The 68,479-nt window shown below is 56.9% G+C and overlaps 2 protein-coding genes across 3 annotated transcripts; both read left to right on the top strand.

The window, feature by feature from the left end:
- Positions 1 to 2,927: 2,927 nt before the first annotated feature.
- Positions 2,928 to 9,336, top strand: HMOX1 (heme oxygenase 1). The gene is made up of 5 exons (XM_059186810.1): positions 2,928 to 3,085; positions 4,527 to 4,647; positions 6,708 to 7,199; positions 7,817 to 7,916; positions 8,810 to 9,336. Exons 1-5 carry the CDS (start codon positions 3,063 to 3,065, stop codon positions 8,938 to 8,940), a joined length of 867 nt encoding a protein of 288 aa, XP_059042793.1. The 5' UTR covers positions 2,928 to 3,062; the 3' UTR covers positions 8,941 to 9,336.
- Positions 9,337 to 11,853: 2,517 nt separating this feature from the next.
- MCM5 (minichromosome maintenance complex component 5) lies at positions 11,854 to 31,969 on the top strand. Of its 2 annotated transcripts, none has more exons than XM_059186811.1 (17): positions 11,854 to 11,972; positions 12,175 to 12,349; positions 14,174 to 14,300; positions 14,381 to 14,509; positions 17,406 to 17,578; positions 19,456 to 19,611; positions 21,265 to 21,431; positions 21,773 to 21,944; positions 22,878 to 22,989; positions 24,325 to 24,468; positions 24,830 to 24,895; positions 25,121 to 25,297; positions 25,933 to 26,045; positions 27,200 to 27,328; positions 28,310 to 28,452; positions 30,282 to 30,409; positions 31,591 to 31,969. In XM_059186811.1, exons 2-17 carry the CDS (start codon positions 12,183 to 12,185, stop codon positions 31,690 to 31,692), a joined length of 2,205 nt encoding a protein of 734 aa, XP_059042794.1. In that variant the 5' UTR covers positions 11,854 to 11,972; positions 12,175 to 12,182; the 3' UTR covers positions 31,693 to 31,969. The 2 variants fall into 2 exon arrangements, with proteins under 2 accessions (XP_059042794.1, XP_059042795.1); XM_059186812.1 differs by having other exon boundaries at positions 11,854 to 11,961.
- The last annotated feature ends 36,510 nt before the right edge of the window (positions 31,970 to 68,479 follow it).

Below are 68,479 nucleotides of genomic sequence, written 5' to 3' on the forward strand. Positions count from 1 at the left end.
GCCAAAGGTAGATGCCTAACGACAGAGCCACACAGGTGTCTCTGCAGAACCCCTTTCACCATGTAATGCAACATATTCAAAGGTGCTAGGGATCTGGATGCAGACATCCTTGGCTGGGTCCTGCGAGGGAGGGGGGGTGGGGCGCATGCGTTATTCAGCTTACTGCCAGAGGACAAAGAATACCATTTGAACCATTCCCATTTCCTGAGGACAGGGAAGGGGAAGTCAGAAAGCTGAATCAGCTCGGAGAAGGACCACAAGCTCAACGCTGAGACAGAGGAAAGAGCCAGATCAGCTCTGCCCCGGCCTCCTCTGTCCCAGGGTTGTCAGTGTGTGGGGTCTATTTTGGGCAAGTCCGGGGCTCTTAGAGAAGCAGTTAGAATGAGAAGCAAGCCTGGGCTGGGAGCCAGGAACCTGTGGTCACTGAAGGTTCTGTGTTGTCCTATGGGTGCAGCCTGGGCAAATTGGTCCCCACTTGGGGCCTCTGCTCCCCCATGTTAAATAAGAAGGAATTCGATCACAGCAGCATTACTTTCTGGGATTCCTGAATTGACAGGCTCTGGATGTGCCTAAGGGAAGTTTTCAGACCTTGACACTCTTATCCCCCAAATTCCTGGGGCACAGATGGACCCCTCTGTGACACGGCGTGGGGTGGGGTGGGGTGGGGTGGGGGGTCAGGAGCATGCGTTCTGGCTCCAAAGTGCCGTTGTTGGAATCCCAGCTCTGCTGTCACTAGCTGTGTGACTTGGGAAAGTTATTAACCTCTCTGTGCCTTAGTGTCTATGTGGACACAATGGAGATGCAACTGACAATAACCCAGAAGGACGATGTCAGGATTAAATGAAATCCTGCACATAAAGGCTCTGCGCACTCTATAAAATTGGGTTAAGATTGCAGTTTGTAACTCAATTCCAGCTCTTTCGGGGCAGCCTAGCAATATGACCACGTTTACCAGAAAGATCTTGTGGTTTATCTCTTCATTCTTTCCAGTCAGTGAGTGCAGAAGGTACCGTCTGCTGCCTGCCAGGCATAGTTCCAGGCTCTGGGATTTACAGAACAAAGCAAAGTCCCTGCCCTCCAGGAAACTCACATTCTAAGGAGGCCATTGGTTTCTAATAGCCCTCATTTCTAGAAAATTGTTGGCAACACTTAAAAAAAAAAAAAAGATTTATTTGAGAGAGAGAGAGAGAGAGAGCATGAACTCGACTCACACAAGTAGGTGAGCTACAAAGGGAGAGGGAGAAGGAGAAATAGGCTCCCCACTGAGCAGGGAGCCAGACCTCCTCCGGCTGGATACCAGAATCCTGGGATCATGACCTGAGTCACAGGCAGGCATTTAACCCACTGAGCCACCCAGATGCCCACTGGCAACTGCCATCTCCGGGAGAGGACACCTCCTCTTGAAATTTTGAAATCCTGGTCTCAGACTGCCTGGGTTCAGACCTTGATTTTAACTCCTCTGCCTTGGTTTCCTCGTTTGTAAAATGGGGATAATAATACCAGCCTGATGGGGGGAATTGTGTGGATCAAACTAGCTAATGTATGTGAGTGTTTAAGTAGTAGCTGATGCGCAGTCAGTGCTCAGTGAACACGAGCTGTTAGTACGGTATCGACAGTTCACAGAAGCCGAGCTGGTTCTACGGTCTGCAGACTAAACTAGACATAGCCCCTCTATCTGGAAGGCCCAGAATCCTCCTGATCGCCACATTGACTTGGTGACCAAAACTCAGGTAAGTGCCCCTGCAAGAGGGTGGCTCACGGGCCAGAGCTCTGACCTCGGATTAGATGCACCCACTGCCCACTTCTTGAAGACTGTCTCCAAGCATCAGGACCTCCTAGACATGCACGGATGCAGGATGCAGCCACCACAGCCCCCGTGCTTGACAGAGCATGCTCAAACTTTACTAGCATTTTTTTCAGATGTGGGGCACTTACTACTTCCATTTCCAAGCAGCATCCCTGTCCCAAGCCAAAGTCACCCTTTTATAATTTCTTTTGTTTGTGTTTTTGTTTTTTAGTTTAGAATCCAGAATGGTGGCATTGGGGTGGGACTTTAGGAAACACCCAGTTTTCTCACCGAGGCTCATCCAGTGACCTGCTCTCCCTGAGTCCTAAATGACGGATCTCCTGCAGACCTAGCTCAGCAGTAGCTCAGACGCGGCCGGCTCTGTGAAGAGAGGAGTCAGCTGTGACAAGTTCTGGAAGAGCGCCCTAGGCATGCTAGCAGGGAAGTAGAATGTGTGACGGGCATGGCTCTCAGGTTGCGTGTGTACCAAGTGCAAAGACAGCTTGGCGGAGGAGGGCAGACTTCGACTCACTCCCAGGTCTGAGTCCTGGTTTCCTGCTTTATGTGTGGCCTGGGGAACACCACTCCCTTGCCTCCTGCCTCAGTTTCCCCGTCTGTAAAACGGTAGTGATCTACCCCACAGAATAAATGTAGAGAGGAACCATAAACACAGCACAGTCTCTAACACTTGGTGCTAAAAAATAAAAATAAATTTAAAAAAAAAGTCCTAAATGTACATATAGGGTGAGAATGAGGAGGCAGGCTGGCCGGGCAGGGTACCCTGGAGAGAGGTGACATCTGGGGAGAGTAGGCTCCCAGCACCGGGAGGAGAGCAGGCAGGGTCTGGGGCTGCTAAGTCCCGGCTGTCGCCCACTAGCCTCCTAGCTTTCTGGACCTTCCAGAATCCCAGGGTGCGCAGGTCCCATCCCGGCATGGGGGCCTCTGTAAGGGACGAAATCACAGGGCTGCTCAGATTTCCAGAAGTTTTTTCTTTTTTCTTTTCTTTTTTTTTTTTTTAAGCGTCCTGTTTTAAATTGCTTTGTTTTCCTTGGGTCATATGACCGCTCCCCCTCCACCCCCGCTGGCCTGGGGCGGGCGCGGCGCGGGTGTTGCAACGTCGGGCCCAATGTGGGGATCAGCTGCTGGCCGCCGCCACGTGACCCGCGGCTGGGATAAATGGACGGCGCGGCCCCGCTCGGCACAGTCACTCTCGCACGTCCTCTTGCGCGTCCGGGAGACGTCGGAGCCTGCCCCGGAGACACCGAACGCCGGCAGGATGGAGCGCCCGCAGCCCGACAGGCAAGCGCGGGGCGCGGGGCGCGGGGCGCGGGGCGCGGGGCGCGGGGCGCGGGGCGCGGGGCGCGGGGCGCGGGGCACCGGCTTCTCCCGGGTGCGCAGCCCCTGCGGCGCCGCCTAGCTCTCGGCTCCAGCCCCTCCCGGAGACAGTGCCGGGAGCCTCTTCCCTGAGTCCCCCAGGGCTTTGAACTAAGGAGCCGGGTTTCGGTCTCAACCGGTGGGGTCGTTAGAGGGAGAAAGGTTATTTACACGTCTGGCTGCCACAGGTTGGGTGATCAGATGGGAGTGTCCCTGTGGTTTTTATTTTATTTTATTCTATTATTTATTTATTTAGACTTTTTAATGTCTTTGGAGGTGCTTTCTGCTTAATCTAGAATCTGTGGGGCTGTGGTGCCTGGGTGACAGTGGCTGGTTCTCTTACCAGAGCCCCCTGGTGGCCACGTCCTCCTCTTACTAGGGATCCAGCCCCTGAAGGAGACACCACAGTGGCTGTCCTGTCCCCATTTTACAGATGAGGACTGCCCTGTTCAGGGAGGCGGGAAGCCCAAGGCCCTCTGGTTAGCAGGTGTCCAAGCTAGGATCTGAACCACAGTCTGTTCACCTCCAAGTGTGGCTCCTTCCCTTCTCCCGGGAGTCTGACCAGCATGTACAGAACAGGGTGATGTTTCTGGAAAGGGTGAGGGAGAAAAAGAGAGAAAGGAGAAATAACTGTTCTGTGGGAGGTGGATGCAGACATAGAGCAAAAATACTCCCAGAAAGGGACTTTTTCTTCGAGTAAAATAGAGTTTTGCAGATTTTTTTTTTTTTTTTTTTTTTAAAGATTTTATTTATTTATTTGACAGGGAGAGATTACAAGTAGGCAGAGAGGCAGGCAGAGAGAGAGAGGAGGAAGCAGGATCCCCGCTGAGCAGAGAGCCCGATGCGGGACTCGATCCCAGGACCCTGAGATCATGACCTGAGCCGAAGGCAGCGGCTTAACCCACTGAGCCACCCAGGCGCCCCTGCAGATTTTTTTTTTAACCCAAGCACTTTCATGATGAGCGTAACATTATAAGAGATGTGTGTCTGAAATATCAACAGAATAAATGAATTAAATCTTGGGTCTAAAGCCAATCGAAGCAATTATGACCTAAAATATGAATGTTCAAAATGCTGGGGCTGCTTCTCACTGGGCCTTGCAAATACCACCCCCCTCCCCCATAGTGACTGGTGCCAGGATTTCCCAGTTGGTTGTGTGACTTGGAGCACATTGTCGGGGCTGCATCCTAAGGCAGTCAGGAACGTTGCCCCTGTATTAGGTGGCAGGCTGGACTGACTTCTTCAGAGAAGCCTGATAGTGCTCGAAGACCTGCGGATACCCAGGTGGTGTCCCCAGGAGCTCCAGCATTCGGAGGAACCCTGCTCAGAGCCACCCTTGTTCACCCTCCCCGCCTCCCCTCTGCAGCATGCCCCAGGATTTGTCAGAGGCCCTGAAGGAAGCCACCAAGGAAGTGCACGTCCAGGCAGAGAATGCCGAGTTCATGAAGAACTTCCAGAAAGGCCTGGTGACCCGAAAAGGTTTTAAGGTATGTGGCCTGGTGGGACAAGCCCTGCTGGAGGACGTAATGGGTGTGTGTCCCAGGCACTCAGGCCAGTGGTTTGAGCAGGGATTGGGACCAGGGACGCTGAGGGACGAGAGGGGCATGTCCAGGGGAATCATTTTGCAGATGACATTGAGGCTTAAAGAGGGAAGGTGGTCTGCTCAAGGTCACACAGCAAATTCACAGCCTGCTACGTGCTGTTGTGGGGGGCAGGGTTTGCTGGGGCTCTAGAGCCATCCACTGAGCACCTGTTCTGTGCTGGGCATTTTACACACTCCGTTGCTGATCTGTGCCCCAGGTCTGGGGAAAGGAAAGCAAGGAAGAGCAGGCCCAGAGAGGTGAAGCAGCTAGCGGGAGGTCACACAGCCAGGAGGTAAATGGGAAAGGCTGAAATCAAACCGAGGTTGGTGTTCCTTCAGAGCCTGTGCTCCTGACCCGAGGCAGGGGGTGGCATGGGTTTGAGCCCGAGCACAGCCACCTCCTCACCAGGCAGACTGTGGGCCGCTTACGACAGCGGGGTCTTCTTAGGCACCCACTCTCTGCTAGGCACGGATTTTTGCTGTTTGCCCACGCAGCTCAGGAATTCATGCAAACAGCGGGCGAGCACTCGAACAATGAGGCCGGGGTCGGGTGCTCAGTCATCAGTGTGAGGACAGGCTTGTTCAGGTTGAATGGGGTTGCTGAGGTGGTAAGCCCTATCCCCCGACTGCTGATACCCCTTCCTTTTGTGGTGTGCATGCTCCCCGCACTTCCAACCAGAGAGACGCTTTGGTGGCAGGTGCTGTGCTGTTCTAGGGGGGTCAGGCCCTTGGCTGCCTCCTGCGACTGCTGCATCTGGTCTCAGCTCCCTCTCCCTGTGCTCCTCCTTCCTTTCTCAAAAAGATGGCATGCACCCAATGGTTGGACTGGGACTGGGGGGCAGCAGGAGCCAGGGAGGTGGCTCCCGGGGTATCCTACCCCCAGCCACTGGGACTTTGGATCTTACCTCTAAGCCTCTAAGTTCGAAGTGAGCATGGAGATCCGGGAGAGAGCCCAGTGCTCACCCAGATGATGCTGAAGGAGGTGGCGTTTATCACCACAGCCGGGGAAATGAGGGCCAAGTGCCATCCTGTGCCTTGTACTTGACCTGGGTCACCCTGCTTGACTCTCCCAGCAGCCCCCTGGAGGACATAGTTGTCCTCTTTGGCAGGGGAGGGGACCGAGGCTGGTCTGGACACAGTTGCTCAGACCTTCAATTACCCAGAGAGGGCGAGTGGCTTACCCCAGGGCCCGCAGCCTGGGCCCGGCTGAGCCCAGGTTCAAACCAGGTCAGCTCACTTCATGACCCGTGTGGTTTTGTATCAGGCTTCCTGGCTTTCTGCCCCCACTGAGAATGTCTGTGGCTCAGAAAGAACTTGGAAACCTCAACCAGAGCATCTTAAACTTTGTCCTCTTTCAAATTCCAGATTGAGGGTTAAAGTGTGATGGGAGGGTCCCCAAGTCAAGCTGTGCCGGGCTGGTCCCCCCCAGACCAGCCTCTGGAGGTGGTGGAGTTCAGAGTGGGTCTCTGGGAAGGAGACTCGGCCCCACAGACAGTCACCTGGAGGTCCAAGTGCAGAGGCGCTGGGAAGCTCCGGTGAATACGTTCTTTCAGGTCTTCCCTTGCTCCAGGGCCGCCTTGGCTCCTGGCAACGCCTGGGCCCGACTCCAGTTTCATTTCTTGCTAACCGTGAGGGCTCACCATCTCCTACCCTCTCCAAGCTTAGCTTCTTTTCTGTAAAGTGGGGATGATAAGTCCTCTGTGGAGTTTTATAAGGGCTGAGTTAGGCTGCGTGTTCATCCGTGGAATACCAGGGTTTCAGGTGTGTCAAGCGCATGGTCGAGTTTTCCCCTGACCTGCCCTCTGCGGTGCTGAGGGGGATGGGGCCGGGGGCAAGCAGAAGGTGGGGGGGCCCTTCCTGGGTGGGTGGGGGTGTCACGAGGGTCTCGCCAAGACCGCCGCGGAGGGGCTGGATGGGGTGTTTACTCGAGGCCAGCAGCCCGACCCGCTCGTGTGACCATTTCAGCTGGTGATGGCCTCTCTCTACCATGTCTACGTGGCCCTGGAGGAGGAGATCGAGCGCAACAAGGACAACCCGGTCTTCGCCCCGCTTTACTTCCCAGAAGAGCTGCACCGCAAGGCCGCCCTGGAGCGGGACATGGCCTTTTGGTACGGAACCCACTGGCAGGAGGCCATCCCCTACACGCAGGCCACCCGGCGCTATGTGCAGCGACTCCAGGAGGTGGGGCGCAAGGAGCCAGAGCTGCTGGTGGCCCACGCCTACACCCGCTACCTCGGTGACCTGTCAGGGGGCCAGGTCCTCAAGAAGATCGCTCAGAAGGCCCTGGACCTGCCCAGCTCCGGCGAGGGCGTGGACTTCTTCACTTTCCCCAACATCGCCAGCGCCACCAAGTTCAAGCAGCTCTACCGCTCCCGCATGAACTCCCTGGAGATGACCCCCAAGGTCAGGCAGAGAGTCCTTGAGGAGGCCAAGACGGCGTTCCTCCTCAACATCCAGGTGAGGGTCTGGCAGCCCGGGGCGGGGGTCGTGGTGAAGCTGGGCCTCCAGGTCTGCCACTGACCAGCTGGGTGGTCTTTATTACCTCAGTCGCCCCATCTATAAAATGGGGATAGAACAGTACCCGCCTCCTAGGGCTGTTGGGAGGGTCAAGTTCATACTGATCATGGCAGGAGCTGGCACAGGGCCAGCCCTGTTCTGTTAGTTTGTGTTCTCTGGGCATGTGATGGGGTACCATTGTAGCCCTCTGTGACCGCACTCGCTGACAATATTGATGTCGTGGGTGCGTGGTTATGTGGCCAGGTTGGCACTGCGGGGAGAGGGGGTCCCAGGTGGCGCAGGTGTGGCCAGGACACAGGGGAAGGGCATGACCAGGATGTCCCCATGGCAGGAAGCTGGTTATCTGCAAGCACATGGGGAGGAGCAGGCAGGCGACACAGATGCACCTGTGACATTTTTCCTCTAAAGCTGGGTGACAGGAATGGGACTGCTTAGTATTTTTCTTCACGATTTCGTGAAGTCATCAAGATTTCTGAGGACAGCTTAAAATACCACCATTGGCTGGGGCCTACCGCCATCTCTCACCGGGTCGGGCTTGTGTGTCTTCTGTCTCTCAGCTATTTGAGGAGCTGCAGGAGCTGCTGAGCCGGGACGCCGAGGACCAGAGCCCCTCACAGGCCCCAGGGCTGCGCCGGCGGGCAGGCAGCAGGGCACAAGGTGAGGCCCCCGGACCTACTGGGATGGGCTCTGTGGGAGGAGAGCCTGGGGCCCGGTGGTCTGTCTCCAGTACCTCTTGGCTGTTCTGTCTTCTGAGTGTTTTAAATGAGAAGCAGGGCATGGGCACAGGGGCCTGGGGCCGTCCTTCTGGTGTGGCTCAGGGCCAGCTGTGCAGCCTCTCCATGCCTCAGTCTTCCCCATCTCTAAAATCAAGGGCAGTCGACAAGTTCTAGTTCATTGGCTTATAAGTACAGACATGCACAGAAAGGACTGTCAGGAGTCCTGGGCAGAGCCTCTTTTTTGTGTGTGTGTGAAGCCCAATGTGGGGCTTGATCTCATGACCCTGAGGTTGTGAACTGAGCTGAGATCAAGAGTCGGGAGCTGTCCTAGCTGTTACTATGCCATGGGACACTGGGAGGACAAGGAACCCCTGGGTCTTTTGCCTTTGCTCCTGGAGCCACCGTCCCCAACCTGTCCTGGGGCTTCCCCACCTGAGCCGGGACCACGTGGAACCCTCTGTTGGCGGAACTGTGCCTGGGAACGTGGGAATGAGGCCAGGTCCAATGGGAGGGGCTGGGCTACCTGGTAGGAGGAGGGGTCTTTGCCCTCATGCAGCAGTTCTCAAAGTGCGGTCCCGTCAAGGCCCTGGAGGGTGTGTTCTCACAGTGTGGGCTGGCTGAAGATGGAAATGTGGACAGCTTCGAGGAGTAGTAAGCTCCCTGTCTTTGGAGGGATCCAAGCAGTGGCCAGAGGGCACCCTGTCTGCATTAGCAGAATCCTGGCATTGAGCAGGAACAGTACTAGGGACCGCTTTTGCTGTGTTTTTCTGGGACCCCCTCATATCTCCCACCTCTATCCACCTGTTGGTGACATTGCCTCCTTCTCTCTTGCAGACTCGACTCCCACAGAGCCTCCCAGAGGGAAGCTCCAGCTCAACGTTCTCTCCCAGGCACCGCTCCTCCGATGGGTCCTTACGCTCAGCTTTCTGGTGGCGACAGTGGCTATGGGGCTTTATGTCATGTGAATGCAAGGGCGCTGGCCCTGTACACTGTGAACTCTGTCCAATGGAGGACATTCTGTAGAGGAACTCTCTCTTGGCTGGCTTCCTTACCTTAGGCATGAGGGGTTGTCGGTGCCCTCTGCCCTGTCGTTGCATCCCTGTCTTTGGGAAGGGAGTCTGTGGCATCTTCCCCAGCCCAAAGCACATCCAGCTCACAGACATGAACTTCCAAAGTGGGATGAGGTATCCTTCCTGGGCCCTCAGCACCCCCAGTTCCTGCAGCAGAGCCCCGAAGACATGGCCAGAAGTGGCAGCTGTCTCGAACCGCCAAGGGTCCCAAGTTCACGGTCTCCTTGACATGCCATGACCTCTTTCTCTGCGGGCCGTGGCGAGTTTTTATATAAATGTGCAAAGATGTTGTGTCTTGTGTCTGTCTTGTTTTTGTTGGAGCCACTCTTTGTTCTTGGCTGCACCTGAGCTCTGGTGTTTTGTTATGTTCTGTTTTTATAGCAGAGTGGGGGTGGGTTTGTGGGTGGGGTGGGGGGGAGGGAGGTGTTTAACAACACTGTGGCCTTGGCCTCTAACTTTTGTGTGAAATAATAAACTCCAGTGCCTGATAGTAACCTGAAGTGTTTTTCTTGGGCTCTGTTACCCTTGGGGAGCTGAACTTTTCCCCGCTTGTCTCTTGAATATTTGTGGGGAGAAGGGGTGAGGGAGGGAGCAGAGGGGGGCCGGTTTCGGAGGTTGGTCTCTGTTCTGAAAATGGGAGGGGTGAGCATTAGGAAGTTGGTGTGCGAATCTTCATGTTGAACCTTGTGTGATGCAAGACTCAGCTTTACTGAGGATGGCATTGCCCTGCTGGGCTGAGATGAGCCGATTTGGGGATAAAATGGACGCAGTTGCTCCCGCGAATCTTTGGGACTCCTGTGAGATCCCTGGGTTCCAATCCCTGCCACTCTGCTTTGTAGCTCTGCCTTTGAGGTTAGTTATTAACCTTGCTGGGGCTCAGTTCTGTCACCTGTAACATGAATACAGTGAGACCTACCTCACCCGCCTGTCCTGAGAAGCAAATGAGATGCAGGTAAAATGCCAGCATCGTACCACATTAGGTCCTATCAGGAAATGAGGCTGATCAGGGGTTTGTGATTTTTGCGAAGTGATTTTTGTGCTGTGTGTGTGAGTCGCTTCACCTGTGCCCCCTCATTTAATCCTCGCCGCAAGCCTGTGAGGGGGTGCTACCACTCTGGGGGGCGGGATGGATTTAAACCAGGTCTGTGCACCTCCAAAACCCCACGTTCCCCCTTCCCTCAAGTCATGAAAGCCGCTGAAATCTTAATAGTGCAGCTTCCCAATTCTGGCAAGTCAAAACCCCTCCCTGAAGGTGTGGTTGGGAAAGCAGAAGACCGAGCATCTTAGCACCACTAATCTCCAAGGACTGGGAGTCAGGAGAGCGTTGTGCCCAGTCGTGGCTTTGTCACCAAGTCTGGAACCTCAGACAAGTGACTCGTCCCTTTTTGTTCACTAGCAAGACGAAAGTAATAGATCTACCTCCCACACCTGGTGGAGGGCCCGGGGGTGTCTAAATATCATTGTGTGGATGGTGGCATCAGAATCACCGGGGGATCTTGGGGCCCCACCCTGAGACCTTCTGAGTCTGGAGACCTGGGGCAGGACTCCGGAATCCTGTGGGTGGAAAGTTTCCGGAGAGATTCCAAAGCACAACCAGGCCCAGGAGCCACAGTTGATGAGGCGAGGTTTGCCAAGAGCAGGCATGCAGATGGCTGTAGCTCTTCCACCCTAGCCCTGCTTTCCGTGAAAGGGACGCCCTCGTTCATTCTCTGTAGTGATAACGAAAGGAAAGGAAGGAGGAGAGAGGCAGAGAAACAAACCACCTTGATTGTACTAGTAGGAAAACCCCAAAATCGTCTGTATTCTATTCCCACTAGGGAGAATCTGCAGCTGTTACATAGGACGAGTTCGGTGCCTGGATGGCTCCGTCCCAGACGCATGCAACTCTTAATTTCTGGATCCTGAGTTCGAATCCCAAGTTGGGTGTAGAAAGTATTTAAAAAAAATTAAAAATAAAAAAAAATAATAGAACGAGTTAAATCTGTTCTGTCCTCAGGGGAACCTCCATAAGGTATTACGGTGAAAATTAAGTGTCAGATTCATTTTTTTAAAAATACACTGTAAAAATACACAAGTACATACTCCGCATGAGTATGTTTCCGTGACTGTGGCAAAGAGAATAAAAAGTTATTCCCAGTTGTTCCTCCGGGAGGGTGGGAAGGAAAAAGGGAAGAGATTACGCAGCCCTCGTTGCTGCTGGAGAACGCCAAGTTTTGCCAAATCTTCCGTTTTTCCAGCCGGGTTGGGTATCTGGTCGTGAATTTTCGCAAATTTTAAGCACTCTCAAGTAATGAGAAGTCTTCAACAACGAAAAAAGGTATCACTTTTTGAGTCTAAGGAAACATCCTGGAGTCCCACGGATGGGCCTGTTTCGGGGACAGCGGGGACAAATAAGCCCCGTGGGGACTTATTTCTGACCCATCCCCAGCCGTCGGAGGGTGTGTGACCCGGAGGACTCGGCGCAGGGGGCAGCGGGCTTCCGCCGGGAGCAACGGGGCCCGGCTCTGCAGGCGGTCATTTTCTCGGAATACTTGTAAAAAGCCTCGAGGACAAGCCCTCGCAAGCGCTCGCCGCCCAGGAGGGAAGGCCGCCCCTCCGCCATCTTTGCATCCGCCCCGCGCGGAGCCCCGGCTCCCTCCCGGGTCGGAAGTTTCGCGCCAAATTGTCCGGCCTGCAAAATGGAGCCCGGAAGGAGGCCAGGGACGTGACGTCATGATCCCCGCAGCCAATCCGCTCCGGCGGCCGGCCTGGAAGGCGGTGCTCGCGGGCGCAGAGCGATCCAATCACTGGCTGCGGGACCCCCGGCGAGCCAATCGGGGCGCAGCGGCTGCGGCGCCCGAACGCGGCGTCTGGTTTTTCCCGCGAAACTTGGCGGCAGAGAGTGGAGCTGCTTCTCTACCGGGTCCCGGGAGTGCGGTAAGGGGGAGGTGAGACCGGCGGGTCTGCGAGGGGATGGTGGGCTGGGAGTGTGCTGGCGTCCGCACTTGAGGGCGCGGCAGGGTGGGCAGGGTCTGTTGTGGCGGGGCCGGGGACCCCGAGCCCCGCGTTCGGAGCCGAGCCTCCGGGCACCTGAGCCCGGGCCGCGCGCCGCCGTCCCCGGTCCACTTCAGCTGTTTGTGCCCGCGCCAGGCGCAGTCATGTCGGGCTTCGACGACCCCGGCATCTTCTACAGCGACAGCTTCGGGGGGGACACCGCGGCCGACGAGGGGCAGGCCCGCAAGTCGCAGCTGCAGAGGCGCTTCAAGGAGTTCCTGCGGCAGTACCGAGTGGGCACCGACCGCACCGGCTTCACCTTCAAATACAGGTGCGGGCTGGGGCGGGCGGAGGGTGGGCGTGCAGACCCGCCGGCGTGGAGCGCACCGACCCAGGGCGAACACGCGTCCGCACCCAGAGCCTTCTGCTGTCCTAGAGCAGGGATGGGGCCACGGGCCCAGAGAGGTGATGGGGCCTGTCTCAGGTGGGAGGATCCGGGTCCCAGCCGCACCCGTGTGACATTTGGGTTTTGTCCAGTTTATACCTGAAGTTAACTTTTGAGTGAGCATCTGTTGAGTGGGCCCCTTCCAACCACCTGGAACTTGTTGGGGGCCTTTGGTTCTTTATCTGGGACTGGCTGTTGACCTCCTTGTTGTTTTCCTGTGGTCTGCGTTTGTGGTGCCCCCTAGACTCAAGTTCTCTGTGTGTGCAAAAGGTGAAGGCGGTCGTCCGGAATTTTTTTTTTTTTTTTTTAAAGATTTTATTTATTTGACAGCCAGAGATCACAAGTAGGCAGAGAGGCAGGCAGAGAGAGAGGGAAGCAGGCTCCCTGCTGAGCAGAGAGCCCGATGGGGGCCGATCCCAGGACCCTGGGACCATGACCCGAATGGAAAGCAGAGGCTTTAACCCACTGAGCCACCCAGGTCCCCAGTCGTCCGGATTTATTTCACTTAGGCGTTCGTTCCAATCTTGCCGCTTCTGCTGATCAGCCCCTGTCGTCCGCCAGGCACTGTTCAGGTGCCGGCTACCCGCCGAACCTGCTTTTGGTCATTGTCTAACCCGTGGCATCACGCCAAATCCTGGTAGGCCCAGCCTCTATCCCTGGCACCTTAAAATGCAGAGAAGGTGAATTTGTGGGTCTCTGTGGCTTGGGCGTGGCCAGTGATGAGCTGATCGACTTCCAAGTAACGGACTCCCTGTGTCATCAGTAAATGGATGCCAGCGGTTCTGCCTCCCATTTATTCATGTGCCCGCTGACATTGACCATGTGTGTGCCAGGCATTGTGCTAGGCATTGAGATAGGAAGATGAAAAGACTCCCTGCTGCTTGTTGTTCAGAAGCTCAAAGGTCAATGGGGGCAAGGCATGAAGGTCAAGAGATAGATTATAAGGTGACAGTTGCCTCAAAGGAGGAATGTAAAAGGGGAGTGAAGGAGGCTTCCAGAGGAGCCAAGATGACCCCCGGCTGGTGGCATTGCCGACCGGAGCAGTTGAGTGTATGGGCGGAGAGGAATGGGTGGGCTTTTAGAGTAAGGTGCTTTCTGGTTCAGGGTGGCTGTTTCTTGTGGTTCTGGGCCATAAGGTCGGAAGGAATAAGATCTGAGATGAGGCTGCGGAGAGGGCTCTGCATAGCATAGGTCCAGGGTCCCTCAGTGTGTTTGGGGACAGTAGTCCCGTGGGATGCTCTGTAAACAAAGTCCCATCTGGGGGTTGATAAGACAGACACGGTCACTGCTATCTGTGGTCCCCCAAGTTTGAGCTTTGTTAGTGTCTGAGAGAAAGTAGAAGGCTCCGAAGGGTCCTGCAGGGAAAGAACCGAGTTTCCCAAACCAACCTGTGCACACAGCCCTGTCTTTAGTGTGGAGATCTCTCTCAGCATCTCGTGGGACTGTTGCCGTGGGGCTTTTGGGAGGACACCCCTCCAAAACGAGGGGTTTTTGGAGGACACCCTTCTGGGCAGTAGGGTGCCTCTGCAGGGTTACAGCATAGAGCTACGTGGACCTCCATGGGTGTTTGGGAAGAGGAAAGAGGAGCGCGGCGGGGGGGGGTGGCCGTTGGTGATGGTGTGGGCGGATGTGGGTTGCATGTGTACCTCAGCCAGTGTTGATTTCCTCTGCTCTGCACCCCACCCCCATCCTGTCACCTGCCCATGCCAGGGATGAGCTCAAACGCCATTACAATCTGGGGGAGTACTGGGTCGAAGTGGAGATGGAGGACCTGGCCAGCTTTGACGAGGACCTGGCCGACTACTTGTACAAGCAGCCGGCTGAGCACTTGCAGCTGGTGAGTGCGACCCCATCCCTGAGTCCCCCAGGGCTGGTCCCGCTCTGGTGACCAAGAGTTGTCACCTTCCTCTTCTCTAGCTAGAGGAAGCTGCCAAGGAGGTGGCTGATGAGGTGACCCGGCCCCGGCCCGCAGGCGAGGAGGTGCTCCAGGACATTCAGGTCATGCTCAAGTCGGATGCCAGCCCGTCCAGCATTCGTAGTCTCAAGGTGGGTCCACTTAGAGACTGGTCGGAGGGTGACAGTGGCTGCTGCATGGTGTTTAGGAGCTTCGGACACAGGCAGACCAGAGTGCGAGCTGTGTGACCCTGAGCAGCTCGCTCGACCTCTCTGAGCCCGTTTCTTCCTTGGTATAATTAACCCATTGAACAAGTGAGCTCCTTCCGTGGGCAAGGCATTGAGTTGGGCCATGGAAAAACAATGTTGAACTAAACACCAAGCTCCTGTTCTTGTGAACTTTATATCCCTCCAGGAGGTGTGTGGGTTTGGGGGGGACCTTGAGTAAACCAGTGAATATCACCCATGATGGTTGTAGTTGATCGGAAGTGCAGTGGAAGATATCAGGTGGGTAGCCCTCTGGGAAAGACGGAGAAGGCTTTCTTGGTGGAGAGCCACCTGAGGGGGCAGACGGCGCGAAGAGCATTCCCGGGAGGCTGAGTGTAGCCCATGCAAAGCCTGAGTGGTGAGTTGGGCATGGTACATTCAAGGCCATGTTGAAGGCCAGCCAATGTGGCTGAAGAGTGATAGGAAGCAGGAGGGGTTGGCAAAGTCAGTCGGTCATACAGGTGTTTATTTTCCTAAAGATTTTATTTATTCATTCAAGAGCGAGTACAAGGGAGCATGAGTGTGGGAGGAGCAAGGGAGGGAGACCAGCACACTAGACTCCTCACTCGGCATGGAGCTCCGAGTGGGGCTTGATCATGACCTGAGCCTGAGCTGGAACCAAGTTATTCGTCCAACCGGCTGAGCCACCCAGGGGTACCCAGGGTGTTTATTTGTTTTAATTGACAAATACTGAAGGCTGCTTCGCTCCAGGAGCAGGGCTAGACCCTCACTATAACAAATGGGACTTGCTTTTCGTGGAGATTATGGTGGGAGAACCGGGTAAGGGAGGTTGAGAAGGCTTCAGGAGCCATGTATAGTCATGAAGAAAAGAGAACGAGGTACACATGACAGTGGCCGAGGAGGTGTGTGGTGGTGGGAATAGGCCTCCGGTGAAGTGATGTTGGAGTGAGTGTGAGAGATGCATCATCAGCTGCATGACAGCCCAAGGGAAGAGCATCCCAGGCTCAAGGAGAAAGCAGGTGCAAAGGCACTGAGGTGGGGATAATGGCATGCTTCATGGAATAAGATGAAGCCAGTGTGGCTGGACTCCAGTGAGCGTGAGGGTTGGGGGAAGGAAGGGGGAAGGAGGGAAGAGGCCAGAGGGTCAGGGCCTTTCCAGCCATGGGAAGGAACTTGGGTTCTGTAGGAGTCACAGTAGGAAAGCAGATGTTTAAGCAGAAGGGGCCAATTCCATTTGCAAACAGTCCCTCTGGCCCTCATGTAAAGAACTGATAAAATAGCACGAGAGTGGTGAGTGGGAAGTGCCGATGGTCAGGACGCTAGTGGTGGTCAAAGGGCTGTTGTCAGAATCTAGGGAAGTGACGCGCGTGCCGGTGCTCGGCGCGCTCTGCAGTGGGGCCCGGGTGTCACCCATTTAGCTAATGGCGCTTCCTCGTCACGCACTGCACCCAGAGGACCATACTCTGGTCTTTGCTTATGTCCCCACATCCTGCAGCTCCTTTGGAGCCCCTGTCAAGCTACCTTTGGCTCGCACGATAGCAGGTCTGTTCCAGAAGCAGGCTGGTGGGCTCTGGAGCTTGTTAGCTTTTTCTCTTCCCAGCACCGGGGAGGGGCTCTGTGACGATGTTTGGAATCCAGCTCAGTGTCACGTGCTTGCCTCTCTGGGGACGTGGTATTGGGTCGGTTTTGTGGGTGCAGCTGTTTGATTAGGGAGCCAAGCTTCAGCTCCCCCAGGGACACACTTCCTACCCTCAGACTCGTTGGAGGACACAGTGAATGGCCTGTTTCAGCTGATGGGTTCCCCATGACTGGGGAAGAGTTCTTTCTAGAAGGACCATTTGTCAGGATGGCTTGGAGGGGCTGAGGCAACCACTGCCCTTTCCAGCTTGGGATTCTGGTGCCAGGACACCTGCAGCTTTGTAGCTTGTGCTCTAAAAAAACAAAACACATGTTCTGTGGTGGCTCCAGCTCCGGGTCATGGCGGCGGGCCTGCCTGCCCTCACGTACCACAGAGGGGCCCGGCCTCCTTCCTTCTCTGCCCACCATGTCCCAGGCTTTGGAGGGGGCGCCGGCATGAACCCATAGCCTGCCTGTCCTAGAGGAGCCACTGGGAACAGGAAGAAAGTGAGGAAAGGAACTTATTTATTTTTTTGTCTTATGGAAAATTATACTTGGAAATAGAACAGTGTAGTGACTCTTACGTATCTTTAGCTGGGTTTAGTCGTTAACCTTTTGCCTTATTTGCTGTTTCTCTTTTCTTCCTTCCTTCCCTTCCTCTTTCCCTCCCTTTCTTTCTCTCTTTCTCTCTCTCTCTCTCTCTTTTTTTTTTTTTTTGGTAAAGCACTGTGTTTTAATTTTTTAAAACGATTTTATTTATTCTTGAGAGAGCGAGCGAGCACACGCCCAGGAAAGGGGGAAGGGGCAGAGGGAGGGGGAAGCAGACTCTCCCTATTGATTGCCGGAGCCTGACATGGGGCTTGATCCCAGGACTCCAAGATCATGACCTGAGCTGAAGTCAGATGCTTACCTGACTGAACTTTCCTGGGACCCTTGCTAAATTTTACATAAATTACAGAAGGGCCACTTTACCCCTAAATACTTTAGCATGCATTAGAAGAGGAGATTTTCTGGAAATGTGTTTCTTTTTTCTTTATTTAAGTAGGCTCCATGCCCACTGTGGGGCTTGAACTCGAGACCCTGAGATCGAGAGTCACATGTTCTACTGAGCTGACTGGGTGCCCCAGAAAAAGAGATTTTTACCATAATCCCCACTGTCCCTGTCTCCCTTGAACAAACCACGCTGTCGGTGGCTCTGTTGCAGTCGGACATGATGTCGCACCTGGTGAAGATCCCTGGTATTGTCATCTCGGCGACCGGGGTCCGCGCCAAGGCCACCCGCATCTCCATCCAGTGCCGGAGCTGCCGCAACACGCTCAGCAACATTGCCTTGCGCCCCGGCCTGGAGGGCTATGCCTTGCCTAGGAAGTGCAACACGTGAGTGGGCCTTGCCAGGCCCCACACCTGGTCAGGGGGGATGGGGTGGCTGGTGGGGGCGAGATGGGCAGGGGGAGTGCTGGCCTGCAGCTCAGGGCCTGCCTCGCGGGAGTGGCACAGCCCCGCACACAGGTGTCCTCTGCGTGCCCACCAGGCTGCTCAGACACCCTTTGTTGGGGAATCCAACAAAGGGGAGGAAAAAGCAGTGCAGGGGAATGAGTCTGCTGGAGTCTTCTAAGGCACACTGGCTTGCTGGGGCAGCTGGCCCAGGAAGAGGGCGCGCTCACGCATGGACAATTGCCACTGACTGTGTGTGCACTGTAGAGGCAGAGAGCAGATGGCCTCCGCCTCTACAGCCCAGCGTTTGCTCTCTGGCCCCTTGCAGGAAGCGATCTTCACCTTGACCTGAAGGGCCCGCCCCTTCTCTAAGGCTGCTCCTTGGCCTCTGCTGGTTCCCCTCAGCTTTCTGACCTAAATGTGGCAGTGCCCTAGGGCTTAGTTGTACTGCTTTTTTTCTCTACTCGTTCCCTGTGTGGTCTTGAACTTTAAATACAGTCCACGTGCAGAGGACACTCACATGTGTGTCTCCCCTGAACTCTCCAGGGTCAGATCCGGCTGCTGGCCAGGTGCCCCTATGTAGGTGGCAGGCCCCCCACACAGACCTGACCTCCATCCCACGCCCAGATCTGCCCTTCCGCCACCCCTCTCCTGTACCCCAGATGGAAGCACTGATTTTTCAGGTGCTCAGGCTCAAGTCCTTGGTCTCTAGAGTGTTTCCTCCTATTTCCGTCTAGAGAGCAGAGAAGTCATTTTGGCTCTGCTCCTGAGCTTGCACGTAGAGAATCACATTCTTTCTCACCACCTGGCATGGCTGCCTTGCTTCATGCTCTCCTGTCTCACCTGGAGCTGTGATCTCCCAAGCCCACCCTTGTCCCCCAGTCTGTTCTCCACATCACAGCTGGTGACACTTTGCCCTGCAGGTGACCTAATCATTTTCATGTCACCCAAAGTCAGACAGTGTCCGGGCCTGCACGGCCCTCCACGGTCCTCCTCCCTCTCTTTAGGCCCAGCCTCCCTCTGTTCCTGGGATCGTTGAGCACAGTGCTGGCACAGGGCCTTTGAATGTGCTATTTCCTCTGCCCTGAGCATTCTCCTCCTGACCTCTGCAGTCCTTGTTCTCAGTTCCATCAGCTTTCTCTTACGTCACTTTCCAGAAGTTCATCCCAGGTCCTCCATCTTACATTCGGTACACACATACCCGGTCACTCTTCCCCACCTGCCCGACAGACAGCATGGGGCACCACTCTCGTCCTGTCATGCAGCCATTTACCAGCTGGCTTTTTCAGTCTCCCTTGACAAGAACATGAGCTCTGTAAGAGCAGGGACTTTGGTTCCCTGCTGTGTCCCCGGCCCGTAGAACAGTGTCTGGCACATAGTGGGTGCTTTGCGGGAACTCAGCTATGGTCATTGAACCATGACTTGCTAACATGGAGGTAAAAAGAGGCTTGGACCCTGAGAATGGTCTCTAGGTGCCCAGAGCCTCACCAAGAGATCCTGGGATTTGAGTGGGGGTTTTGTAAGGTCGTTGGTGATTCAGTCTCTCTACCTGTGGGGACACTGAGACCCTCGTGGGGGTTGAGAGTGTGACTTGTCTGCGTCCCATAAGTTAAGGGAAGAGCCCGGGCTGCAGCAGACCTCCCCTTCCTGATCTGGTTCGTGGTCTCCCACAGAGCTGCGCTCCTTTTAAGGTCTTTGTCCAGCTTATTGCGGAGAGCCTCAACTTGCTCCTGGCCAGATCTTGTCCCCAGCTCCTGGGATGGACTCTCTGGGCTTTGGGTTCTCCAGAGAGCTCTGGACCCTTTCTTCTCTCTGTACAGGGAGCAGGCTGGGCGCCCCAAGTGTCCACTGGACCCGTATTTTATCATGCCTGACAAGTGCAAGTGTGTGGATTTCCAGACCCTCAAGCTGCAGGAGCTGCCCGATGCCGTGCCTCACGGCGAGATGCCCAGACACATGCAGCTCTACTGCGACAGGTGAAGCAGGGGGTGCAGGGCGGGGCAGAGTTGGAGGTAGGGGTGGGGCTGGGTGTCTGTGGGAGCCAGTGGCCCTGGCTGAGGCACGGTGGGAGGAAAGGATGGCTTGTTGTGGAACACTTGTTCACTGGAACACACCAGTGCTTCCCATACGTTTCTCCTTCCTCGATGGCCCTGGAATCTGCAAGGGCACGTAGCCCCCCGCTCTGCAGTTCCAGAACCCCCTGGCGCCCCTGCCCCACCCACGCCTTCTGATGACATCCTTCCTTGGATTTTGCGGAGTGCTTGGAAGGAGGAGAGGTGCCCAGTTAGAGTCCGGTCCCCTTGCAGCCTGGATGTGCATCCAGATCCTCAAGCTGCAGGAGCTGCCAGATGCCGTGCATCTAGATGTTCTGGATGTGCAGAACATTTGCTGATGTTCTGTGCTGCATGTTTTTCCGAGGAGTGAATCCCTAGGTTTTGTTAACTTTGTCAGTGATAGTGGAAACTTGTAGGGATCCCGACTGGAGCAAGTTAACGTGCGCAGGGGAAGGTTTGCTTTCGTTAGCAGTAAAATGGGCTTCATGACCGTCTTTAATCTCTAGATAGATTGCTGGAAATGGTAATTGGAAAATGCACATGTTTCATACAGGTCCTTAATAGGAATTAAGTGTTTTTTGTTTGTTAGGTTATTCTGCAAGTAGTTTAACCCAGCCTTAAGAGGGGGACGTATGGGAAGGGGCACCTGGGAGGCAGACTCCTGATTTCAGCTCAGGTCATGATCTCAGGGTTGTGAGATCAAGCCCCCTGTCGGGCTCCACACTGGGCGTGGAGCCTGCTTAAGGTACTCTCTTCTCTTTCTCTAAAAAACAGAAGAGGAAAAAAAAAGTGCATGGGCAGGGGTGCCATAGAATCCTTTTGGGGCAGTGAGTGTGACAGTGATGCTCCTTTGTGGGGTGTGACTCTGGCACGTAAATCACATTTGGGTCTGTTTCCTCCCATGATCCCATGACACTTGAGCAGGTCCGATCATGTTATCACTGCCCTGCTACTTCTCCAATCTCAGAGAGGTGCAGTGACTTCTTTGAGGTCACACAGCTTCTAAGTGGCAGCGTGCAGACACGTGCATGCCCCAGTGTCCCCTCTGTGCCTCACTGGTTTTCACTGGAGCGACTTGGAGACTCCTTGTTTCATTGTCTTAGTTTTGCAAAGAGAATGTAGATGTCCAGAGGCAGGATGTGCCCAAGCTCGTGGAGCCCTGAAGATGCAGAAATGGGGGGAGGACCTTGCAGAGAGGCCGGAGGGCCTAAGGAGGACAAGGACACCCTTGGACACCCCTTCCCCTGAGCTGGCCGAGAGGACCCCCGTGGCGAGTCTGGCAGCAGATGGGGATGGGGCTTCTGAAGGCTGGGGTGAGCTAGCACCGAGCCTCCCCGGGGCCCTAGCCGGCAAAACAAAAGAGTTCTTGCGGGCAGGGAAGGGTCAGGCCAACTCCACGACCGGGGTACTCAGCACCATCCCGCAGGCAGCCGAGCCATGCGCACTTGGAGCGGGGCCCCAAGGGACGGAGAGATCTGGAGTATCAGTGCTAAGGTGGATCGTGAGGGCCACGGTGGGTGAGAAGGTCCCCACCAGGCTCTCATCTTTGTTTCTCTCTCCTCCCTGTCTCCCCAGGTACCTGTGTGACAAGGTCGTCCCTGGAAACAGGGTCACCATCATGGGCATCTACTCCATCAAGAAGTTTGGCCTGACCTCCAACAAGGGCCGGGACAGGGTGGGCGTGGGCATCCGGAGCGCCTATGTCCGTGTTTTGGGCATCCAGGTGGACACAGATGGATCCGGTGAGTTTGGGCTTTGGGGCTCAGGCTGTGCTGTGTCCTGGGCCGAGCCCCTGCTGTCTCTCTCCAAGGTTTTGGTCAGGCCTCCTGGCCTCCCCGTCCCCCCTCTCTTGCCAGTGGTCCCCGAGCGTCTCTACGATCTGGCCCTCTAGTTCCTCACAGCCCCCTTTCCCTCTCCCACTGGACCACGAGCACAGGCCCACTCCTGGCAGGGAGATCTGGGCTCTGTCTCCCCAGGCTTATGCCATCTGGGCTCTGAGGCCCTGCCCTGTGGGGGCCCCTGACCAGCTGGCCAGGGTCTGCCTCACACAGCACTCATGCACGCTCCTTCCCTCCCCACCCAGGCCGCAGCTTTGCCGGGGCTGTGACCCCCCAGGAAGAGGAGGAGTTCCGGCGTCTGGCCGCCCTCCCCAATGTCTATGAAGTCATCTCCAAGAGCATCGCTCCATCCATCTTCGGGGGCACAGACATGAAGAAGGCCATCGCCTGCCTGCTGTTTGGGGGTTCCCGAAAGAGGTAGGGGCTCAGTCCCGCCAGATCTGGGGAGGGGAGAGTGACTTGGCCATAGGGGGATAGCCGCTGACGGTCAGGACTTGAATGTTCTCATTTTCCCGGGATCCTCAGCCTTGCGTGGTACTCCCAGGCCCCTTCCCCAGCTCCCAGGCTTGCTGTCACCTAATGGCTGATCCATGCTCTCCTACCCAAAGTCGAGGTAGGCTGGGCAGGGGAAGGAGGGGGTCCAGCAGGTGCAGTGGGGAGAGCTCTGAGCTTGGAGACTGGAGACCAGAGATGAAGTCTCTGCCACTTTTTCCTGTGTGGCCTTGGACAAGCGATACCACCTCTCTAGACCCAAGTTTCCATGGAACAGGGCAGATGAGAACCTGGCCCTTGCAGGACAGCACGTGTGCTCTTGAAACTAGGAAGTAGTAGAGCTAGGGAAGATAACATTACCAGCAGTTACCACTTAATGGGGCCTTCTTGCCAGCGCTTTCATGTGTCTGACACCTAGCCAGTTCTCACAGTCACCCTCAGAGGAAGCTCTGGTCAAGCACGCTTTGGAGGTGAGTCAGGGGAGGCATGGAGAGTGAAAGGGACTTCCCGAGAGGCCCCATCAGTGGGGCCAGGATCCTGCCTGCCTAGTGCCTGTCGCACGTGCTGGGCGCCCCCCACCTTTCCCTTCCAGCCACCAGGGCGGTTTGATCAGACCCTTATCATGTGTGGCTGGACCCTGAGTGCCCTACACTTGACCATCCCTGGCCTGGAGCCAAGTTCTCTCCCTTGTTAACCACAGATGAGGCTAGAGAGCACGGCTGTGACCGAGGGTCCCAGCCCAGAGCCCCTGCCTCCCCGAGGCTTACAGGCTCTCGATGCAGGTTGTGGGGCTGATTGCCAGCCTGCCCCGTGCCCAGCCTGAGTCCCAGCCTGGCCCACCTGCCTGTCCTCCCCCAGGCTCCCCGACGGACTCACCCGCCGAGGAGACATTAACCTGCTGATGCTTGGGGACCCAGGGACGGCCAAGTCGCAGCTGCTGAAGTTCGTGGAGAAGTGCTCTCCCATCGGGGTGAGTGCCTGGGACACGCCGCTCTGCTCGGCCGCCCCTTAGGAAGACAGGCTGCGGCCCAGCTACCTGGTGCCCCCGTCCTTGGTGGACCGGCTCACCAGGGCCTCTTCCGCGTTCCTCTTGGCTGCGGGTCAGGATGGCACTGAGAGGAGGAAGGGGACCAGCGGGCGTGGGGCAGTTTGGGGCAGCAGGTAGACTGCAGCCTCAGAGGCAGCGTGGGCTTTGGGTCTCGGCCTGGCCAGTGGCTAGCTTGCGGACCTTGAGCGCGTTCCTCCGTCTTCTCCCTGAGACTCCGTTCATCTACCTGCTAAATCGTGGTGTTGGTCCTCGTGCGACGATCAGGGGCCAGGCACTGCTCGCAGCCTGCTGTGTAGATTTACTGACCTAATGCTGTGCTCGCTGTGCAGTGGGTGCTGTGACCCTTTTTAATAAAGGAGGAAACTGGGGTACAGAAAAGCTCCGTCTTGCCCAGGGTCCTACAGTGAGTATGTGCACGCGCAGGGATTTGACCCCAAGTGTGTGGTAGGTGGGGTCCTCTGTGCAGTGATCTGTGGGTCTGGGGGCTCAGAGTGGGGTGAAGATGACCTGGCAGGAGGGGCTGTGTGGGGGAATATGGTCTGGGTGGGGATCAGAATGCCCGGTGTGCCGCAGTCACGTGCTAGAGACCCACGGGCGCTGCTCTGGGGGCCGCGGGGTGGTTTCCGGCTTCCCGGCAGCCCTGGTGAAAAACTCAAGGGAGCGGATGAAATTAATTTTAATATTTTATCTAAAGTGTTACAGTCTTAGCTTATAGCTTAATATAGAAAATACCACACTGCACTCTACCTTCTCTTTCGTTAAGTACTGACCTGGGAAGCGTGTGTGTTTTGCACTCAAAGCCCATCTCACACTGGACTTGCCACGGTGGCAAGTTCGTGGCACGCGGCTCTGTACAAAGACGACAGGGGACTAGGGAGGGGCAAGCGTCCTCTTGGAGGCAAGAGTCCACAGCCCAGCCCTCAGGTCCCCCAGGAGTGTGGCATGCCTCTGCCCGGGGCCACAGTCCACTCCTCTGTGAGCTGGTCCCATGAGTGCTGCTTCACAGGGCCGTGATGGGGCTCAGATGACCATGGACGTGGACGCCCCCTACCCTTCTGCCCCGGGGAGAGCCTCCAGGCCAGGCTGGTGCCCTGGGCCGCCTTCCCATGCAAAGGGAGGTGAATGGGTTCTATTCCCGGCTCCACAGCCAGCTTGGATGTGTGCCTTGGGGCAGCCACATCAGTCTGGCCTCTTGACTCACTGGGGTTAGGGCAAGGAGATGGAGCTGGGTCATGTCCTATGTCCCCCCTGCCCCAGGTGTACACCTCTGGGAAAGGCAGCAGCGCGGCTGGCCTGACAGCCTCAGTGATGAGGGACCCCTCGTCACGGAACTTCATCATGGAAGGCGGAGCCATGGTCCTGGCCGACGGTGGGGTCGTCTGTATTGACGAGTTTGACAAGGTGGGTCTGACGGCGAGGTGGGGGCCGAAAGGTGGGTGCTCCTTGGGGTTGTGGGGCTGGAGGCCTGGCCTCTTGGGCTGGGACCACAGGAAACACCTCTGACTTGGAGACTGGTATTCAGTCCTGGGCCTCTCACTAGAGGGAAGTGGTTGAGCCTCTGAGCCTCAGTTTCCCCACGTGGAGAGAGGAGAGGAGAGCCAAGCCCACATGGCTCATCGTCACCAGGGCAGTAGGCCGCCTGGTTCTTGCCATGGACCAGACATAGAGTCAGGACTTAGGGCTGGTCGCTGCTGTAGTTTTCCTGCTGCCCCGCTCCCCGGCCCCTGCCCCTGGGCCTCACAGACGTCTCTGCCCCACACAGATGCGGGAAGACGACCGAGTGGCGATCCACGAGGCCATGGAGCAGCAGACCATCTCTATAGCCAAGGTGCGAGGCTGCCGTCCTGCCTGGCCCTTCCATGCCGGAGGGTGCTGCCTGGGGCTGCGATCAGGCTCCGGCCTCCGGCTGCCCTGAGCACCCCGGGCTGGGGCTCGTTTGCCTGTTTGCCCCGGTGTCTGCGGGCTGCCGCCGCCGGCCTGCGCGCATGTACGTGCGGGAGAGATGTGTGCCCGGCTTATCATCTCGCTTGTCTGCTCCCCCACCCCCTCTCAGGCTGGGATCACCACCACCCTCAACTCGCGCTGCTCCGTCCTGGCTGCCGCCAACTCGGTGTTCGGTCGCTGGGACGAGACGAAGGGGGAGGACAACATCGACTTTATGCCCACCATCTTGTCCCGCTTCGACATGATCTTCATTGTCAAGGACGAGCACAACGAGGAGAGGGATGTGGTACGTCCGGAACCAGCTGGGGCCGCGGGAGCCAGGCCCACGGCTCTGGGGGAAGGCAAACAAGGGGCTTGGCTTAAAGTCCTGCCTGGCCAGAGTCTTGCCTGTTAGTGGGCAGCTGGGGCTGGGGCGCGGTATCTGCGGCTTGCACGGAACGCTGGTCTAGGGGTCCTGCCTCCTGCCTGGGCTGTGCAGTCGGGGAAATTATTCTCTCCCTGGGCTCAACCCGTTGTATGTGACACAAGCGAGTTAGCCTTTGCAAGGGTTCGAACCCCAGCTCTGGTCGGGATGTCTCTGGAAGGAACGGAGTGGCTTGTGTAATGGGCAGGCCTGGAGGTCCGAGGCCCACCCAGATCCAGGGGCCGGTGTCACCAGAGCTCCCTTTCTGCCCCTCTGCTCTGCCCCCCTTGCTGGAGGCTTGTTCTCAGGCGGCTGCTGTCTTCACGGGGAGCAAACAAGGCCTTGGCCGCTGCGGGATTTTGTTGAATCAGTTTACCGCTCGCAAGGAAAGGGGGGCCGCCTCCTTTCCAGGAGTTCTGGCCCTGCCTGCTCCTCCCTCCCTGCCTGTGCAACTTCTGTGTGGGGATCAGGCTCGGGAGGGCCTGGGGGCTGACCCAGTGTCCCCTTGGCTCCACCAGATGCTGGCCAAACACGTCATCACTCTGCACGTGAGTGCACTGACCCAGACCCAGGCCGTGGAAGGTGAGGTTGACCTGGCCAAGCTGAAGAAGTTCATTGCCTACTGTCGAGCGTGAGTCCTGGACTTTGGCCCTGCGGGATTGGGGTGGCCCGGCTCTCCTGGGGGAGAGAACCCTGAAGCCCAGGCCTGCTTCTCACACAGGGGACCTGAGATGAGGCTCTTATTAGGATTTTAGCTCTGCTCCTTTCTGGCCTTGCACAGGTCACTCTGTGGTTCTTGGCCTCAGTTTCGCCATGGCTAAAACAGGGATGTAGGAGCTAGAAGGTCTTGCAGGCCCCCAGGACTGTCCCGTGCAGGGAGGCAGTGCAGTGTGGACGTTGTGGACGTGGGCTCTGGGTAATGTCCGCTCCCACCGTGTGACCTAGGGCAAGTCAGGGGACCTCTGAGCCTTGCATTCCTGGACTGGCACAGGCCTAGGTTTTCGTGGGGATTGCACAGAGGTTTGAGAGCTCGGCAGAGCCCTGCCCTGCTCAGGAAATGGTGGCTGCGACTTCTGGTCTGGCTTCTCTCACAGATTGTAACAGTGATTGTGCATGTAGTCCCCGTGCTGTGCTAGGCGTTCCTCTGAGCGTGTCCTGTGTAAATGAGCTTTCGCCCTGTCCCGAAGCCTTGGAGGTGCTATAGTTAACCTGTTCTTCAGGTGGGCCTGAGGCAGAGAAGTGGGGAAAAGAAAGGTTAAGTGACTCGTCCAGGGTCCTAAGTGGGCAGTAGCAGAGCCAGGATTTGAACCCAGGGACCTGGCTCCAGAGGCTGGGCTGTTAACTATGGTGCTGAGAACCTGTAGGTGCCCTCAGTTGGCGCTTGTTGGAGGTAAAACCTGAGGGCGGGGGACTCTTCGAGGGCCCCTCCAGTGGGAAGTGAGGCGCTGTAGTCAGGTGGGTCCTGAACTCACCCTCTCCTTGGGAGTGCTGAGCGGTGCAGCACGCAGCAGTCCTGGGTGCTCGTCTTGATTTTGAGGTCCTTATGGCCCCGTCGTCAGGGGCTTGGCCCCAGGTGTGTCTTGCCCCACCTTGATGCCAGGTGCTGGGTGGCCTTGGAGAGTCGCTCCCTCTTTCTGGCCTCGGTCTTTCCATCCTCAGGATGACGGTGGGATTAGGTGATCTAAGCATTCCCCTGAAGGAGTGACTGTCATGTGGTTGGGGAACACGGTGGGTGCCCCCTGAGTGCTTCCTGGCCTTATGACAGCAGCTCCCCACATCCTGCAGGAAGTGTGGCCCCCGGCTGTCGGCAGAGGCCGCAGAGAAGCTGAAGAACCGGTACATCATGATGCGGAGTGGAGCCCGTCAGCATGAGAGGGACCTCGACCGCCGCTCCAACATCCCCATCACCGTGCGGTGAGCGGCCGTGTGCGGCCCGGACCCAGCTGGGCCGGACGGGCCCCGGGTTACAAAGCAGGATGTGCCCAGCAAGCCTGGGGCCAGGGCCCCCATGCTAACTCCAGTGCAGGCCCATAAGATGGGCTGTGGGTCGGCAAGACTTTGGGGAGTATAAACAGTGGCCTCCCTGACTACATGTATTTCTTGGCTTGTTTTATGGCTGAGAAAACCTGAAGCCCTGTTTTGTGAATTTTGTCTGGCTTCCCGCATTGCAGGGAAGCTTGAGGGTGAGGGGAAGTGTCCAGTCATGGAAGTTATGAGCCCTGGGTCCTACCTAGACTCTGGCCCATTGTGTGACTGCAGGGCAATTGCTTCTCTTGTCTGGACCTCAGTTGTCATATTTCTTCACTTCTTATTCTTGTGAGTTTACACAGAATATAGTGACTGGGGGTTGGGACCTACCTGGTAGGCTGCATCCTGCCTCTAGCGCTGATGAGTTAGAAGTGAATCGGGCTGTATGTGATGGAAAGCCCAAATAGAGTCAAGTAAGCAAAGGATGTTTGAGGGTAGGTGGTCCGGGACTGATGTGATGGCTTCTCAGGGTCATTGGCAACTCAGGCTTGTTTCCTAGTCCCAGATGGCTGCTGGAACTGCAGCCCTCACCTCTGTATTCCAGGTGACAGGCAAGGAAGGAGAAGAAGGGCCTATCTTTTCAGGTCATTTGCTGAAATCGCCACAAAACTTTGACCTTGGAACTTCTTGGCTACACCTTAGTCACCTAGACACATCTAAATGCAAGAGAGGCTGGGAAATGTCTTTTAGCTGGGTGCCATGTGCTAGAGTCAGAATTGGTTCCATTACCAAGGAGGAAGGGAAGATGGGTCATGGGGACCGCAGGCAGTCTCCCCCGTGGCCTTCCTACCCTGGGCAGACACCTCCCTGATGTGGCGCAGGTCGGGGCAGGGAGTGAACTGAGGCCGCCCCGTCGCTCCCGTGCAGGCAGCTGGAGGCCATCGTGCGCATCGCGGAGGCCCTCAGCAAGATGAAGCTGCAGCCCTTCGCCACGGAGGCCGACGTGGAGGAGGCTCTGCGGCTCTTCCAGGTGTCCACGCTGGACGCTGCCTTGTCCGGCACTCTGTCAGGTGAGCAGGCGCGGGCGTACAGGCTGAGGGTCCCGGGGGGGCCGGGCAGCATCCTGGAGGCCTGGAGCGTTTGTTGCTTCTGTGCAGTTGCCCAGCGTCTCTGGGCTTCCTCTCGGCGGTCAGAGCCACCCCCCGGCCTCCCTTTTCTCCCCAAAGCCATTTCCTCCCAGAAGAGAAGCACAGTTTCTCTTCTACACCCTTGAACACAACCGACTTGACCCCGTCAGTTATTACGGACTGTGGTTTTTGTCATTGCCGGAGAACACCAGCGCTCCTGCTTGTGGGCTCGCGAGCACTCCGAGCGCTTCCAAAGCTCTTTCCCTGCACTTCGAAATGAGAAGGACACTCAGAGGCCTGTTCGTGGTGCCATTTGTTTAGCTAGAGTGCAGATCTCTCGACCCGCAGGCCAGTGTGGGTCAAACTGCTGTCAGTCCCACTGTCTGCCTCAGGCTCAGCCTTCCAACAGATTTTTCTGGAGCACCGACTGTGTGCCAGGCTCTCCTGGGATAGATTCCTCCCTTCACCCTGTGGGGTGTGGTATTTTCCAGACCCCATTCTAGGTATTGGGGTGTAAGAGGAAACCCATCTCCAAGTGTCTGCCTCGTCATGGGCTTCTCATTCTGAATGGGGGGGAGAGACAACAAAGGCAGATCAGGTTCAGGCAGAAGTGGGGCTGGGGATTCTGGCAGGCCACATGTGTTGAGGACAGGATGCCTCCCCATCAGAGGGGTGGTCAACAGGCAGTGGTGTGAAATGAGGACATTGGTTCTGTTGGGGGACGGCGGTGTAGAGAGCACTCTGGGTCGAGGGAGGGCTCAGTGCCACGCCTCCAAGGAGACCGCAGGCTTGGCAGGTTCAAGGGCCAGTGTGGCCGGTACCTTGGGTGGTGGGAGGGACCCGCTCACCCCCAACCTCGTGTTGGTGAAGCCAGTCTCTGCCCTGGAGGGGATTTCTGTCTCTTGAGACATTCGGTAACGGAGAGTTCTCTGGGATGCTGACGCACAGAGGTCAGGTGTGATTTGGGACAGTGGAATTTTAGTTGGGCCTTGTAGGCTGTGTAGGAGTTTGCCTTGCAGACAGACCCCTTTCAGCCTGGAGCCTTGAAGTCCGTCCCAGTGGCTTCGCTGACCATGCCCAGCCGTCTTCTTAGCTAAAACCCAAGGCATCTGTAGGGTTTGGTTAGCAGGAGAGACTCGCCTTGTAGCAGTAGTTGGAATTCAGGAGCCTCCCGCTTGCCTGGGCTCCTTAGGGCACCGTGCAGATGTGGCCTCCGGGCCAGTTCCCCCTACCCCCTGACCGTGTCACCAGTGGCTTCAGCTCTCTGAGATCTGCTTCTTCTGGAACTTTGTCCCTGCTGCCTAACCAGCCAGAGTGGGTCCACATGTTACTAGTGTTCTCACAAAGTCAGATCCTATCTCTCCGCAGAGCCCTCCACTGGCTGCTCCCCCAGAATCAAACCCAAACCCATACTGTGACCTAGGGATCGGAGCTGACCCCTGGTCCCTAGTCTGGCCACGTCGCCAGCCCCTGGGTGGGTTTCAAATGAAGTCGGGTTTCTACCTCCGTGCTTTGCGCCTGCTGTTCCCTCTGCCCTCTGCACAGGTGTGCCTCGCGCCCTGGCTTCAGGGCTCTTACGAGCTGTCTGCTCAGGCCTGCGCAGTCCCCCACATGCTGCTCCCTTCTTCAAGGTGTTTCTTCTTTTTGTTGACGTTTTCTTCTGAGCCATCTTTCTTGGCTCAGGGGCCTTGTCTCTCCAGGCGTCCGTCCCGCCACGGGCCGACCGAGATCCCTGGCACCCCATTCGCACCCGTTCCTCCCTCTGTCCACAGGGGTGGAGGGCTTCACCAGCCAGGAGGACCAGGAGATGCTGAGCCGAGTCGAGAAGCAGCTTAAGCGCCGCTTTGCCATCGGCTCCCAGGTGTCCGAGCACAGCATCATCCAGGACTTCACCAAGCAGGTGGGCCTGCCAGGGGGCCTGGGGGCTGGGCTCAGGTTGGGGGTGGGGTGTCTCCTGCTGGCTCCTGGTGCCTGCTTCCCACCTAACCAACAGCCATGTCCTGCGGCTCAACACAAAAGCCTGAGTTGGGGATGGGGCGGCTGTCCTTGTCCTGGACCTGTCCCTGTCATTTGTCCTCTAGGGACCGCTTCAGTCTGGGGAGCGCGCAGTTCTCTGTCCCATTAGGGTTGGGGACAGGGTGCTGGTGTCCACAGCCAGGCTCCCCCAGCCCTTCCCATCAAGCCCTTCCCCCCCTGCCTGGCTTTTTTTTTTTTTTTTTTTTTAATTGTTGAAGTGACTATTTATTTATTTATTTTAAAGATTTTATTTATTTATTTGACAGACAGAGATCACAAGTAGGCAGAGAGGCAGGCAGAGAGGGGGGGAGGCAGGCTCCCTGCTGAGCAGAGAGCCCAATGCGGGGCTCGATCCCAGGACCCTGGGATCATGACCTGAGCTGAAGGCAGAGGCTTTAACCCACTGAGCCACCCAGGCCCCCCCACTGCCTGGCCTTTACGGGCACGGGGCGGGGGCAGAGCCCAGATGGGGAGCTGTCCTGCTCCTGGAGGACAGTGCTCTTGGCCACAGAGAGAGGACTGGGGCTTTCTAGATGCTATGGAGAACTTGCGGTCTCAAAAACCACAGGGACAGCCCACCAGTTTCTGGTTTTCGCTCCTCTTCACAGACGTCATCTTGCTGCAGTCTTTAGTTTCATGCAGTAGGTGGGACCGCACCCATTCTGTAGGCCGGCAGACTGAGGCTTAGAGAAGTTCAGAGCATCAGGAGCTTGGGTTCTGGAGTCCGGTGGACTCCGATGAAGTCCCAGCTCTGCCACTTACTTGCTGTGTGACTTGGAGCGAGTGACTTTGCCTCTCTGGGCTTCAGCTCCTCCCCTGTAACACGCGAGTCCTCTCTGTCAGCCGCACGGGAAAGACGGGAGTTCATGTACACAGCAGTGCCTGGCGTACTGTGGGGGCTGAGGATGTGTGAGCTCTTAGGAGCCACGGAGACGGATGTGAAGGCCTCTTCTAAGCCCTGTTCTCTGGGAGCAGGGAGGGTAGGAGGGCCCAGCAGGTGAGCCGGTGGGGTGTTTGGGGGTCCCCTGGGAAGACTCGCTCCTGCATCTGGCTTCCTGTCCACAGAAATACCCGGAGCACGCCATCCACAAAGTCCTGCAGCTCATGTTGCGGCGCGGCGAGATCCAGCATCGCCTGCAGCGCAAGGTCCTCTACCGCCTCAAGTGAGCCCTCGCCGCCCCGTGGACGTCCCCGGGCCTCCTGCGTGTCCCCTACCAGCCCCAAGTGCTGCCCCTCAACACCCCCCAGCAGCACCCCTCCCCAGCGGTGCTGTCCTGTCTCCCCGCCCCGACATGGACTGTCCTGCGCTCTGCCCCGCGGGTGTGCAGCGCCCCCTACACAGCTGCCTTCCTGCCTCCCTGCCTCTGGGCGTCTGCTTCTGGGGCAGGGCCAGGACAGGTGCTTTGGAAGATTCTGAAAGTAATAAAGCCGTGGTATATGCGCACGCTGTGGGCTCTGCGCCGGGGAGCCTGTGGCCGCCGTCGTGCTGTCCCTGTGGAGTGGGTGTCGGGGCAGGACCAGCCTTGCGGCCGGCCCCAATGGGTTTCCCACCCGCAAGGTGACTGTGTTCTAACTCGAGCTGGTCTGTAGGGCCGCTGTGGCCCATTTCTCAGACCTGGCAGTAGTGATGATGCCCGCGGACCAGGCCTGCGTGGAAATGCCCCGGAGAGCGGGGACCGTGGGCGGCCTCGGCTGTGGCGCAGCGGGCGGGCAGGGGCGTGCATTCACCCCGGGCTGGCTGGTTCACCCTCAGTTTCCCCTTCTGTAAAGGGACAACTCCCCTGCTTTGCAGGGCTGTGTTCAGCGTTGAGTGGTGGCAGAGTGCCCTGGAAGGACAGGGCCGTGTGGTGAGACTCCCGTGGCATTTGGGATTTGGGGACCTGTGTCCCCCCCCCCCCCAGGCCTTAGAGCGAAGTCGCTCAGAATGAAGGTTCCGGGATTCTGTGGACTGGTTGGTTTGCTCCTGGCGGGCCACCCACAGCTGTGTGGCCTTGGTTCTGGCACTAGGCTTCTCTGCGCCTGAGGATATGCCTTCATTTGTTTTGCCTTTTTTTTTCCCCCTCGGGTCTTGTTAACATCTGTCACCACATGTTTTTTTTTTTCTCTTGTGATGGGAACTTTTAAATTTCTCTTAGCAGCTTTCCAGTATTTAGTAGGGTACCATGAACCATACTCCCCACAAGGGGCATTAGTCCCCACAGCTGACGTATTCTATAGCACGTGTGCCCCTGTCACCCCTTCTCCCGTGTCGCCCACTCCCCACCCCACTTCTGGCAGCCGTCCTTGTGTTGTCTGTGTCTGTGGAGGGGTCTTTCTTTTTCTCTCCTTTGAAAGAAATTCCATATGTAAGTGAGATTACGTGGTATTTTTCTTTCTCTGATCTATTTCATTTTTTAAAAATCGTATTTATTCATTTGAGAGAATGAGAGCTTAGTGGGGGAGGGTCCGCAAGAGGGAGAAGGAGGCTCCCCGCTGAGCAGGGAGGCCCACATGGGGTTCGATCCCAGGACGGAGGGACCATGACCTAATCCAAAGGCAGAGGCTTAACTCACTGAGCCACACAGGTGCCCCTATTTTACCTAATAGGGTACACCAATATGAGAGTAGAATTCATAAAATTAAAGTCAGTGAAATGAAACACTTGATATTTAAGGTGCATTTAGAAATACAGAACCTCAAGCAAAACAAGAGTATTCAAATGTATTAAAAATTCTATTCTAATAAATTATAAGCAGACGAAGTATTTATAAATAACCACCATGTAAAAATGAAGCCAGCCGTGACCTCAGCCTCGGCTGTGTGATCCTCTTCCAAACGCAAGCCTGAAACCCGGACGCAGGAGTGCGGTCCCTGTTGTCACAAGAGTGTGTGTGAGGCAATTTCCATCTGCTTCAGGCTCTTTCCGACTCCCTGGTTCCAGGAAATGGAGAGACGAGAGGAGCTAAATCAGTTTTCCTCTGATGCACTCATATGCTCAAAGCCCTTTCTTCTCTGGTAATTTGGAGAACTTCCGAGCAGCTCTTGGTCGCCGTCCTCCTGCGAGCGCTGCCGGCGCTTCCGGGCCCTCTGCCCCTTTCATCTCCCGCAGGTGCCGACGCGGGCGGCGGCAGTGTCCGCTGCAGAGCCGGGCCTTCTGTTTCTCTCTTCGGGGGTGCTGGGGGGAGAGGAAGCTTTAACCCCCCCAGCGGGCGCTAGCATCTCTGGACAGTGGAGAGGGATCTTTGTCCGGGGGGTGTGTTCTCCTGGGATCTCACCTGTGATGGTTCGTGCCCCACCCGCGGAGACTGCAGAATGGTGGCTCTGTCATCCCACATTTGTCAGCTGGGTGGCACTGAACCTGCAGTTGCAGGTGTGGGTCCTGCGGTCACCTCCATTTTACAGATGGGGAAACTGAGGCTCGGAGAGGCACGTGTCCCCACGAGTGGAGGGCAGGGTCCGGATTCAAACCCGCTTGTGCTGTGAACCCCCAGGCTACTGTGCCTCTTGCATGACACCCTCACCAGGCAGGCGCTGTGCTCTGGCTGAGCGGGCTGCTGGGTGGACGCGGACCTGGCCTGGGAGGAGGTGTTGGGCCAGCAGGAAGACTGCCCTGGCCCTGGCCCCGTCCCCCAGGTGGCTGGTACTGTTGGCAGGCCCGGGGAGGCACTTGCTTGGCTCTCACAGGAGAGCCCCTCACTCCAAGCCCACCACACACTGCTCTGTGGACACGGTCCTCTGGGACAGGCACCTTCATCTCCCTGTCTGGCTTCCCTTTTCTCATCCATGGAAAGGGGGTGCCAGTAGTCCTCCCCAACCCCCCTAGGAGGGCCCAAGACTTAGTGGAGGTGGCAGATGTCCCATCAGCCCCTTCAGCCCCGGGCGCAGCCGCTCTAGGAACGCTGTGCTTGTCTCCCTCTGCCTTCCTGCCGTTCACCTTTCCTGCCCAGGTGACTCCAGGCCTCTCCAGGCGCCCCTGCCCCCCACCCGACCCCGGGCTTCTGTGGCCCTCGAATCTCCTGTCCCTGCTAAGGGGGCTCCCCTGTCCCCTCCATCTCCATGAGGGGAGATAAGATGGGCTTGTTTCTGCCTGTTGGTTTGGACACTGAACACGTTTTAAGGTACCGGTGTATTTATTTATTTATTTATTATTTTTTTAAAGATTTTACTTATTTGACAGAGATCACAAGTAGGCAGAGAGGCAGGCAGAGAGAGGAGGAAGCAGGCTCCCTGCTGAGCAGAGAGACTGATGAGGGGCTCTATCCCAGGACCCTGAAATCATGACCCGAGCCGAAGGCAGAGGCTTTAACCCACTGAGCCACCCAGGCGCCCTGGAACTGATGTATTTAAAAAGCCAGTATTATAAAGGAAGGGGTGTGAGGCTGATGCCAGTCTGGGTTTTTACTCATTGGAAACAGACGGCCCACACTTGAAGCAGGTTCTCTCTGAGAAGTGCTTGCAGGGAGCTGCCCAGACCCCATTCTCTTGTGTGTAAGAAACAAAACCACAAAAAACCCTGAGTTTAAAAGATGCAGAAGACAAGCATTCCAAATGTCAGCTCCTTAAAGAGGACGTTTTTATACGTTGGGGTGTCATGACAACTATTTTTCATATATATGAATATATGAATATAAAAGTTGTAGATTTATTTGACAACAACTGATGTCAATGGAAGCTTCGAGTCTCGATGAGCAGAAGTGGACGTTTCCCAGTTACTAGTATGTTAAGGCCAAAGGGTAGGTCATGATGATTTCGAATACAGCTTTTGGGAATGTGCAGTTCAAAAATAAGCTCTTTTCACTGGAAACATGAGGCAGGCAAACACAGTAGTTAGGAGCATCCCCTCCGAGCCAGATGGCCTGGGTTCAGGTCCCAGCCGGCCACTCTCCCAGCTCAGGCCCCGGGGCCGATCCCTCCACTTTTGCGGCTTCATTTCATGCCCTGGAAAATGGGCATCCCAGGGCCCATCTCATCAGGAGGGATGCGACGGGGGGACATGGGTTAATGTTTATAAAGCACATGGCCCATGCTGGGTACACCGTGTTCCAAGTGAGCGCTCATGCTGAAAACGCTGTGTCGGCATTTCAGAGCGGGCTCAGAACTCTGGGTGCCTGTTTCTGTTGTGTCAGGAAAGCAGGCTCGTGTGCGGGGTGTGGCGGGCCCCAGGACCAGGGGACCAGCTACCTCGACTGGGCATTTACAATATCCTGGCACAGAGCGTCGGTGGGCAAAGGTATTTGGAAACCAAATTCTTCACCAGAGGCAATTTATGACCCCCCCCACACACACACACAACCACCACCATTTTCAGAGTCATTAGAGCTGTTTTAGTGGGAAACGAGTTGGCTGGGAGTAGTAACTGGTAACCTACCAGAATTCAGCAACAGGCCGGTTTGGATGAGGCTGCCATGGGCCCTTTGGGTTGGGGAGGGGGTGTCCCCTGCTCGGGCTGCCATAGCCAAGTACTCGGGACTCGGGGGATTCAGCAGCAGACCTTCCTGTCCTTCCAGTTCTGGATGGTTTCCCCCCAGGCCTCTCTTCCAGGATCTTCACACCATCATTGTTCTGTGTGTGTCCAGATCCCTCCTTGAAAGGACAGAAAAATACTGGATCAGGGTCTGTCCCAACAACGCTCATTTTAACAAAATCCTTTCGTCTTCTCTCTTTCTTCCTCTTCCCTCCCTTCCTGCATGCCTTCCTTCCTTCAAGATTTTATTTATTTATTTGACAGAGAGAAACACAGCGAGAGAGGGAACATATGCAGGGGGAATGGGAGAGGGAGAAGCAGGCTTCCCGCTAAGCAGGGACCCCCCCCCCCCCCCACCGAGCCACGCAGGTGTCCTCTACATAATTTTCCCTAAAGGACTTGCTCCAGGGGTGCCTGGGTGGCTTCGTGGGTTAAGCCTCTGCCTTCGGCTCAGGTCATAATCTCAGGGTCCTGGGATCGAGTCCCGCATCGGGCTCTCTGCTCAGCAGGGAGCCTGCTTCCCCCTCTCTGCCTGCCTCTGCCTACTTGTGATCTCTCTGTTAAATAAAGAAAATATTTATACGTACATACGGGGCTTGCTCCAAACAGAGTGAAATTTTGAGGTCCAGAGGTCCTGGAGGTTGAGGCTTCTCAGGTGGGGGATTCTCAGGTGGGGGTCACCACTGCGCCCACCACAAAGGGGATGTGAGTTGGGGGAGGGAAAGGAAGACGGTCCCTTTCGCCTGCAGTGCCTTCTTATGGATGCTGGGTGGGACACGGTGGGATGGGGCCAGGGGGGGTGCCTCCTGGGTGGTCCCCAGCCTTCTTCCTTCAAGAGGGATGGGAGAAGAGGAGATTGCCGACAGAGGGAGCTCTGTGGCCTTGTGTTCAAGGGTGAGCCAAGTCCCCTGTAACTATTACAGCACAAGGCACTCAGGGAGGGGGCCTTAGAGACCAGGATGAAGGGCTTGCTAGAAACTGATTTCATGCGGGTGCCAGGGCCTTCTAGGACTTTCCTTTACCCTGGGCTGCCAGTTCACTGGCAGATTGAGTCGAGTTCCCACTCAGTGCTCAGCAGACAGACAGACAGATGGATGGTAACGGGCTGCCCTTCCTGAGCACTACCGTGTGTGAGGCACGAGTACAGCCTCCGATTTCCTCCTTCCCTAAGACCGAGCTAGTGGTTTATTACCGTCATGTTAGCGATGAGGAAGCTGAGCACAGAGGCTTTAGTACCATCGCAAGGTCACACAGCAAATGAATGGTGGGGTGGGGTCAGGGAAAGGACTCGGACTCTCAGGAGCAAATGAGCCTTCTGGGAGGGGCGTGAGCGCAAATGCATCAGGCAGAGGCTGAGAGTCTGGTGGTGTGTCTGCCTGCCGTCATGTCTGAAGTTCACACCTCTCCCTCCACCTGGGACCTTTGCTGGGGTCTGTTCTCAGGTCCCTGCACTCTGGGGAAGACTGTGTCCTGGCTTTCAGCTTTGTTTGGGGGGTATAGGCAGGGTGTGTGGCCCCCGGGCCCAGGAGAACCTCACATTGGAGGGGCTTGGAGGCGCTCCTGCCCAGAAGGCTTGAACCTCAGCTTGCTCTCAAGGAAAATGCCTCCTGGGTCCGTGTGGGGAGGGGCGGGAGGGCTGGGAGTGAAGGTACCAAGAGGAAGGCTGCTCACGCCAGGCTCCACCTGCCAGAGAGCCCTGGGGTCGGGGAGGTGCTGCTGGCGCTGGGCTGGTGAGCCAGTGCAGTCTCCCCCTGAGGAAGCAGATCAGGAATTGAGGAGGCCAGATAAAGCAGGGGCGCACGGAGGGTGGGGTCCACATCTGAAATTGGTTGGAACGCTTCCTTCTGTGCTGGCGGGGTGTTCCAGCCCATTCTGTCCAGATGTGGACAGTAACAGCAAGGAATAAACAAGTTAATACATAGAAAACATTGAGGACGGTGCCCTCCAGAGAGAAGAGGCTTACTAATTGTACATAGACGAGTTATAGACGGGAACCTGTGCGCATTGGCCCATGCTAAACAGATGTGCCCTGTTAGGTAGTAAGCTCCCTGTCTCTGTAGGCAATCAAGCTCCATTGTCAGGCTTGGTCTTCCAGACCTGAGGCATCCAGGAATCTCCCTGGCTACTCTTCAGGGCTTGCTGCCACCCATTAATTAGGGATATTCTTATGTTAATCTTCTGTCTCTTAACGCCAGGCCCATGGTAGGTATTCGGTAAATGCTGCTTGAATGGATGAGGCTACTGTCCCAATTTACAGATGAGAAATGGAGGCTCAGAGATTTTAAGGGAAGGACAGTGTCTCAGCCCACAGTGGAGGAATCAGGTTACCATCCCAGGGTGGTCTTACCAGGAGGCATTCAGAATTTCCAAGAGAGCGTGGCTTCTCCTCTTCTACCATTTCTGCCCTCTGCTTCCTGCCTTTTGCTCTGTTCTTCCTTGTGGACACTCCACAAGGAGCTCAGCTGTTGCATTTCTGCCCCAGCTGACCTGCCCCATTCTGGAGCCAGACTTCCAGGCTCCACGCGTGACAGGTGTGTGATCTGTCACTCCCTCGGAATCTCAGTTTCCTGGTCTGTAAAAAGGGCAGAGCGTTTCTGGTGTTAACGGTCAGTCCTGTGTCCTGGGACGCCCTCGGTCCTGGGGAAAGCAGGACAGTTGGTTACCCTAAAAAGGGGGGGAATACAAACCACCTTGAGAACTTGTGGCCAGAATCGGAGGACACCTGTGAAAACCATCAGCTCCAGACCCATCACAGGGCCCACAACTGGGAAGTGGAAGTTGCAGTTACTGACCCTTCTTATCGAGTGAGCCTGAGTCTGACTTCCAACACTAACTCCCCCTTGCTGGCTGTGTGCCCAGATGCATCTCCCTTGGCATCCATTTGTTTCCCCAGGTTTCAAAAGGGTTAAATAGTCATGCAGGCCCAGAGCAGCAAGGGGAGGGCGAGGTGAAATAATGCAGGTAGAGTGTGTCACTCAGACTGAGCACTTGCCCTCTGGACAGGTGTGCCCGTGGTTAGTGACGGGGTCATTAAGGTGTGGGGAGAGCTGCCCCACGCTAACCAGGTGCTGCACACCAACGGGGCCCAAAGCAGCCAGTGGGCCTCTTACCTGGTCCTGAGCCTTGGTTCTTTTTCTATAACCTCCAGCAGTCGGAAGATTTTAAAAATAAAAACGAGCCCCGCTTCTTCTGGGCGTGTGATGAGAAGAGTGTCCGCGAGGGGGCGCCAGAGCGCCGGCCACGGCAGCGGACTCCGCCGCCTCCCTCCCCATCTCCCTCCCCTCGGCGGCCTGGGGCTGCGTGGTCGCCCCGCGGGCTTTCGCGGGTGGCTTCCCAGGGGCCTCCCGGCCAAACCCTGGGAATCTGGAAATTCCCTGGCTCAGACTCAGCCTGGAGAATCCAGTAGGCTCTGGATACTCACCCCTCGCTTGGGTTAGACAGAGGCCTTGCGGATACCAGACCCTGGGGGGACACCTGCATCACAGACTCTGATCACAGATGGAAAACTGAGGCACTGCGTGCGGGGTTATCACCAGCAATGGGGAGTGCCTGGATCCAAACTCGGGGACATCCGACCCGCAAATCTTTGCCAACAGCCTCTGAGAACCACAGAATCTTAGTGCTAGAAGGATCTTACAAACTTAAGAGGCTTAAAAGGCTGGAGTCAAATTTTGGTTTGTCAAATATTTTATCTATTTTAATAATATATTTATTATTATTATTATTTGCACTTAGGTTGAGACACAAAAGGATCAGTTCCTCCTTCCCCTCCTGGGAGGCAACCAGTTTCTGGTTTCCCCCAGATTGAGACTCATCAAATATTAGAATTTTTGAGAATTCTGGGAGACCCAGCTGCTTCTAGCTCCCCAACCTCAGGCTCCTGCTGGTGTCACTGTTGCAGGCTGCCTGAGTTTGCAGATCTTTCTTGGCTCGTGGGGTCCCCCACCTTCAAGCCCACCTGTCTCTGCACTGGGGTTTGGTGGCACTTAAGAGGGTGTCCCTTTCAGGGCAGGGGGTGGGGCCTGTGTTTCCTCTGGGCACGCCCTCCTTTGGGGGCCCTTGTCCTGGAAAGGGGAGAGTGGAAGTTCGCACTGGTGGGGTGGGCGTTGGGTGGTGGCTGGTGGGTCCACCAAGGGTGAAGGCTTCCCCTCTCTCCACTTGGGAGGGCAAGAGCCCCCAGCCCTGGGTCCGAGGGCTAGCCTTCCTCAGCCCGAGATCTCCCTTTTCAGAAGCCTTGCCTGCTCTCCGAGGCCAGGTCGAGAGGTCCTCTGAGCACCCGTCTCCCCTGGGGGAGCTCTGATCTCACTGGATTTCGCTCTTGTTCTGTTCACCTGTTTCCCCACTAGAAGGTGCACTCTGGAAGGACAAGTTTCTGCCGAATTTCCCATTTCTTTCTCAGTGCTCAGCCCAGAGCACTCAGTAAATGACTCACTGAAACCCCACATTTCCCCCCAACACCCACAGTTCCTCCTCCTTCTGGGCCCGCCAAAGCCAACACATCTCTGCCCCTAGAGTTGGCCATGTAGCATGCACTGGCCAGTGACACAGGAGCCCAGGTGACACGGGTCAGTTGTGGGTGGGAACCTTACATGGCTGTCACCTGATTCTTAACAACTTTCAACCTCAGCAGTAGCTGGGGGTTCCTCTGTGGGGACACCCGGGAGTGGAGCCCTGTCCCCCAAATTGTGTTACGTGAGTTCGAAAGAAACCTTTGCTGCATTAAGGCCCCCGAGATTCGGAGGATGTTTGTTACTCGGCCTTGTCTCTCCTATCCTGACTACGGCAGATCAGGGAAATGGAGATGGTGGCAGAATTTCTGTTCTTTCTACCTCCCGGGCGGGTGTGACTATCAAGAGACGGAGGTTGATCAGGAACCGGTTATCACTGCCCTCATACCCTCTCAGGCTTCACACCCCAAGATGTCGGCTGTCCTGGGTCAGCGCCTTCTGAAGGAACGCCATTCCCTGTCACCCGTGTCACGGAGACATTCTCATACCTCAGTGTACGGCTGGGAGGAGGTCGGAGGCGTTAGAGTATGTGGAGTTCCTGGGCGAGTCCTTGGCACATGGTACGTGCTATGGACGTGTTTCTATTATCACTAATGACTTTTTAAAAAATTCATTCAACTGTATTTCCCGGGCATCCACTACGTTTCCTAGACACCAGGAAGATGGAGAACGAAGCTTGCTTCTTCCTTCTTTGGGGCAGAAAGGCCCAGAGAAGAATGTCCAGGCAGAAGGAAGGACCTTGTGTGAGGACACAGGTGCTGTGGCACCTGCCAGGAGGAGGGACTCCACAGGGCCTGGTGTGGAGGCAGCTGGTGGCCTCGTGCCTCAAGGTGGAGTCAGGGGTGTGCCTGAGGTGGGGGCGCCAGCCATCAGTTACGTGAGCCCCCAGCCTGCGATCCAGACGCAGCTTGGACAGCCCTGTTCACAGCCCCCTACAAGGAACCTGTTCCTCCACAGCAGAGATGGGGTGTGGGGGTGGAGGGGGTCCCCCGAGAGCAGCGGATCCACGTCTGGAAGCATCTTTCTTCACCTTCCTTGGGAAGGAAGGCAAGAGGCCAGCCCCTAGTGCCAGCACCTGGTGGCAAGTCAATGGCTTGTGGCCACTGTCTAGTCCCTGGCTCCCACCATCTGCTAGCCTCAACCTCAAGCCCAGTCCGGCCTCCTAGGCTCTAGATGGGGAGGGGCTGGGGGTTGGGGGCCGACTGGCCGCAGGAGAACAGAGACGGCCGGTCAGGAGGGAGACCAGGGAATCAAGTGCTGGACAGAGGGAGAGAGGGGAGAGGGTGACACTCCATCCTCTTCTCCCTTCTGGGGGGGCTGACCTTGCTAGAGAAGGGGTCGTGGCTGAGGGCGGCTTCATTGCTGCCTCTCCATCTGCAGGACCAGGGCTGGGTATGTTGGGTGCAAAGGAGCTGGGGGACAGTCGCCCCCTCTTCTCAGAGCCTGGGGGTGGGAGCCAGTGTCCGGCGGCCACTCAGAGGACACAAATGACCCCACCTCCGAGTGTGGGCTGGTTTCGAGACTTGGGTCTAGTCACTAGACTACAGCAGTAGTGATGGGACGTCCCTTCTGAGATTTGTCCTCTGATCTGGGAGCTCCCTCTCTCTGCTCCCTTTTGCTTGCTCGAAAGCCAGCTGCCGTGTTGTGAGCTGCTGGCCTCTGGCCCACAGCCAGCCAGGACCTGCAGCCGACCAACCGTCATGACCATGAGCTTGGGAGGGGAAATCCCCGCCCCCCCCCCCCCCCAAGGTGAGCCTTTAGATCAGACCACAGCTCTGGCCAACTCCCCACTGGCAACCTCACGACAGAACCTGAGCCAGAGCGTGCTTGGAACTGAGATCATGGATGTCTGTTGTTTGAAGCCACTGAGTTTTGGGGAAGTGTGCTGTCCAGCCACAGGAAAAAAAAAATTTTTTTTTTAAAGATCCTTTTTATTTATTTGACAGAGAGAGAGACACAGGGAGAGAGGGAACACAAGCAGGGGAAGTGGGAGAGGGAGAAGCAAGTTTCCTGCCAAGCAGGGAGCCTGATGTGGGGCTCGATCCCAGGACGCTGGGATCATGACCTGAGCTGAAGGCAGACGCTTAACGACTGAGCCTCACCACCCCCCAGGCTCCCCCAGCCACAGACAACTTAATACAATCCACCACCACCACCTCCGGAACCCCCCACCCCAGACCCACGGGGGAAGTCCCAGGCTTACAACCTAGTCTTCCACATTCTGTTGCCTGAAGACCTGACCTGGGGGGAGGCATTTCACCCTCTCTGGGTTCCTTTTCCTCTTGGTTAAGGCCACTTTCGGAGGCGCACAGGTCTTTCTCACTGTTCTCTCACCTTGACCTTCATACCTGCTCGGGGATGTATTTGGGACGGGTCTCCACGTCCCCCAGTGACAGAACCGATGTGGGGCCTCCTGGGACGTTGGAGCATCGTCCAGGATGACGACGAGGACAGTGAGGGTCAGACTGTCCGTGACTGGTGTCTCACTGGCCACACCCGGCGTTGTAGCTCGTCTCCCACGCTGTGGAAGCTGCGGGACACAACCACTCTGTTTCTGGACTCGCCTGCGGCTGGCGATCCGCGGGACACGTCAGTCCCCCACAAAGAGCACTCTCGCAGGCCAGAATTTGGAACCGGGTTTTGTGGGAAGAGAGCCCGGGCACGGAGCGCCCATGTCACCGTGTGGATCGGGGTTCTGGAGCCGGCCGCTGAGCCGTGACCTCCCGATTCCTCAGTTTTCTGATGGGAGGCAGGAGCCGTGGCCCTGGGGCGGCCCAGTTTGGAAGTTGCTCCTGGACGCTCCTCTGCTTAGAACACTTTAAAAAAATAAATAAATAGATCTTTTTATGTATTTATTAAGATTTAGAGTATTTTGTTGTCGGTCACTGAAGCCTGACTGATACACCTTCTCCAGAGCATTCGGGACAGAGTCCCAGGAGGTCACCACTCGGCATCCTCCCCCCAAGGGGGCCAGACATTAGTCCCAGGGGAGGGTGCCGCTGGGCTCTGCTGTGTCGGTCCTTGTCTTAAGCCCCTGGCAGTTGCCAGAGAGATGGTGAGCGAGGGACATGACAGGGTCTGACATCACCTGTCACGGGGAAGCGCTGTTAGCGAACCCCACAAGAGACAGAGCGGTAATGAAGCCCAGAGGGCAGGGGTCATTACAGGAGTCCCAGAGTCCCTGCTCACGGGTGATCGCGTCCTCCAGCCCTGCACCACGGAGGACGCAGAACGACCCCGTCCTCTCCTGCCAGTGCTTTAGGTGGGGAGGGGGAGATGGAGGCTCAGAAGGGTCGAGGTGGTTAGGAGGCTGGGAGATCTCCCAGGGGAGATGGGGGTTCAGATTCAGGCCCCCCGATTCCCATCCGCTGTGGGACCTGAAGTCCGCAGACTGGGGCCGTGACTCTGGCAGGTCCTCTGCCTCGGCCACAGGGCTCTCGTGGGCAGAGTGACTACAGCCAATGGCCATGGGAGGCCTCCGTGGGATGGGTGTTGGGAAAGTGCCTACCCTCGGGCCTGGCCCCAGGAGGCACCTCCTGGTGACCTGGTGACAGGTGACAGGCCAGAGAGCTTGCTTCCTGTTGCCGTGGTGACAGACTCCTGTGGCGTTGGGCTTCCATTAGAACCTGGTCCTCGCAGCAGCGGCTGTATCCCAGCCCCCTGAGCCTGTCCCCTGGCACCGGGCCCGGGGGGCAGGCCGAGGGTGACGGGGAGCCCACCAGGCCTCTCCCCCTCAGCCCTCCCTGCTCCCTCTGCCATCCGCCGGCCTCCCTGCCCGGACTCAGCCTCTCTGGCCGGAAGCCTGAGGTCTGGGTTCCAGTTCGGCCTCTACTTCCTCCTGGAGAGTGAGGAGGGGCTTGTGTTTTGGCTCAGCTTCCCCAAACGTGGGTCAGATGTTGGCTGTGCCCCCTGCCCTTGCAAATCCCGATACCAGCTCCTCCAGCCTTGGCTCTGGAAGGGCCCGGTGGTCCTCTGGCCTCGGGCTCCTGCTGCTCCTCCCTCCCAATGTGGGTCCTCTGCCCCGTGTGACACCAGCTCAGGTGACACCAGCTCGGGTGTGGAATCCAGCCCCTTCCTCGGTTTCCACAAAACCCCTGTCTCCTACAGGGGCACTGGAATGCATGGAATGGGGGAGGGCAGGCGTGGGGCAGGGTTTACACGGACCCCGAACCCAGAGCTTCCCGTTCCCTCTGGAAGCGCCTGGCCTTCCACCCTGTCCCAGGAAAGGCTTGCTTTCCCCCACGCCTGCAAGATCCCCTTCTCTCCCTCACGCAGAGCCAGCCCTGACTGTGGCCCCCGACCCCTCTCCTGTCCCCCTCCCAGCCCAGGGGCGCAGAAGCACAGGCCTGTCCAGGTCCCATCAACGTACTCCCCCTTCCCGCAATCTTCACAAACAAAAGAGGAGTTCTGGGGAACTGCCTGCGGATTGTGGGGTGCAGGGAAGACTCTGGTCTCTGGGACCTAGCCATCTAAGCTCTGCCCGCTGGAGAGGGTCCTTCTGCAAGCACCGAGGGCACATTCCACAGCCAGAGGGGAGGGACCCCAAGACTTGGCACTGGGCCAGGTGTCACTGGGACCATCTCCTTTTGAGGATGTATAGAGGTGGTCAGCTTGGATCCGCTGGAAGTTTCCTGGAAGCTGCCACAGCCCCCGGCCCCCAGACAAGAGATTGCTGAGGGACAACGGTTCTGACCTCCAGGTCAACCCCTGGAGGATGCTGGGCTATCCTGCCCCCTCCCATGAAGTCTCTGTGGCTGGGCTTTGACCAGGGTCATATGCCTAGGAAATGGGGGAGCCCAGCAGGCACACTGGTTTCCTGTCCTGAGGGACTTGCGTGGGTCACGTGACCCTAACTGACTAATCAGAAAGCTCATCCCTTAGCAGAGAGATTGGCTCATGGTGGCCATGTGACTCAGGCAAAGCCAATCAGAGTCTTCCCTGAGATTTGATACATGGACATCAAAGACTGTGGGTCCCTTGCCTTCTACTGGCATGTAGGATGGCATGAATGGGGTTGGGATGGCCAGGAGCCATTGCCACGCCCCATGGAGACAGAGCCTACCAGAAAAGAAACCAACACACCAAGGGAATAAGAACTTCTGAAAGATGAGGTGATGAGACTTGAGGATGTTTGAGTTCCTGGATCCAGCTGGGCCTGAAGGCAGCCCCACTTCTGAATTTTCAGAATGTCAGCAAATAAATTCCCTTCTGCTGCTCTGGGTTGCTTTTGACAGTGTAATTGAAAGGATCGTGACTATCAGAAAGGGAGATAAAGAGGGAGCCTACAGGAAAGGCCATGGGTCAGAGGGTGTTCCAACTGGGACCACAGAGACCATTTAGTCCCTCCTCCCCAAATATTGCCTATTGTGAGATCATCTGGCAGACTGTTGAAGTACATGCTGGTTCACTAGGCTGGGGCCCTGGGAACCTCCAATTCCAGAAGCTTCCCAGGGAATTCTGGTATCAGCCAGGTGGGAAACTGTTGACCTCGTGCTATACCCTCACTCTGTCATTAGGGAAACTGAGGCCAGAGGGAGAAGCACACAGCAAGTTGTGGTAACTCCCCATTTGTTCTTTCTCCCTTTCCTGTCTTCCTGTTCCTGGCTCCAGGAGTGACGGCAAGGAAGGAAGGTTTCAGACCCTCCGCAGAGGGACCCAGGCTCAGACTATTGTCCTGCTCCCCTACCTCTCCGTCAGAAGCTGAGCAAGTGTACAGAAGTGACCGTGCTGTTGGTCCTGGAACTGTTGCTTGCCCGACGCCCAGCCATTTGTCCATCTGTCCATCCATCTATCCATTCACCAAGTACTAAGCACTCTGTGTGCAGGACAAACCAGTCAACGTAGCCTCCACAGGTTGTGCCTTTCCTCCATATCACCCCCCCTTCTCCCTCCCCTCCGTCATTCCCCTCCTCTCTCTCTCTCCCCTCCTCCTCCCTCCCTTAGTCCTCCCTTCCTTGACTCTCCACTCCCTCCCCATTTAGGGAGGAAGCATCGATCCTGCCCTCAGCGACCTTATGGTCCAGTTGGAGGCACAAAACCAGGCCCCAAAAACCTAACTCAAGAACCATCGTTCAAGGGCCACCTGGGTGGCTCAGGTGGTTAACGCTCTGCCTTTGGCTCAGGTCATGATCCCAGGGTCCTGGGATTGAGCCTCATGTCGGGCTCTCTGCTTGGCAGGGAGTCTGCTTCTCCCTCTCCCTCTGCCTCTCCCCCTGCTTATGCTCTCTCTCTCTCTCTCTGTCTCTGTCTCCAGGGGAGGGGGGGGCAAAAAAAACACTAAAATTTAAAAAAAAAAAGAACCATTGTTCAAGAATTATCCGAAAGAGAAGTATAGACTTTTCAATACAAACAACTGCACTTGAACTTGATCTTGTCCCGGGTAGCAGCAACAGGACTCCTGCTTCCAGAGGCTACGAGGAAGGCAAGAGCTGCCCTGGAGGGAGGGATGGCCCCAGCACGAAGCAGGGGCCCAGTGAGCACCTACAAAGGGCCTTGGATCTGAGCGAGCTCTGCCCTGGAATGTGCTGGGGAAAGGGCTGCACTTGCCGGAGGGCCTGGGACCTTCACTGTGGGAGGGGTGGGGGGGACTGAGCTGTTGGGTCAGGGGGCAGGAAAGCTCAGAGGACAGACCCCTGCCTTCAGAGAGTCAGAGGTGTATGTGGGTGAGGGGCTGGATGTGTGCTGGTGGCCCTGGGGGCAGTGCTGGCCCGGGGCAAGGGGGTTGGGGGAGGAGGGAGGAGACCTGGCAGCCCTGAGCCCTCGGGTTGGGAGCCTGGACGGCTGGACGGCACTGACGGGTGACGCCCACTGCGTCACAGCCCCCCCCCCACCCCCGTGCCAAGTGAGCTCTGAGCATATCTGCTCATTTCCCATAACTACCCTGCCAAGTAGGTAATGCCACAGCCCAGATTCCAGATGGGGACATCGAGGTACGCAGAGGGTAAGTCACATGCCAGGAAGTGGAGGGAGTGAGATGTGAACTCAGGCGGTGGGGTCCCTGGCGGTGCCCCCCCCCCCCCCCCCCCCCCGTGAGCAGAGGTAAAGAGGGTTGGAAGGGAGCAGGGCAGGGGCTGGGTAAGGCGGCTCCGAGGCCACCACAGCTGCATGAGGCTCATCAGGGAGGGCTCTCAGGAAGAGGTGTCCTGGAACCGGCTCACTGGAGAGGAGGAGCAAGCGTGTGGAGGTGGGCAGGGGGCCCCTGGGCGTGGCCAGGACTGTCCAAAGCAGACCCAGAGCCACACGCCAGGCCCTTTGCTGGTGTCCGGAGGCTCCGTGTGGTTGGCCGGCCAGCGGATCACAAGGCATCTTGACTAGCTAGCGTTGCCCCGATGTCCTTCTCGCCTCCCCATCGCTGCCCAGTCCCTCAGCAATCTGATCCGACCTCAGCCTGACCAAGCTGCTCCCTGTGCAGGAACCCCCAAGGCTCCCCACTGCCTGAGCACGAAGTCCCAGCTCTACCCCTTCTCTGACGTGTCAAGACCTCTCCAGCACCCCCACCCCGGTTAGTGGACCTTTCCCTTCTGGTCCTGCAGCCACCAGCCCAGCGATGGCCAGAGGGGGTGCCCTGTCCCTCCAGAGGACAGAGCCCTTGCTGCTCCCCTGTTGGACGGGGAGCTCTCTCCTGGGGGACCCTGTGCCTCATCCCTGGAGCTCAGCGCAAGCTCTCTGGGAGAGCGCCAGGCCACAGACAGGGAGGTGGGGGATCTAGCACACTGGGGCTTGCATCCCAGATCTGCTGGCAGAAGGCCGGTGGTGAAGGATCCGTGGGAGGTCGCATCAGTGGCCCGCTCATTGCTGGAGGCCCAGGGGATGTTGGCTGGACACAGGAGGGAGGGGAGAGGGCCAGAGAGGAAGGGAGAGGGGGAGGGGAGACAGAAGGAGAGGGAGGGACAGAGGGAAGGAGAGAGAAGGCGGGGGGGGGGGGGGGGGGGGGGGGAGAGCAGGGGGGAGGGAGAGAGGGGGCAGGGGGGGTGGGAGGGAGGGGGAGAGGGGAGAGCGCACGAGGCTGGGAGAGGAGGCCTCCGGGTGAAGCGGGGAGGCGGGGAGAGCAGAGGGCATCAGCCAGGGTCTGTCTGGCTCAAGTGAGAACGGCTCTGCCACGAGGAGCCACCTGCCAGCCAGCTGTTCCCAAAATAGCTGTCCCTGCTGGGGCCACGCGGGCGGAGGGCGGGGCGGGGAGGCTTGTCTGGACCAGCGTCCTGTGCCGGGGCACAGGGCACGTGGCTCCTGCGATCTCCAGGCTGACAAGAAGCCTCTGCGTCCTGTGCGTCATTGAGGGGCTGCGGCTGGGTCCGTCCTGCGGGTCTGTGTGTGTCTGGTGGCCTGGAGTCGGAGCCGGAGGCTGTGCTGGCGACGGGCAGGGAATGGCCAGACTGATAATGATACTCATTAAAAGGGTCCTCATCCTCATCATAAAAAATGAGGCAGACACGGCGAAGTTGAGCACCCATGCTGGTCCCTCTTCTTCCTCTTGCAAGGACCCAAGGGTGCTGGGGGCAGACCAGGGGACGCACCCACCTCCCAGACTCTCTTGCAGCTAGACCCACCAGGGCACCCACCTCTGGCCACGGAGACACAAGGCGAGTCCGAAAGGAGGGGACCCTGAGAAGGCTGTCGTGTTCTTCCTTCTTGGGGCATCTCTGTGCTAATTCCTTCTCTCCCGCTGCTCACAGACCCGCCCCAGCAGGCCAGGACTCCTTCTCTCCGGCTGCACACCAGGCCGAGAAGCCCAGGCCCGGAGCGGCCAGGCTGCTGCAAGGACACGGACACTTGCCCGGCACGCTCGGAGTTTGCGTCCCAGCTGTGCCATTGCCCGGCTGCATGACCTTCTTCGGCCTCAGTCGTCTCAGCTGTGAAATGGGAAGAAGAGAGAGTGATCAGGGCCGAGATCCTGCTGTGTCTCACAGGCCTGGGCCACCAGAGGACAAGGAATACTGATGTTGATGCATTTCACCACAAGCTGGATGTGTTTTGTGCATTTGGTCCCGTCTAGGTTGGCAGGTATTTTTTTTTCTTTTTTTAAAGATTTATTAATTTATTTGAGAGAGACAGAGAGAGCAGGGACAGCATCGGGGCAGAGGGAGAGGGAGAGAGAGAATCTTAAGTTGTCTTCTGCTGAGCGCGGAGCCCGCTGCGGGGCTCGATCTCACGCCCCTGAGATCATGACCTGAGCTGAAACCAGGAGTCCGCCGCTCAAACCGCTGCGTCACCCAGGGGCCCACAGTTCGGCAGATTCTTGTAACAGATTCCTGCTACTTGGAAAATTGGAGCGACCACACTGCTTGTGGTTCTTCTTCGCCTGGTGTGGCCAGGCCCATCCGGGCCTGTCTTCATCTCTTGGGGACCCGGCCCAGCGCCTGGCACAGAGCAGCCATTCCCCGGGGTTCCTGCCGAGGCACGGAAACAGATAAGACCAAGGACAAACTGGCATCCCTGTTGCACGAGGCCCGTGTGTTCGCCTTTTGGGGGTGGATCGGAATTGAACAGGGAGCAGCATCTCGGAGCAGAAGGAGTCCTGGCTGCTGCAGGAGAGGAGGTGGGCCGTGGAAGCATGTTCTTGGCTGGAACATTCTAGACCCTGGACTCCCCGCCGAGAAAGCCAGGGGTCCCGTGTGGGGCTGGAGGAGAGCCCTCCCTCCTGACCGTCGTTCTGTCTCACCCACCAGCCGTGTGTGAAACCTTGTCCCTCCCGTCGCTGGACCCGCAACATCTAGAACCCCCGGCATGGCAGTGTGTGCCGAGGAGGGTCTGAGGCAGGAGTGGCTGCTGGTCTGAGGGAGGAGAAAGAAGTCAGGAGCCAGAGGCTTCTGTGGGCTCTGCCCACAGAATTTTCCAGACTGGCTTCTCCTCCAGTCCCAGTCTGAGCTGCTCCATGGAACAGCATGGCCTCAGCCCCCCACCCCCCACTTTGCTGAGCATCACCGTGGGCCACATTCTTTCTGAGAGCCTTGCCACATGTGAGCTTCCTTCTAAGGATTCTGGCTCCCTCCATGGAGAGAGACAACTCCGTGGGGGCCCGGATCCCCCACCCCCGGCGAGTCCCCAGGCCCCTGCGTGGGCAGACCCCACACCCTTGTGATGTCAGCCCGGTCCTTGCCTCCAATGCCTGGACACGACTCCTGCATCCCTCGGCACGCAGAGCAAATGGGGTGGCCTTCAGCCCGGGGTCCCATCCAGGTCTGTCCTTCCAGGTGTGTGTGTGCAGGGAACTCAGCCAGGCTGCCGTGGGATTAGACTCGGAGACGTGTGGGAAAGTGCTCGGTAAACTGTAAAGAGTAAGCAGATGGGCGGGATCCCTTCCACACCTCCTCCTGCCAGCTGGGGGTTCCACCCGAGGAGTACTGGGGGCCTGCACAGAGACTCGCTCCTCCTGGCTCTACTCGGCGGGCCCCTCCCCGATGCCTGAACTTCGGTCACTAGGAGCTCTCGCTCTGCTTTGTCTCTAACCCCGGCGGAAGGGTGTAGGTGGTCCACACATGGGTCACTGACTCTGGGACGAAGCTTCCACCTCGTCCTCCTGGGGTGGGGCGAGGAAGGGGGAGGGAGAGGAGAAAGTCCGGAGTCTGGTGGAGCCCCCCTCTCCGTGTTCACAGGTCCTGCCTCCCTCCAGTCCCCTATGCAACTCGAGGCTTGACCCAGTGGCTTGAATCAAAGGGTACACAGCAGAAACACTTGCCCTGGAATCTGCCAGTGGAGGGTCATCCCCTCCTCTGACAGCTGCTGGGGGTGAACTTCTCTGTCCGCCCCCCCCATGCCACCGGTGTCTCCGGACCCCGATGTTGCTCTGAAATGTGAGACTAGAACGCAAGGGTGTGGGGGAGGGGGTCGGCGGGAGGACCCCAGGGCTGGGCTGCCTCCATGGGCAGCCGCTGCTCACTCGCCGTATGACCTGGGAAGATGAGGAACCTCTCCGTGCCTCGATTTATTCTCCTCGAAAACGGGGATGATCACAGCGCCCAGCCCATAGGGCGGTTTGAGGATTTAATGAAGGGGGGCGTAGGGAGAGCCTGGCCCGCAGGACGGGCTGAATCGGCCTCAGGTTTGTGGTTATTCATCCCAAGTCTGTTGGCTTCTCTGTTCTGTCCAGAGTCCTGGACACCAGCATCTCCTTCTGGACCTCACTGGATCTCCTGCAAACCGCACCCCCCCACCCCAGTCCCCGCCACGGAGTCTGTTTCCTCCTGCAGCAATCAGCCATCTCCCTCACCCACATGTGATTCCCCTCCCCTGATTCCGACCCTGTAACCACTCACTCCCTGGCTTGATGCACATCTTTGACGTTCTCCCGCCCTCGGACCCCACCCCGCACTGGGTACTGACACTAGAGCAGACCGGGAGGGCCCGGGACATAGGTGAGGGCGTGTTAAGTTGTGCAGACCAGTCATCGGTCGTCCCCCTTCGCCACCTAACAAGCCCAAACGCGTGGCTTCCGCAACAGTCCTTCGTTCTCGCTCACAAGTCTGCAGATCGGCTGGGGAATCCATGGGTCTGGCTGGGCAGCCCAACAGGCCATTCATCCTTGGCCTTCCGGGGACGTGTGTGTCCCAGGGGGATGGCAGGGGGCGGCGTGCAGAGAGAAGGCTGTCGTGCTTCTGGAGGATCAGAGCTGGGACGCTCCCACTTCTGCCCACATCCCATTGGCCGAGCTCATCTCGTGGTCAAGTCCACCATCCGTGTGCTGGGAAAATATGCCCTGCCTCTAGGGGGGCATCCTGCAAAGCCACAGATGGAAGGTGTGCGTGCAGGGGCAGGGGCCCAACTAGGAGCATCAAAGCTGGGAAACAGGGATGCTGATGAGGCTAATCCCTGAGCGTCTGTTCCTGAGGGTTGCTCAGGGTCAGCCTCCCTGCACAGCCCACGTTCATGCTTAGACCAGAACGAGGAGGAGAGCCAGGGAAGAGTTTTCTAGGCAGAGGAAATAAGTGTAAAAACTCAGAAGTGGAAACGAGTGGCTGTGTTGTTGGAACAGACTGGAGCTGGGTGAGGCCGGTGGGACAGGGGCCATGTGTGCTCTCTGTCTCCATGCCCTGGTCAAGGCCCAGGCTCCCCTGCTTGTCCACCGAGGCCCCCATGCTCTGGTCCACGCTGAGTGCTCCCCTCAGGCCCTCTGTCTGAGCTGCACCGGAATACAGCAGTCCTGTCCCCAACAGGTGCATCGTGTGATGCCAGGTGGAGTTAAATACTAGGAAGGGAAGGGGCACCTGGAGGGGCTCAGACAGTTAAGCGTCTGCCTTCAGCTCAGGTCATGATCCCGAGGTCCTGGGATCCAGTCCAGCATCGGGCTCCCTGCTCGGCGGGGACTGTGCTGCTCCCTCTCCTACTGCCCCTCTCCCTGCTTGTTCTCACTTTCTCTCAAATAAATAAAATCTTAAAAAAAAAAAAATACCAGGAAGGAAGAGAAACCAGGGTGATGGGATAGAGACAGGCAGAAGGACTATTGATTTCTCTCTCTTTAAAGGCTTTGCTTATTTATTTATTTGAGAGAGAGCGAGAGTGTGCGAGTGGGGGAGGGAGACCAGCCGACTCTGGGAGCAGAGCCTGAGGCGGGACTCACTCTCAGGCCCCTGAGATCAGGACCTGAGCTGAAATCAAAAGTCGGACGCTTAACTCCCTGAGCCCCCCCAGGCCCCCCAGGAATGTTGATTCTATAATTCAGTATTTGGGGAGCCTCTTGCCAGTGGTGGCTTTGCTCTGTGGGCTTCTCCCGCTTGAGCTCTGTCACTAAGGAGTTATCGCTCTGCCTTGTCTCTAACCCTGGCGTGATACGTTCTTATAAAAAAATAAAAAGTATGTAATTTATTGTTTTAAAAAACTTGACTATGGGAAATTTCAAACATATAAAAAGATAGAGACAGTTGAGCAAGGAACCCCGAGGTGTCCACCCCCCAGCATGGCTGTCTTGTCTCATTTGTCAGCGCCTGCTTGCTTCACAGCTAATTATTTTAAGTAGAGGGGGTGCCTGTTTCGGAGATGGTCAGAGGAGCCCTCTCCGTGGAGAGGATGTTAAAGCAAAGTGCTGCGCAGAGTGTGAGCAGGTACCTGGGGAGGAATGTTCTGGGTGGGCGGGGCAGGGACAGAGTTCCCGGGGGAAGGGGATGGAGAATGAAGAATTGGAGGGAGGGGACGTGCAGCTGAAGGTCTGTGGCCGGGGGCTGCCCAGCTGCATATGGGGAGAGGAGAAGGGTCAGAAACAGAAGAGACCCCGCGGCAGCCAGAGGAGCCCCGGACACGGGCCCACAGGTCTGGTCTGGGGCTCAGATCTGCAGGTCCTCCCGTCATTGTGAGCCTTGGGTCCATCCCTAAAGGTTTCTGAAGTTTGGTTTCCTCCTCTGGAAGCAGGGAGACATAACTCCCCACCTCCCGGGGTCACCTGTTCCTTCCCCCTTCCCCCCCTCTACGGTCCTCACACTTTGAAGGGGTGTCCGGTATTGACAATGCTAGTGACAGAGTAAGAAACGGAGCTGTCCTGTCCCAGCCGCCTGCCTGGTCTGCCAGCCGTTGGCCAACTCCACGTGGCCACAGGACCTCAGTGGGTCCCTCACCCCTGCCCCCAATACTGCACCCTGACCCGTGGCCACGCCCAGGTCCTCGAGTAACAGTGTTGGAGGTTGAGGGCAGAGCAGAAATAATGGATGTCTGTTGGTTCCCCTCCATCCCGCTCTCCAGGGGTGACTCTGCAGGGGACTGCTGGGCACAGACCCTGGCCCCCGGTGCGGACGTTTGGGCGGAGGGGAGGCAGCTCAGAGGAGCTCTCTGATGTCAGGTGAGCTGCCCAACCTCGCTTAGCTCCCCGTTCTGCGTCAGCGAGCAGGATAATGGAATCCGCCTCCTAGGACAGTGTGAGGATTTTCTGAGGGGTTTTGGAAGGAACGCAGCCCACGGGTGAATTCTGGATCAACCTGCTCACTCTCGGGGTGACCTCACTCCACCTCTCTGAACCTCAGTTTCCTAATCTGCCAAACAGAGGGGAAGAAAACAGCCTCATGGGGTTGCTGGGATACGGGGAGACAGTGCCTAGAAGCCCTGGCAGGGAGGCCTCCTGGATGTCACCTGCCTCCTTCTCCTTCCGTCCCTGGACTTTCTTCGTGGAGGGACCTCAGGGGAGGCAGCAGGTGAGGACCTTCCCAGCCTGGCCTGGCCTCTGTTTCTGCACTGTCCCCCCAGCTTCCCCTTGGGAGCGGCGCTTCCCTCACGGGAGGAGCAGCCTGGAGCCCAGAGCTGGGCCCATGACTGCTGCCCAAACTCTCCTCAGGGGCAGAGGACCTGTCTCAGGGCATTACGGGAACTTGGGTTGTTTGCTGCTCCCGGCACCTTCCAAAGCTGGTTCAAGCCTGACGTTCTCCCGGATAAATGAGAGGAGTCGGGAATCTGAATGACCTCCATGTCTGTCTGACTCCAAAGCCGGTGCTCTCTGTTCCTGCTTTTCCACATGGGCTGAGTGCACGAGTATGCGTGTGTGTGTGTTGGCGGGGGGAGGGTCCCTCCATCCCCCCAAGCCTGCAGGAAACAAAAGAGCCAGAAAACAGAACAGACGCTCCTGGGGTAGAGTGTGTGGGTGAGCGAGTGAATGAATGAATGACTTATGAACAGGTGAAGGAGGGAATGAATGAATGCCTTTGTGGAGGTCCATTGTCCTCTTTTTCTGGAACCCCCTTCTCCACCATGTTCTACCCCAAACTTGCCTCACCCCCAGCCCCGTTGGCCGGGACCCCTCCTCTGCCCATCAGGCAGCCATCTTGAACCCCCCCCACCCCCAAGACAGGCCCCCGCCCCCACCCGCAGCCCACCTGCCTCCTTGGGGTGCTTTAAGGGGGTTGCCTTGGCAACTGTAAGTTTCCAGTTGAAGCAAAAAGTTCCAACCACGGTTTGCCACGCTGGAGAATGACACGGGGAGGACCAGTGGAGAAGGTTGCCACGGCAACTGAATATTTAAGTCGAATTTCCTCGTGGGTCTCAGTGTGGGGAGATTACTCTCAGCAAGTCAGACCCGGCCCCCTCGCCAGGCAGCTCTGCCAACGCCAAGCCGCGTGCTTATGGGGAGGGAGGCGTCCCGGCCGGACTGAAGGGCCCATTGTTCCAGGCCCATCCACTGTCTCCGGGCTTCTGGGCCACGTGCTAAGCCCCAGGTGACCTCACGGAAGGCAGTCTCCCAGAGGACGGCTTTTGTGTCTTCATTCATCTCCATGTTGGGTTGTGCTTTTTGTCACTGAGTCAATTTGCACCCCCCTCCCCACGCTTCTGATATCCAGCCCATCCTTTGACCCCCCGCAGAAGTCCGGAGGGCTCCGGGCACTGGAGAAAGGGGCCTCGGACACCTGGCTTTTTCCAGAGTGGGATAAAAGGATGAGCCCTTGTCTCTAGGGACAAGGAATGAGCTTGAAGGGAATCTGACTGTTGGCTTCCTCGGGGTCTGTCTGAGCCCCCTCAGGGGTCCCTTTCAGGGGCAGGGCCATCGGGGGTGCTGGCTGAGTGGGATCTGCCCTCTGCCCCTCCCTCTGGCCCCAGTCCCAGCTCCAACCCCTGCCTCAGGACCGCGGGGACTCCCAACACGGTGAGCCCGGCACCTGTCTGACTCACGGGGGGCGCATGTCACCCTGTTCCTGCGCTGCCACAGTCCCCTCGGCTACAGGTGGCTCAGCCACCCTGCTCCTCTCCCGGGTGCCCCCCCCCCTCAGCTCAGTCCTCCACACCTTTGCACCCTCAGAGCCTCTGCCCCGCCCACGCCCCCCACCCTCTTCCCTGAGTCCCGTGGACATCAAGAAGGAAATTCCTGGGAGTAGAGGCCTGGATCTGACTCGGCTTCCTACTTGGTGCTTAGCCCTGTGTCTGTGTCCGTGTCAAAGAGCCGCTCTCACCGCCCTCTGAGCCTATGGTGCCAGCATGGGCGGCTCCGGTGCGAATAAGACGTTTTTAAACCGTGCTGCCACTTGTGGGATTCGTTCTCTCTGGGCAAATATTCATGCGTGATTTCTCTCCTCCTGTTCATTTTCCCCCACCGCCTCTCTGCCTCTGCACCGCCCTGGGGGCCTGGGGTGATCTCACCTCCTTCCAGGACAGGCCTTCCTACCACTCCTGAGGGTAAGTATTCATACCTGGGGGGTGTCCTGGGGATGTTGTTAGCCTCTTCCTCCAAACATGCAGGTATCACTGAAGAAAATAGGGTCCCTTGAGCCTTCCCTTTCTCCCCCACTCCTCTTCACCACCTCGGCCTAGAGCAGGGAATGGGGTTGCAGCAGTCGAGGGGTCTCTCCCACGGCCCGTGTAAGGCCCCTTCCCCATCCGCTCAGTCCTCGCAAGGACCCGAAGGCCTTGGTGTTCCGGCTCCTTCGGAGCTTAGAGAAGGTGAACCTCTTGGTCAGAGCAATACAGTCAGTCATGGTAGAGATGGAACTTGAACTCGGGTCTGCCAGTTACAACTGAATGGATGTTCTTGCTTTGAAACAAGGTTGGGGCACATGACAGAGAGAGGTTGGACAGACAGCAGCTGCCCGCGGGACAGTGAGCCCCAGCAACCGTGCACAATTCATGAGCAGGTGTTGGGTGCCTAAGGAGACACCCATCAGAGGCTCTGGGTTCTTCTATCAGCGTGGGCAGTCTGCCCACCCCTCTCATATTCCGGAGGGGAGTGGTAGCCGCCCTCCCCTGATGGCAGCTCATTCCAGGGGTTCGGAGGGAGAAGACAATGTCGAGGTCGTGCCGGCGGGTCTGGGGAGCCAGGGCTGGGTGGTAACCCTTGAACCAGGATTCTGGTCTCCTCAGAGACGGTGTCCAGTGGCAGCCACAAGCCCTCTGCTGAGGGAAACCAAGGCAATGGTGGTAGGCGTCGGGGAAGGCCCTGGAGCTCTCGCTCTAAGCAAAGTGTGTCAAGCTTGCTGTTTCCATGTGACCCAAATCTGATTGTAGGTGCACCAGAGAATCTCGTTCCTTTGACCAATCCACATGAAAGTGGGGTACAGGTACTCCTTGGGAGCACAGAGAATTGAAGTCAGGAGGCCAGTGTCCCATTGGGGATGTCCCTTGGGATGACCAATGTCCCTTGGGGATGAAATCAACCCTGATTGAGAACCCCTGGAGAAATCAGGGCCATTTTTTCTTAATTTGAAGATCTAATTGGCTTTATTAAACGGTTCATGAATCGGGCAGCCTCCGGCTCCTGGAATAATCGTAGTTAATGTGACTAATGAAAAGAAATTTTTTTTTTTTTTAAAGGGCCGTGATGACGACAGCCCTACCCCCAGGATGCTGCCGACCCCTGTGTGTAGAGCCAGACCCTATTTGTAAGATGATTAGGAGCCCACAGAATGCAGATGGTGGTTGGAAAGTTTCATCTGGAGAAGATGAAATGTGGGAAGAGGGTTAATATCAGGCTCAAACAGGAGCTCCCGCTGCCTCCCCGGGCGGCGAGAGGCAGGAGACTCACCCTGTGACTGGCATCCTTCTTCCCCTACAATGAGCCCGTGAAGCTGGCTTCTGCTACTTTTGGGCAGGGAGGCCATTCAGGCTCACTGAAGGGCCCCAGAACCGGGTGGTTTGGGCCTCACTCACTTACTGACGTACGATTCTGCGGATCGGAGGTCTCCTGCAGGTGTCGTGGGGGCAGGGCTGGTCCTGCGAGTTCTGACAAGCACCATCCCCCTTTGTGTCACCACCAGCACCCGAGATGTGACACACCACCCCCAGATTCTGGAATCTTGGCCTCCAGGCGTCTGTGTGCGCTGACCTTAAGCGGCGGGCTGCCTCCCCTTGGCAGAGGGAGGACAGAGTCGAGTCGGCCTGTGTGTCACTGAGCAGCGGACCTGGTCCAGCCGCAGCTTCTGTCCTTCCAGCAGTGAGCACTGGGTGAGGGGGACCTTTAGGCTGAGGGTGGGCTGTGCTGGGAGGGCAGCGAACCTTCCAGGCCCCTGGAACAGCCTGAGGCTGGCAGCGTCCTCCCCGGCTGACCCTCCACAGGGACTGGAGCTGGGCTAGCATCCACACGTTCCTGACCCGGGTCTTGCCGCCTCCTTGAATGTGGCCTTGGGGCGTCTAGGAATGCTCTGCGGATTTGGGCATGGCCTTGGGGTGCCGGGCAACTGTGCCAGCTCAGGTACCCAGTGTTCTGCCCCACCTAGGGACCCAGGGGGCGCCCGTGAACACCATTTGTTAATGAAAGAGGCAGGCGGTGAGGAGGCAGCAGGAGTCACTTCGTGCTTTGAAGAGCCCTAACCAGCCCCGCTTGACTCTGGTCCAGAACTCCCTGGGTTCAAATCTTCACTTTACCACTGACAGGCTTTGTGGTGTTGGGGAAAGTGTTTAATTAACCTGTCTGGGCTTTAGTTCTCTCATCTGTAAGTGGGGGCTTAGTCTTTTTCTGCTCTCCTCCTTCCTCCCAGACCATGTTTTAGATGCTGAGATGGAAAATATCTGCATTGGAATCTTGGTCCCACATCTGTTATTATTTATGTGGTATTGGGCAAGTCCCCAGCTATTCTGTGACTCCTTAGATTTAAAAAAAAAAAAAAAAAAAGCCAAGGATACTCTGACGTCCAATGAGTATTATAAGATACATCTTGATTTCAAAGCTGTCATGATATGAAAATATGATATGTCTTAGAATTGTTAAATTTTGCTATCCCGAGTGCTTGTATTTTAGCCTGTGCGTTGTCGCCTCATGGTCTCAGAATGGCTGCAAAGCATCATGTCCTCACACCAATATCCCCATAAGGAAGGGTGAAAAGGCCCAGCCAGCAGTGGCTGGCTGAGGTGTGGGGAGAACACAAGATCTTTCCTAGAAGTTGCTCAGCAGACCTGCTCTTGCGTACTCCTACTGTCAGCTAGAAGTGGGTCATACAGTTACGGCTACTGCAAAGCAAGCTGGGAAAGGGTCTGGCAAAGGGAAATGGGAGACTTATAAGTAGTCTAGAACAATCGTTTTTGGTTCCTGATTTGGGCATTGGGATGTTCCATCCTGGATGAGAGCTCTGTTACTAAGGCCAAAGTAAGTCATCCGTTGGGCAGGCAAATCCCGGACTTGGCCAGAGATGGGAACTTGAAACTCAGCTAACACCACTTCTCACTGAGCCCCCTGATTGATTTATTTTTCCAGCATCCTTCATAGCTGGTCATCCAGCCTCAACTCAAAACTCTCTAAAAGGGGGATCCACTTCATGAGCTAGCTCCCAGGCTTTCTAACCACTGAACTGTTGAAATGCTCTTGCTTAAACGGAGCCAAATGGGCCTCCCCCAGTGAATCTTGCCCAGGTCCCATGGGTTTCCTTTTCCCAGTGAGTGCCTCCCAGGTTTTGAAGACTGAGCTCTTCCTCTCCCGCTGGCCACAGTCCCATGCACCTTCAGCACCCTCAACCCTATCAATTTCTTTTTCTGATCCTTCCTGACATTATTCTTGGAGGTGTCAGTCTTTTGTCATGGAGCTTCCGGTCCAACAAGTCATTTCAGCCATTCTTTCTTGAGAGTTCACTTTTGTCCGTCATTGTCCTCAATCCCCAGGGAGATAGCAGTGAACAAAAAAGACCTTCTTCTGCCTGAGCCCACTGAAGAGCCACTTTACATGTACCCTCCTCCAGGAAGATTTCCCTGATTTCTGGTTAAGCTAGGGTCCCTTCTTTAGCCCACCAGTCCCCTCTGCCAGGACACTCAGCATATTCCTGACCTGCCTCTGTCTCCGGCTCTGGACCACGAGCCCCGAAAGGGCAGGGACTATGTGTTGGGTATGGTGGTTAGGCACATTCTAGAATCAGCGCATGGTAGCTGCTGGGTACACAGCTGTTTCCTCCAAGAATGAGCCGTAATAAAGATGGTTCTCAGAACCCGGAAGAAGGGGACCTCTTGCCATTTCTGGGGATGAGGTCAGCCCTCACAACATTAGCCCCTGCTTACGATGGACTCCCCGCTCTCCAACCTTAGGTGACCTTCTCGCTCCCCATCTCAGAGTTGAGAATAGTGGATGTCAGGCTGACTTGGAATCTTGGCTCAGCCACTTACTGACCCACTTACTGATTTGGACAAGTGACTTAGCCTCTCTGAGCCTCAGTATCTTTATTTATAAAATGCAAATATTAACCTACCTCATTGGGTTATCATGAGGGACCTCATACCTGCCAAGAATCTGGCACGTAACCCATGACAGGTGTGCCATGAACTTCAGTTCTTGCTTCCCACCGAATGAAACTCCACCAGCCTTTGCCTTTGCCTTGGGGTTGTTGGAAAGGGTGGGGGATGGGATGGGGGGGCTGTCAGGCAGCTTGGAAGTGGCTTTGAAGAAAGCTGGGCTTGGCATTCCCATGCAGCAAGTCCCAGGGGAAGGGGAGAAATCTGGGACATGACCTTTGTGGGGACCCAGGTCAACCATCCCAGACCACAAGGCTTGGTTTCCCAGGCCAGCTGGATAAGTACTGATTGATCAGCATCTCTCTCTCTCCTCAAACCACACATAACATAAAGTGACTTGTCAGGTGACTTGTCCAAGGTCATACAGTAGCTAGTCCCAGATCTCCAGATTCATGGCCCAGTTTTTCGTTTTTTTTCTTTTTTTCTTCTTTCTTCTTTCCTTCCTCTTTGTCCAAGAATGTGTCCCTAATGATCTCTCCTTGGAGATGATCAGGCCAGGAGTCGCTTCTTTATTTCCCTAGTGAAACAGCTGTTACCTGTGGCCAATTCCCTGAGCTGTGTTGGAGGAACCCAGGAGAGGGTTAGGAGGCCCGTAGTGGACAGACACTCCAGAAAGGGGATGTCCTTTCACTGCGCAGTGCCCTCTCCCTCCACTGTTCCTCTGAGCTAGTAGGAGGGTTGGGGGCTAGGACACACGGTCTCGGGGGCACGGTGGCGGAGCTGCGGCACGAGACCTGTTGCTGAAGTCCCTGAAGGGTAAGCCCATTATTGTCACTAATATCATCTTGGGAGGGGCCCCCGCCATGCCAGCCTCTGTCTTCCATGCCATGAAGCAAGATGAGGCGTGTACCCATTTAACAGAGGAAGAATAAAGTCGTGGGCTAGGTCAGCCGCCCACCAGCATCCAGCCAGCTGAGCTGAGAAGGAAGCCTGGCCCAGCACCTGGGGTCCCCACCTATAAGGACCAGCGCTTGCAGGGTTCTCAGCATGTGCCGGACACACTTCCAAGCACCTCAGGTGTCCTAACTTGTTTCCTTGGCACAACCGCCCTCTGAGGCAGGGACTGCTATCGTCCCCAACTCCCGGATGGAACGCTGAGGCGGAGGCAATGTCCAGTTCTTGCTTCGGGTCATGTAGACGGGAAGGGACAGAGGCGGGGACGAAGAATGTTCTGTCCCTCTCATGCCGCGAGCATCCCTTGGCGATGGGGATGTTGAGGCTGACGGTGGGCTGGCAGGTGGGGAGGGGAGAGCCAGTGTCAGCATCAGGGGGTCACAGGCAAGGGCTGGGCGAGGTGTGAGCCCTGGAAGGGACAGAGCCCCAGCCCCACCTCAGAGCACAGGGCAATATTTGCTCCTTGTTTGGTCCTGCCTAGGATCGAGAAAAAGTAAAGGGATGGGGGGTGGGGAGAGAAGCAGAAGAATCTTCCTTTCCACCCTGCACAAGCCCAGATCTAGACTTTCCTTCACTTAAATGTTTTCAAGAGCCCAGGGTGTGCAGGGCAAGGCAAAGGGCAGGTGGCTCCCTGACAGCCGCCACCCGCACCTGCCGACCACCTCTGCCCCTGGTGTGGGGGAAACCGAAGCGACAGCACAGTCTGGAATCAGGGACCGGGTCTCCACCAGCTGTTCCCTCCCTGACTGGGGCAGGAGTCCACGGGGTGAGGAGCGTGGGTGCTGGAGTCTGACTGTCGTACTTTCAATGCCAGCTCTGCCACTTGGGGGAGTGGACCTGGTAGAGAGGAGGCCCCAGGTGATCAGGTGATCGTGATGGGGAGTTAGAGGCCTCTAGGGAAGGGCGGAGGGAAGGGGTCCAGGCTGGGAGTCTGGTGGGAAGGGGGGCTAGATGGGGGGGGGCAAGAGAAGGTCTTGAAAGCCTGTGTGCCAAAGCCGGGGTGTCTGACCTTGTCCTGTGGGCCACAGGGCAGGAGTGGTGATGGAAGGTTCTGTGTAGGGGACAGGCCGGTCGGATTACAGCTAAGCCCCGAAGACTCTGGCATGCGACTCCAACAAGAGCCCCCTCCCTTCTTCTATCAAACAAGGCAAAAATAAAATAATATGAACTCAGAGAGGGAGATACACCAGAAGAGATTCTTCACTTGAGGGAACAAACTGAGGGTTACTGGAGCGGAGGGGGGCCTGGGGATGGGGTAGTTGGGGGACGGGCATCCAGGAGGGCACAGGACGTGATGAACACGGGGTGCTGTATGCAACTGATCAATGACTAGACTCCACCTCTGAAACTGACCATACACTATGTTAATTAAATCGTATTTATTTTTTTAAAGATTTTATTTACTTACTTGAGAGAGAAAGAGGGAGAGCACAAACAGGGCAGAGGGAGGAGAGGCAGACTCCCCCCTGAGCAGGGAGCCTGACATGGGGCTCGATCCCAGAACTCCGGGATCATGACCTGAGCTGAAGGCAGATGCTTACCTGACGGAGCCATGAAGGTGCCCAAATTAAATTAAATTTAAATTTAAAAACTGGGGGGAAAGAAAAGAAAACACAACAAAAAACCCAAAGCAGTTGCTGGCCTAGTAGGTCCTTGGGTCCCATCAACTTCCCATGTTGGGTTAGGATGCAAAGCCTGGGCACGGGGTTGACAGGATCTCCAGTCACCTCGGAGGGATCTCACGGACACAGGAAGGGCCCGGTCCCCAGATCATTCCAACACAATCACCACAGGGCGCTGAGAAGGTGCTGGGTCAGTTTGGATCCCGTTCACCTTGACCTCCTGCCTTCACCCCCAGCCACATTCTGGCCTCCCCGGTCCCCACGGCTGCATGATTCTCCCAGCAGAGCAGCGGGGACACTGTCTGCTGAGTCCTTGAGGAGGGCTTGGGGTGGCAGATCTGGGGTGTGGTGGGGCAGAGGGGCCCGAGGGGAGGGGGCACTCTGGGAAGTCGGCTCTGCTGTCAGCACCAGAGCGGGGGCAGAGAGAGGATAGAAGAGGGACAGTGGCAGGAGACCAGAGGCGGGGGCGGGGGGGGGGGAGCATTCTCTTTTAACTTCATGAAGATATTTATCTGACCCAAATTACTCTTTTTTCCCTTCAAAAACAGTAAGTGTGTAATTCTATGGACACACGTACGGACGGTAGGGTGGGGAGTGGGCAGGAAGGTGGAGGCTTTTGTGCTGAATGGCATCTAGCTGTGGCCTCTGGAATCACCGACCACCAACGCCCGGGCTGCCGGAGCTGCAGGGCCCCTTAGCCACCACCCAGAGGTGCCTCACGTGACAGAGGAGGGAACGGAGCCTGGCAGGGGACGCATCTTGCTCGAAGGCTGTTTCCTGCCTGGTGTCCAGTACACAGTGCTACCAGGGCCCGGGGTCACCCGGGGTGTCGCTGAACACGGCTTGGGGACAGGCGACACGGGCACTCTGGGGAGGGTGGAGGTTCCTTGGTGCAGCGTCTCCAGCAGCCTGCCCCACCAGGAGTGGCCTGGGGACCCCAAGACTTGCTCCCGACCTTGGGCATCCCCCCGGGAGCACCCCAGGGCAGCTGAGGGGTTCTCGTGGAGGGTTTTCCTGGACCAGGAGATCCCTGTCCCGCGAGCCCCACTGTGAAGCCAGCGCTGTTCCTTCTCTCTCACACAAACACACGCTCTGTGTTGCTTTTTCCTTAAATTCTCTGCTCCCTCCTCTCTCTCCTCCTCCTTCGCAACCACACGCACTCATCTGCCCACCTCTTCCCTCCCCACTCCCCTCCTTCTGGCTCATAAATTCTCCCCCTGGGGCCTTTTGCCAAGGGGTTGAATAAACAGGAAGGGAAAGAGGCAATAAATCACAGCTGAGTCTGGCAGGCTCTGGGAAGGTCTCTGGCTCTGGGGACCGTCCCAAGGAGCCAGAGGCCTCTTTGCCTTGGGAACAGCAGCCCGAGCCTGGAGGGCCTGGAGGGTTGGGGAGAAAAGGGGCTGCTGAGCAGTGGGGATCAGTACTATCAGGGGTCAGCGTCAGGCTTGGGATCGACCCCACAGTCCTCAGAGCCAGGGGGGATAGAGCCCAGGCTGGGAGACTGGTTCTGCTGTGTGACTCTGGGCCAGTCTCCTCCAGTCTCTGAGCTTCAGTCATCCCGTCTGGAAGGTGGGGCAGGATTGGACGGACAGGAGGGGTCCTTCCAGCTCTGATGCTCTAAAGTTCTGAGGCTCCATCATTCCCACGACATGGGAGCTCCGGAGGGCTGGGCCTCGCTGTGCTGCCTGGATGGTGGAGATCATGTAGAACCCCAGTATCCCCCACAAAACCCCAGCGGGCTTTTGTCAGAGCACTGAGCTGCCCCAGGACATCCCTGGGTGGGGATGAGGGTTGGAGGAGGTGGCCCCAACGGGTGGCCCTCATTTTGGAGTTGGCTCTGGCTGAAACCTCTTTACCTCCAGGTGAGCTGGGACACCAAGACCCCGGGCTGGGAATAGAAGTTTGGAGTTCTGGTTGCCAAAAGGAGCTGATAACATCCCCCTGTATTCAAGTGACCGGTGGGGACTTTGGGAGAGCGGCCACAATATGTGAGTGGACAAGGGAGAGAGCGGATGAGAAGGGCGGAGAAGGCGGCAGGCTCCAGGAGTGGGGCTGCGGACCCCGGACCCGGGGCCTGAAGAGCCTGGCGTGTGAGCCCCTGCTTCTCGCCTGCGGGTGAAGAGCTGCGCATATTCACTTGGCATCTGTCTGTGCGCCCCTGGGGGAGATGCTGCGAGTGTCTGCGTGGCTGTGGGGAGCAAGTCAATTCCTCGATGGCGCATGTCCCAAGGTGGGAAGGAAAGTCCTTCATCCATCAAGTCTTGGTGGGCTCAGCGACAAAGCTCCTGTCCAGAAGCTGGGTCTTGGCCTTGGAACGGCCACGCGGAGCACTGAGACCCAGGGACCCCTCGCTGGAGGCGGAGGGTCCAAGCATGGGGGCGGGGGTCAGATCTTGGAGGTTCTGGTGCAGCCCCGAGGCCTTCCCTCCCCCTCACTTGCTGGGCCAGGGTGACTGGCTGGGGTGTGACTCCTATCCCTTGGGGGTTCGGCAGGCTTGGCCTGATCTCTAAGGGTTCTTGGTGTTCCAGGATGCTAAGACTTGGTGTCTGAAACGTACTGTCCACAGCAATAAATGTCACAGGAAGAAGGATGTGACCAAGCTGCAGAGGGAGTAGAGACCTAAGACATTCGGAGCCAACTCCCTCCTCTCTCCCCCTGCCTCTCTCCTCTCCTCCTGCCCTGCGCCTCCCTCCCTAGTCTTGTTCTCTTTCTGCCCCAAGAGCTGATTCACCCCAAGAGTCGCAGAACCAGCACCCAGCTGTCCTCTGACGGCAGAGGTCATGAGCTGCTGCAGAGGTCACAGACTCATCCCCGCTGGGCGGTGGAGTTTCCACGTCCCGAAAGGCCTGAGGGCTGCTCTGATGAGAGGAACCTTCACGTCACTTTAACACACCCTCTTTGTGCCCGCAGCACCTCTGTCCCTGGCTAGAGCAAAATGACCCGGCCTTGTGGAGCAGGGATGGAGGGGTGCGTGGATGGGACCAGCAGGGACAGCACGAGATGGGGCTTCACTCAGTTTTGTGACTATGCCCGTGTCCAGGGACAGGAAAGCCAGGCAGATCCATCACCCTGTTGATGTCACCAGGACTTCTTCCTGGCCCTGGCTGCCTCCTGCAGGGACTGCGTTTTGCTCTGCCTGGGCACCTCCCATCCGTGCTTACCTATCATCTCCCCACAAAACACCTTCCTCAATGATTCTACCCCAAAGGGCCACCCTGACGTTTTCCATGTCGGCACCCCACTGTTGAATACATAACGTTCATCGCAGTTTATCCTCAGTTCCATTATCTTATCTCATTATCATCAGCTTCAGTACTGTCCATTATCGTCATGGCTCTCCTGCTACACTGCCACCTGACACCGGCCAGGTGCCCCGTGGGTGCTCCCTGAGTGCGTATTGACGGTCGGCAAACGTTTCTGGAAAAACTGCACGAAGGGGACAATAATGGTTCGCTTGGCTTTGGGAGGAGGAGAAGGGGAGAGAAAGGTGAGGAAGGACAGGTTTATCGGCGTCAGCAGAAAAGTCCGAGGTCAGTAGCTTAACTCGAAAGGACAGTGGCTGCTTCCTTAGCCAGGTGTCTGGAGGGTGGATGGCCTGAGGTTGATGCTGCAGCGTTGCGGTGTCAGCCGGAGCCCTAGCTCATTCCATCTGTCCTGGTCAGACCGCGCTTCCAGCACAGAGCACCACAGACCGCGCGGCTTACAGACAGCCATCCGGAGGCTGGAAGTCCAAGATTGGGGTGTGTGGTCAGGTTGTGGTGAGAACCCTCCTCCGGGTTGCCAACGGCCCACTTCTTGTATCTTGTCATGGCAGAAACAGCACGTGAGATCTCTCTGGTCCCTTTTATTTTAGAGGGGGAGGGGCCACGGGAGAGGGAAAGAGAGAATCTTGGGCAGGCTCTAGGCCCATCTCAGAGCCTGATGTGGGGCTCAATCCCACAACCGTGAGATCATGACCTGAGCTGAAATCAAGAGTTGAATGTTTCACTGACTGAGCCACCCAGGTGTCCCTCGTGGGTCCCTTTTATATGGGTATGAACCCCATCCAAGAGGGCTCAGCCTCCATGACCTAATGACCTCCCAATGGCCCCACCTGCCCACACCATCACACTGGGGGTTAGGATTTCAACATGTAAAAGTTAGGTGGACACAAATATTCAGTTCATTGCACCGTCTTCCACTTTAGCACTCTCAGCAGGTTGGTTCTTGTTCTTCAGCTTGGTGTCTCATGGTCACAAAATGGCTGCCACAGCCCCAGGCCTCACATCCTCACACAACAGTGTCCATAATAGGAAGGGAGGGAAGGGCACAAAGGAGCCTTCTCATGAGGCTTTCTCTCCCATTGGAGAGGAAAATCTTTACCTTGAAGCATAGTGTCAATCACCAGGCTCTCCACGGATTCCTTTTTATGTTATTATCATGCTAAACGGGACCACAGGTCCACCCAAAACTCATGAGTGGCAAAGCACACAGACTGCTGTGATCACCTTAGACCCCCGGAGATTCCTCCCCCAGTTATCTTATAGGTTATGCACAAGTCGAGCCAAGAAGTTTCTGTAGCAGAGAAGAGAGCAGACAGACAATGGCCGTGTCTTGTCTGCTGTCTCTTGGGAGCCTCCCAGTGTCCTATGGGATAGACAAAGTGAGTCTCTCTGGTCTCTAGGACCCTTTCCTCCTGGTCGTTTGGGAAAGCAAGGCCCAGGGAGGTTAAAGAGTGTGCTCGGTGGGTACCTGGGTGGCTCAGTCGGTTAAGCACCTGCCTCCAGCTCAGGTCATGATCCCAGGGTCCTGGGATGGAGCCCTACATCAGGCTCCCAGGCTCCCTGCTCCGCGGGGACTTTGCTTCTCCCTCTCCCTCTGCCCCTCCTCCACCTGTTTGTGTTCTCTCTCTATCAATTAAATAAATAAAATCTGTTTTTTAAAAAAAGGAGTGGGCTCAACATCACACAAAAAACGAGAAGAGAATAGAATTTAGCTCCCATCTCTCCCTCCTCCCAGAACCTGGGGTCCCCCCACCACTCCGGAGCACCTGTCCTGCCCCTTAGTCCGTTTCCACCCTTCAGTGCTGTTGTTTGATTGGCCTCGTTCCCACGAGGGACTGCAAACCGCCTAAGGGCGGGACCCTTGGGTCTGCCCGCCACCATGTCCCTGGCACTGAGAACAGAGCCTGGCACTAAGGACCCAGCGAATGCTGGGTCTAAGCGTCTACAACAGAAAGCTTCCTTGCCCACGCTGGGTACTTCCTTGCCCAGCTGAGCTGCGCTGGGCACTCAGCCCTCTGAGGCTGCAGGGTGATAGTCCCAAGGGTGAGTTTCCCTTGTGGAAACATGCCCTGTGGATGGGAGCAAGCCGACCCGGAGGGCACACCCGGCCCCCACGAC

The sequence above is a fragment of the Mustela lutreola genome, chromosome 8, assembly GCF_030435805.1.
Source record: "Mustela lutreola isolate mMusLut2 chromosome 8, mMusLut2.pri, whole genome shotgun sequence".
Classification (NCBI taxonomy): Eukaryota; Metazoa; Chordata; class Mammalia; order Carnivora; family Mustelidae; genus Mustela; species Mustela lutreola.

Bases quoted from the DNA above. Each gene is read 5' to 3' on its own strand.
- HMOX1 (XM_059186810.1), top strand. From the start codon at position 3,063: ATGGAGCGCCCGCAGCCCGACAG. The intron at 3,086-4,526 runs GCAAGCGCGGGG...TCCCCTCTGCAG, and splicing joins GAGCGCCCGCAGCCCGACAG to CATGCCCCAGGATTTGTCAG. The intron at 7,200-7,816 runs GTGAGGGTCTGG...TCTGTCTCTCAG, and splicing joins CGTTCCTCCTCAACATCCAG to CTATTTGAGGAGCTGCAGGA.
- MCM5 (XM_059186811.1), top strand. From the start codon at position 12,183: ATGTCGGGCTTCGACGACCCCGGCATCTTCTACAGCGACAGCTTCGGG. The intron at 12,350-14,173 runs GTGCGGGCTGGG...TGCCCATGCCAG, and splicing joins GGCTTCACCTTCAAATACAG to GGATGAGCTCAAACGCCATT. The intron at 17,579-19,455 runs GTGAGTGGGCCT...CTCTCTGTACAG, and splicing joins TTGCCTAGGAAGTGCAACAC to GGAGCAGGCTGGGCGCCCCA.